The following is a 72,089-nucleotide window of genomic DNA, read 5'->3' as shown; positions in this document are numbered from 1 at the left end:
TTGTTCCAGTAACATGTACCCTTATATTATAATTTTACCAAATATCTGTGTAATTTATCTTTTGTAAGTACCAAAAAATGTGTCATCTACCAATGAAGTCAACATTTTCAAAAAAGGGGGTCAAATTCTAATTTAGCAACAAAATCACTCAAGAAAGAAAGAATATTAATCAACAGCTGAAAATTCCAGTTTCCATATTTTGAATAGGTGTTCTGTTACCTTTCATTCAATGCTAAATTGATGTTTGTAAATTACATTTTCTTATTATAAATTTGAGTTCAAATTGTGTACCCTAAGAATGTCAGGAGTGTAACATTGAATTTTATCCTGGATTTTGACAATGTTATTGCTGATGAAATTGAGCAATCATATTTTTCTGTTGTTGTATCTACATGTAGTGCAAATAAACTAATAATGATGGAAACAGACATGCTATGTTACATGTGTCAGCTTCATTCTGCATTAAGTTGGTTGGCAGGAGTGTAACACCATTTTAAAGTTACACTCCTGACAACAAAACAACACCAATGCACAATTGTTAAGTGAAATTTATGGCAATATTATCAATAATATATCATGTAATCATATAAACTAAAGTACAAATAACCAACAAAAATAAAAATCATGGCAATGTTAATGTGTTCTGTTCAAAAACAGGGCTTCACCTTGCCTAAGTACCTTAACAGGCACTATGTTTAGCCACATATTTGTACTTTTTATAACTAATTTATGTATAATTAATATATTTATGATTGTCAGCATTACTTTAACATCCCTAACAGTTATTTTTTTAAACAATTTCAAATGTTTGTGATCATCAAGAGTTGCTAGTATTTACCACTCTAGGTGTGTCAGGAGGGTAACACAAAGTGAACAAAGTACATTGTGTGTCTTGGTGTTGAACTATCTTAGAAATGAATGAAGCATTAGCTCCACATTTTCAGAATGGTTAAAACAAGACTATGTTGACATTTTAAAGGCAAGTTTACATGGTGCTACTGATATTTGTTTTGAATTATCATTAAAATATTAAAAACTTGAGATAAATTCTTGCAGAAGGGACAAAAAATTTCAAAGACACCCATAATAATTGTTGTCGAATGAGCTTTTCTATGTTTCATATTATGTTAGACAATCTAAATACTTGATTTCTAAACAAGACAAGTATTTTGATATCCACAGAATAGCAATTTCCTATCAAAGTTGGCACGCCAGGAGTGTAACACCAATGTACAAATATGGTATAAATACATTTTGGATCCTGCAGTGCCTTGTCATGCATTATGCTATGAACTTGAAACTTTTGGAATAGTTTCTGACAGGTATTGTTTATAATGTAGGTATGTTTTAAAAACAGTTTAACTACAGTTAATTGTTTTGAGAATGAAAACTTCTGCCCCTCAAGTGAGTAAAAATCAGTGTTTTAATATGAAAAATGATATTTTATCAGTTTTTGATGGTAAAGATATACTTTAAAGGGCTTGTTTGTCTTTAACCATGTCACAGATTACCTCTAAATGTTACAGTAGTGTTGATAACCATTATTTTAGATACCTAAAAACAAATAAAGTTTTATGTGACTTTTCTTACAAAGTGGGAATATTCGGTAGTACATGTGCCATAAAAAAATAAATAGATGCTTTCAGACTGTCCCCTCAATTGTTTCACAAACTTTAACATACTAACTTCAAAGTAGCACACAAAAATTACTTGGATAGCGAATTTGAATTTTCGGACAAAATGTCCCACTTAATTTGGAGTCATTTTTTTTTAAGTCGCCCATATTTTAAAGTGTACATCGCGTATTATTCGAGAACTCTAGCTTCAAATTTGCACACAATAGTTACGCATTCGATGCTGAGTGCTTTGCTATCATTTTTCGGTCGCTGCAATTTTTTGCACCGACTGCTATTTATTTTGCTAATGTTGAAATACGGATGAAAGTTATTTCGATCGTGAGTCAACTGTATCTTTGAGCAAGATTTGCCTATTTTGTCTTTGTCTTTGTTCGAATACTGGCCAACACTCGATGGAGTCAGACGGTCAGGAAGTGTGTGCGCATATGTATTCTGCTGATTAATCTTGTTGTTGCTTGGCTGATTCTTGGATGTAGTTGGTTACGGCTTCTTTAAATTGAGGTATGGATGATATATTGGTAATATGTTCAGGTAGAGAGTTCCAGTCTATTACTGTGCATGGAAAGTATGAATATTTCATGCAATCTTTGTTGGTTGATATGATAGTGTAGGCGTTTGAATGGAGATGCCGTGATTGACGCTGGACAGGCTGTGTAGGAGCTTTCCAGTTGGCAGGGATAAGGCCCTTTACAATTAATTCTTAGTTTCCTGTTTCCTGCCGCGTCCAAAGCAGAGAATTGCAAAAAATGTAATTATTTTATTTTTATTTTGGATTTTCTCTTTTAAAATAACTGTTAATGACTCTTCCATTTGTTACTTTCTGATTTTGTTCATATCAACTATAATGATGAGTAAACAAAGAACATATTATAAACTGTACCATTACTTATGTATAAAATCAAACATAGAATTGTAAAATAATCAAATGCATGTTCCTAGTCAAAACGGGTTGATGTTGGTTGCGACCACTTGTTTTAAAATAAAGAAAATAATAGATAATTAATAATTAAAAGTCGCCTCATCCATTGTTTTCAACCATGAAACAGGAAACTAAGAGTCAATAGTGAAGGGCCTAAGTGACCTAGACATGCTTGTTGTACTCGTAGGATGATGAGTCTGCGTACCTTCCCGCGTACCTTGCGCCTGTCGCTCAGTGATTCAGCGAATCCAACTAGATTTTGAATGCAATGATCTCTAGCCTAGAATGTGAAGCTATCGGAGAGCAAATTCTTGGCTAGACTTCTTGAGCAAATCGCGTATTATTTACTGAGGTGAAACCAGGGCTGACACTCATTCGCAATATTCGGGCACTTTCTCTCACAGTGTTGTGAGTCGGTAAATTATCCGTTAATTTTTGAAATGACCGCCAATTATGACTGTTTGATATTTATTGCCAGCAATGTGGAAAAAGAGACACACATAAAAACGAAAACAGCTATAATTTTGTTGAAGGAGCAAAGTTTAACTAACCATAACTCCGCTTCTGGATATCGTTTGAAGTCAAATGATATACCATTTTTATGTTTTTGATGTTTATTTTTTAAAAACGAAATAAAACAAAATTGACGAGGCGAGGAATTTACGGCTCATTCGCCATGGACGGTCACATATATGGGTATTGAAATGTCCCGTCTGTCACAGAAAAACATCAAAAAGTTGTTTATTTTCTATATTTTAATATATTTTTTGTTCAAAACTTAATTCCTATCTCCTATCAAGTCGGCCTCATATAAAAAACAAAGTAAAATTGTTCACTGACATTTAGTATAGAAGATATTCCATCTCAAAATGTGTCCGTCTGTCACATTTTAGCATTCTTACCATGTACAATCAAATGAAGGGGAAATTTTCAAGTCAGAAATTTCTAGTTTTTTACTTCAGATTCATATTCTGCGCTAAATTTTGGCCAATAAAAAATGATTTAATGTTCATTTTGACAATTAAAATTCCATCTGGCAGTCAAACCTTTGTAAACTCTAAAATTTGATCATTTTTATGGGTACTGGATGTTTGAAGTTGACTCCCCTCGCATGAGAGGCCTCAAATGATGTTAAGGTAATATTTTATCATGATTAGATGTTGTTTGTAATTTCTGTGTGAAAATAAATCCCACAAAGTATATTTGAGCAACTCGCCATTGCTCTAAAGAACATGAAAAAAATGTTCAAAAATGGTCCCGTCTGTCACGTCCCGTCTGTCACAACTTCGGCGAGCCCAGGTATAAAAATCTCAGCTTTGTATTTTTTGAGTATGATGTTTACTGAGAGTTTATGTACCAATGTTTAATTTTGACAGCATTTTTCAATAAATCTCACTTGAGAACAGATAGAGTTTTGCAAGAATGTACTTTTTCTAAAAATTGATGTTTTTTCCGTCTGTCTGTCACGCTGGATTTCAATTTGCAACCATACAGCCATTGAATCACTTGGTTTCATCTTGTGTGTTTTAAATTAAATTATGACATGTTCTCTTTGACTTGGAGTATAACAGTTTGGGATATGTCTTGTAGATTTTTTTGTTGAGGCATTTGAAAAAAAAAAATCTAACTGTCCCGTCTGTCACGCTGGAGTTAGCCTATTGTTTTTGTTTGTTTGTTTTTATTAGATGCCAATTTTGTTTGGCATACTTGTACTTAAAATTACCGGTAATGATTTTGTTGACCCCTGCCCTGTTACTTGCGCATTCAATCGGAATGGAGTGAGTTTCTATTGACGTTCACCGGTAAGCGTCCCCGCTATTTTCCTTCCTCAAGAAGTAAAACGTTTATACCGGTAAACTCTCACCGCTATTTACCGGTAAATAGCGGGGAAGGTCAGTTTCTATTGAGGAGAATTATCCCTTTACCGTCTCATGGTCCCAATAGAAACACGCCGATTGCCTATTGTACAATAAGACTAAAGCATTCAGTCTAGAAATAACAGTGATTTTAATACTGTCCAGTGCACTTACCCATTTCTCACGTTTATCAAAGGGGACACCTTTGTGATATCCCTATTGGTTAGTACAGGGCCTTTTCGTTCAAATCAATTTTCTCCACATAAAAAACTCCCAATTTGCTTTTCCTTTTGTATTTATTGGGAGTTTATTCACCTTAAATAAGAAATTTTGAATTGTTTCACCAAGAGGTATTTATTAAAATTATGACCTGTTTTGTGACACCCCCCCCCCACCATTGAGTACAACGGTAAGTGTCCCCTTTGTGTCCGAGAGCGCAAGATGGAACAGCCGAATCTCAGCAAAAACAACCAATGGGATGAAGCGATCTATTACATCATGCCAACCGACAGAATACTATTAGGGAGTACTAGTGTTCATTAATACTTTGGTAGGGGGGCTGGTCTTCCTTAAATTTTTGCTCGAGAACTTTTTGACCCCCCCTTGATGGACCATAAAACTTTTTGACCCCCCCTCTTTTGACAGATAAAACTTTTTGACCCCCCCATTATCATTATAACAAACATTATACTGAATAGTGTTGTTTTCAGTGAATTGTGCATGAAATTAGGGTAATATTATCCCCGTGTTTGTCTGATATTACAGGGATACGGTAAGGGGTGGTGCAATAATTATGTGTACCCCTGGGGGTGAATTCTCAAAATGGTCTGCCAAAAACGCTTGCCCCCCCTTTGGCCATGCCAAAAATCTTTGCCCCCCTTTCGACGTGCCAAAAACCTTTGCCCCCCTTTTGACGTGCCAAAAATCTTTGCCCCCCCCTTTACACATGCAAGATTTTGGGGAACCCAAATTTAAAACCTTAAATTGTCTTATCATATAATGCGAGCGTAGCGAGCAGGAAATTTTGCATATTTGAATGTGTTCCTAACGTTTTCCTACGCCTTTTTAGGGCGTAATATAGAAACGGTACCCAAAATATCTGTGCCAAAAATTGCTTGCCCCCCCTTTCGACCTGCCAAAAATCGCTTGACCCCCTTTTGACCTGCCAAAAATGCTTGCCCCCCTTCTGGCCTGCCAAAAATCTTTGCCCCCCTATAATTCACTGGGGGTACACATAATTATTGCACCACCCCTAAGTGAAATAGAGGATTTATTTGGAGGTTCATAGGCATAGCAGCATCATTTGGATCCGTGGCTATTATGAGTTCCAGCGCACAAAATTGGCCATATTGAAGCTTGAATGGTCAAATATTAAATAATTGGAACCAATTTATGCAAAAAGCTAAAATGGGCAAATATGAGATTAATTTGGTCACGCAAATGTTCACAGCTAACACGGGTATCAGTTTTGGCCCCCTAAGACCGTGGCACCTGGGCCTGTGCCCACTCTGCCCTTATGGTATTTACCCATGGGCCTATGTGTACAAAATAATTTCGCAATGAGAAATAGCAAACTGAAGTGTGCAGTTTACGTGCAAAGAAATCCAATTTATTTGCAATATTTTCTTGATTTAGTTGTATTTTTATCAGATTGGTAGATAATCATGTTTGTAGCCTACTGAAAGTGTAGAGATATAAAATTCTATGATAAAAGTGCCATTATTTCTTAGACCAACCATAGGCGTAGATCCCGGGGGATGGGGGAGATTTATCCCCCCAATATTTTGCCAGGGGGGGATGCTCCATACAATCATCCCCCCCAATGTTGACGCCTGAATATAGGTTTCTGACCAAATTAACCTCATATTTGCCCATTTTAGCCCCCAAAATGCAAATTTTCGCACGCTTCGCGCGCATTTATTCCACTTTTGCACCATATTTCATCAGTTTAGCTTCAAAATAGCAAAATTTTGGGTTTTAAAGCGGAAAACTTTTTGGCCCCCCTATTTTAAGGTCCAAAACTTTTTGCCCCCCCCCCTCCCTTTTTCCCAGCCCCCCCCCCCCCACCAAAGTATTTCTGAACACTCCCTTAGTACAATACCGCACACTGCACCGTCATCATCCCTATATCTTTGTGTTAGAAATTGCCATGACAGTCAGTCAGAATTAATAGGTCAATTTTCACGGGAAAATTGTCTGGACACGTGACACCCATGGGCGCAGACATATTAGCATTATCAGGTGGTGGCCGCATTGCATTCTGTAAATTCAGTAAATTTTCATCGTCAACCGTGTAATTGAATGGGATTATTTTGAAATTTTAAAACACTTGAAATATCACAAACAAATAGGCCTATGTTGATAAATAATATAAATACAAGCTAAAACCGTTGGGGTTCGATAATGAACCCCACAAAACTAACCGACTTTATTGGAAAATGCCATATACGGCCAGGCGGTTTCACAAGTTGCCGGCTCGATCATGTCATCCGCCGCCTGAGCATTATGGAATGTGACCCCGAGCACATTCAATGTATTTGAATAGGAATTCCTATTCAAATACTTGTCGCAAGTTAAAAATATGGTAAGAGTTTCCGTAGATAAATATTTTTTTCCGTAGGTAGATATTTTTGAAATTATGTTTTGATGATATTGTGAAGAAATTAAGATTGCATGATATTCAATAAATTTGCAATACACAAATTTCTATCGAAATTGCGGCCAAGAATACTATTCCAATTCAGAATTACTAAGACTTGAATAGCGAGGTCACCGCCGGGGGTCAGAGATCAGGCTCGAGGTTACATTGATACGCATTGGTCACATGTCCAGAAAATTTTCCCGCGAAAATATACCCATTAATGTTGACTGACAGTAGGGCAAATCCACTGTTGTTCAACAGCACGGCATGACTATGCCCCTTGGCTACGCTTCGGGGCATTAGTCATGGTTTGGAGATCACCTTGGGCCTATAATTTTAACTATGCCCCACATAGCAGTCAATATTTGTATACTATGATAGGATCTAGCGTTTCAATGTAAGACGATGTGCCAAAGAAATTTACCAATGAACTGAGTGAGTGCACATGTTCTCCCATAGACTGCAAATGAACCATATCCCAATTTCTGCATTCCACCAACATGAGTCTTCGCCTTAACTTTCTCCAACTTAAATTTTACACAAAGTGTCAAACCCGTGCACCATACGTGACCTGCTACCACCAAATCGGCGTAAAGTCGCAAGGTGTTTGCAGAGAGTAGATATTCTTGAGAGGGCACTCTATTCACGTGGTTTCTTTTACAACGCTAAAAGATCAAGAATTTTGGTGGTTTGCAAATGAAAAGTGTCCGCACTATCGATTGATTACGTAACTGTTATGAATAATCCTACTATAATTCACCAGAATCTGTTTGTTTGTGTGTTTGTTTGTTTGTCTGTCCGCCTCTTTTCTCGGAGACTGGGGGTCGCGCGTTCCTCAAACTTGGTGGGTGGGTGCAGCTTGGTATGAGGAAGAACGAGTTTATATTGGTTAGTGGGTCAAGGTCACCCAAGGTCATCCAGGGGTCAAATTAGTAAAAACTGTTTTTCTCGGAGACTGGGGATCGTACGCTCCTCAAACTTGATTTGGTGGGTGCGTCTTGACCCGGGACAGAACAAGTTTGTATTGGTTAGTGGGTCAAGGTCACCAGAGGTCATCTAGGGTCAAATTAGTAAAAACTGTCATATGGGCATGAAACTTGGTGGGTAGGTGCATCTTGACCTAGGACAGAACAAGTTTGTATTGATTAGTGGGTCAAGGTCACCCAGGGGTCATCTGAGGTCAAATTAGTAAAAACTGTTTTCCGCCTATTTTCTCGGAGACTAGGGGTTGCACGTTCCTCAAACTTGGTGGATGGGTGCATCTGGACCTCAGACAGAACAAGTTTGTTTCAGTTAGTGGGCCAAGATCACCCGAGGTCATCCAGGGGTCATCTCAGGTCAAATTAGTAAAAACTATCATATGGGCATGAAACTTGGTGGGTACAGTCAACTTTTATAGTCAAATTTTTGGAAGGTCATTTTGGGGTCATCCAAGGTCACCCAGGGGTCATCTGAGGTCAAATTAGTAAAAATGTTGTATGTGCATGAAACTTGGTGGGTACAGTCACCTTTTAGAGTCAAATTTTTGGAAGGTCATTTTGGGGTCATCCAAGGTCAAATTACTAAAAACTGTCATACAGGCATGAAACGTGGTGGGTACAGTCAACATTTAGAGCCAAATTTTGGAAGGTCATTTCGAGGTCACAAGGGGTCATCTGAGGTCAAATTAGTAAAAACTGTCCTATAGGCATAAAACTTGGTGAGTACAGTCACCATCAGCCAGGTAATCGCGACAGCCGAGAACCGCCAAATACGGGTAACCGCCTAGTCTATATAATAATACTGGTAGTCTGTGCCTCTGTCTGTCTGTGACTCTGTCTGTCTGTGACTCTGTCTGTCCGCCTATTTTCTCGGAGACTAGGGGTCGCACGTTCCTCAAACTTGGTGGGTGGGTGCAGCTTGACCCCATACAGAACAAGTTTGTATTGGTTAGTGGGTCAATGTCACCCAAGGTCATCTAGGGGTCAAATTAGTAAAAACTGTTTTTCTCAGAGACTGGGGGTCGCGCGTTCCTCAAACTTGACGGGTGGGTGCGTCTTGACCCGGGACAGAACAAGTTTGTATTGGTTAGTGGGTCAAGGTCACCAGAGGTCATCTAGGTGTCAAATTAGTAAAAACTGTCATATGGACAAGCAACTTGGTGGGTAGGTGCATCTTGACCTAAGACTGAACAAGTTTGTATTGGTTAGTGGGTCAAGGTCACCCAGGGGTCATCTGAGGTCAAATTAGTAAAAACTGTTTTCCGCCTATTTTCTTGGAACTAGGGGTCGCACGTTCCTCAAACTTGGTGGGTGGGTACATCTGGACCTCAGACAGAACAAGTTTGTTTCGGTTAGTGGGCCAAGATTACCCGAGGTCATCCAGGGGTCATCTGAGGTCAAATTAGTAAAAACTGTCATATGGGCATAAAACTTGGTGGGTACAGTCAACTTTTAGAGTCAAATTTTTTGACGGTCATTTTGGGGTCACCCAGGGTCATCTGAGGTCAAATTAGTAAAAAATGATGTATGGGCATGAAACTTGGTGGGTACAGTAAACTTTTAGAGTCAAATTTTTGGACGGTCATTTTGGGGTCATCCAAGGTCAAATTACTAAAAACTGTCATATGGGCATGAAACTTGGTGGGTACAGTCAAAATTAAGAGCCAAATTTTGGAAGGTCATTTCGAGGTCACAAGGGGTCATCTGAGGTCAAATTAGTAAAAACTGTCCTATGGGCATAAAATTTGGTGAGTACAGTCACCATCAGCCAGGTAATCGCGACAGCCGAGAACCGCCAAATACGGGTAACCGCCTAGTAACCAATATTCATGATTCAACTTGCACTGTGGAGGCTGTCACCTTGTTTATTAGGTTTTTCAATGCAATCGCCTCGACCCATTAATACATATTATCTGTATTATCAAAGTACTTGGAATAGCAATCCGGTGAGTTCACTGAACTACGCCCTAATACTGATGGAGTTTTAATGGCGTTTAATGGCGCTAATCCTCTCCATACACAGATGAACAAATACAATAGATGAAGGTCAACACGTATGACCTCCTATGTGACATGTTATATGTGATGTACAAAAACCTGAATATCATAAAGATCAGAATTCGTTTGTGCATATGAACTGCACATTTACGTTGCTAAATATTACTCATTGCATATAATGACAAATATTGGTATTATGACAATACGGTATATACATTGTATATAAAACGACTAATAGATCCTACTATCATGGCGTCAGGTCAATGTTCATCATACCCCGTATGTTTCTTAAAATTCATTCATATTTGAGACAAATTGCTGTGACAATTTTATTGGTGCACATGTAGATCCGTGTTTTTTTAATTTTCATTTCCTTTTAATGAAAGAATTAAGGTTTTCCACTGCACGGGGGCCACAAGGGTGATACTAATTTTAATGCTATATTTTCAAAACGAATACATGTTCCCGGTTGGCTCTATAGCGATTTCACAGAAAAGGTATTTCTAGTGCAATGCAGCGTCGGACTGTAGCTGAGAGTGTAGCCTAAGTCTTTCCGGACTCCAAAAGGGCTCTCCATACACAAATGAACAAACACAAAGGAGGGTAGTCTCCTCCGTGACCAGCTTGATTTCGATGGAGCGGAACCAAATTGGCTGTGGAGGAGACGGGTCATTTGGATATGCAAATGAGGTAGTGTCGCTGCCCTGGTGTTAGTCACTCAAAACGCCCTGGCTACTGTGTTGGTGTTCACTCACCTGTTTTAAAAGCCACTAAGTATGTCTGTATGTCATTTGTGAATGGGGGCACCAGGGGCGGATACAGGATTTCGAGAAAGGGGGGGCACACTCCTGAAAATAAGAAAATGTAAGAAATGGCGCCAAGCGGCATCCCGGAGGCTTATGCGACCTTAGGGGTGTCTGAGGGGGATGTGCCCCCCTCAGAAGTGAGAAACTTTTGGAAAATGAAGACCCAAGTGAAGCCATTTGGTGTACCCTTTTGTCAACATTATTGTGTAAAATTTGAGTTTGAAAAAGCCTAAAATTTGCAAAAAGACGGCCCAATTGAAGCCATTCGTGGACAAGTTTTGACCTCTTTTGTAAAATTATTGCTTTATATGTACCCATAACGCTATGCGACATGGGGGGTGTCTGAGGGGATGCCCCTCAGAAATGAGAAACATTTGCAACATAAAAACCTAATTGAAGCCATTTGGTGGACCATTTTGGCACTATTATGGTGTAAAATTTGAGTTTGAAAAAGCTGAAAATATAAAATTTGCGAAATGACAGGCCAATTGAAGCCACCTTTTTTCACTGTTATTGTATAAATGTGCTGGGTGTGAAATACAGAAGCGAAAACGGGCAGTTGTTTAAATATAGGCAGGGGGTGTCTGATGTTCCCCCCTCTGAAATTTGTGGAAATTTTGCAAAGTGAAGGTCCAATTGAAGCCATTTGGTGCATCTGTTTTACACTATACGAGAGTATATCATTGCTTTTTAAAACAAAACGGCCCGAACTCAATTTGTAAAATGTTACACTAACACTTTAATAGGCCTAAGACTCGGAGATTCGCAATTTAAAGCATACATGGATCGAAGTCAGCATGGAGCCCGTATTAATACTGACTTTGGTGACAAAATGTGACGGGCCCTGCATCATCAACGGGCCATCAGAAATCAACAAGTACTGCCTAAAAGAATCCGGCCTATATACTAGTATTATAGGGCCTACTTTTGATTGACCAGACTACTGTGCGGTTTATTTGGCATGGGCCTACTAATTACGTGCAATTTAACTTTTCCCCTTTTTTCCTCTTTCTCTTCTCTTCTCTCTTTTCCTCTTTTTTTTGGGAGAGGGGGGCACTCACATGTTCTTTGAGCCTCAAATTCTGACAATGTAGCTCTTTAAGCTCAAATTTGGAAATAATTTAGAAATATTTAGCTCAACAGCCTATAATTTGGCCCTAATTTCAGTTCTTCAAGCCCCTATTTTGCCCGAAAAGCAGTTCTTAGTTCCCAAAGTTTGGCGCTCCGCGCCGCACACCGCTGCCAAAATTCAAGTTGAGTGCCCCCCCCGGGCCCGGTGTATGATACTCACTACAGATTTATTAGGCTATAGGCCCGAAGATTTTCTTTCTTTCTTTTTACGTTGTTCCGTTTTCTTTTTTCTTTCTTTTCTTTTCTTTTTTCCCCTTTCTTTTCTTTTCCTCTTTTCTTTCCCTCCTACTCTTCTCTTTCTTTTCTTCTTTTTTTATTTTTTGGGAGCCGTCAAAAGGGGGGGGCACGCTCTAAATCCGCGCATGGGGGGCACAATGGGCCATTCACAAAGGATAATACTACTGGCTTGTGTACAGGTGGCGGCAAACAAAGAACATCAACTTAGACCAAATATCTCGTAACTACCAACTCAACAAAATAAGTATAAAGTCGCAGTGACTTTACGCTGATTTTGTGGTAGCAGGTCACATATATGGCTACAATCAATTGGGCCTTCATTTTGCAAAATTGTCCAATTTCTGAGGGGAGAACATTAATCCCTCCCTCAGATACCCCCTGCATCCGATAACCAAGTCATCCTTTTCGCTTCTACTTTGGACAGTCGTACACTAAGTTAAATACAAAACTAGTGCAAAATTGTCCAAGAATGGCTTCAATTGGGCCTTCATTTTCGCCATTTTTCTGAATCTTTTTGAACTAAACATGTAAACACAGAATGGTTCACCAAATGGGTTCAATAATTATTGGGTCTTCATTTTGCAAAAGTTTCTCACTTTTGAGTGACACCCCCCCCCCCCCTAAGTCAACCCTCAAACACCATCCTGCATCTGTTAAGATTAAATAAGCTGGTGCCCTATGTTGTTGGGTTTCTTGTTTTGTAAAGAGTAAATTGATTGAATCTATTTCTTATATTGCTATTGCTTTTTGTCCAGGTTGAAAGTACATCAGCGTATCCATTCTGGGGCAACCTTCAACTGTGACACAGAAGCCCCACAGAAGGCTGCATGAAACTTACTGCACTAACTACTATACTGGATACAGACCTTGTACTAGTACAGTAATGGTAAGTAAGTTCAGTGGGGCACAAACTTGTTAAAGGCCCATTCAGTGATCCCAGCGCAAGTGTAAAAAAAAATTAAAATTGTTTATTAATTGCTATAAAGGATAAGTCATTCAAATTGCCATTTACTATTTTTGAAATGAACAATTTTGCAAAAAACAAAGAAAACAGCAGTATTGACAAAGTTGAAGCCCCATTCAAATACATGTAGCTAATTTATTTAATTATGAATTATTGATTCATATAAATGCCTTATTTTGTCTTTAGTACACATCTTTCGGCTGAACCACAATCATGCTATGTTAGCACATCTATGACTATGATCTATATGACAATGACAAAGATACCAAAATCTGAATTTTGATGATTTTTACAATCTTCCGGATGAGCAAATCACTAAATGGGCCTTAGTTTATTGTACTGACAGAAATATGTTTTATTTATTGCCAACTGAAATTATGACCCCAATATTTTCTTCAAACACTCACAAATCTAATGGGATACCAAGTTTTTAAGCTAGAAACTTGTCCTTGGTATAACCAGCAATATTAATTATGTTATAACATCATCACGTGCCACTTTCATAGGGTGTGTATGGAGTAACTGGAATATAATAGCCCATTCACTTTGCTTTGCAGATCTTACACCACCCTCCATCTCCAATGTCAAAAAGAAATCTAGACTACTGCTGACAACGACACATCTTGATAGCTCAAGGGTGATTGTGTTACTTTTTGTGTACCTAAATGTACAACCTGACCTTATCTTTTTTTAATCTATACTTTTTTCTCATTTTACAGGTTGTTGGCAGCCGTAACCAGCCATTGTCGATAACTTTTTAAAAGAAAAAGCGGCTTGGTGGCCATTTTGTCAATTATGAGTAGCCACTTAAAGGAATTTACTGGTTAAAATTTGCTGGGTTTATCCAGAAACAGGAAACTCTGAACTATTAATCATGAAATAGAATGGTGTGATTCGTGTGAAGCAGGAGCCACCAGATGAAATGGCATGGAGTGGCATAAATCAGGAGCCATCGGTGATTTGTCATGCAGTGGCATGAAGCAGGAGTCATCAGATGATTTGGCATGGAATGACACGAAGCAGGAGCCATCATTGAATAACATTTTTATGACGCAGGAGCCATCAGATGATTTCATCTCGAATGAAGTTATGATGGATATTAGTTGCAGCAAAAGTGGTGACAGAAGCAATGAAATTCACAAAAGAAGTAACGAAGATAGCAGAAGTCGTGAAAAAAGAAGGATCTGTAACAGAAATGTAGGAAACCTATTGAATAGCCCTTATATGCAGGCTTATATGAACCAGGAGCCATCAGTTGATTTGACCGGGAATGGCGCTTTTATGAAGGCGGCGCAATCAGATGATTTAGCACGTAATGGCCCTTTTAATAGTAACTCTAATGTCGTTATATTTGAGTTAATGGCTAGTAGTTGCAGCAATGAAAGTGTTGAAAGAAGCAATGAAAGACATAAAAGAAGAAAAGAAGATAACAGAAGTCATGAAAAGAGCAGCCGACCTGGACCGAAATGCACTTCTCGGAGAGGACGTAAAAGGTGGTATTATACTGGAAGATGCGGTGTAAGCAACAAGTTCAGGAAAAAAAGGTTGGAACGTTTAGCTTCTGAACGTGCTTCTAAACAGGAGGTTCCGCTAGAAAAACCAAGAATTTGTAGGAAGTCAAAGTTCTGCAAAGGGTGGTACAAAATTGTAATGAATGAGGGCATAAAAGAACGCAAGTGCAGTAAATGTGGCCATTTGGCAGGGAGTGGCCCTTTTATGAACCAGAAGCCATCAGATAATTTGGCAAGTATTGGCCCTTTCATAAAAGAGGGGCCATCAGATGATTTGGCAGAGAGTAACCCTTTTATGAACCAGGGGCCAGGGGATAATTTGGTACAAAGTGTCAATTTTATAAAGGAAGAGAACGGTTTGGCAAGTAATGGCCTTTGTATGAAAGAGGGGCCATCAGATAATTTGGTAAGGAATAGCCCTTATATGAACCAGGGGCCATCGGATGATTTAACAGAGAATGGCCCTTTTATGAATGAGGGGCCATCAGATGATTTGGCACAGAATGGCCCTTGTATGAAGGAGAGGCCATCAGATAATTTGGTACGGAATGGCCCTTATATAAACAAAGGGCCATCTGACGATTTGACAGGGAATGGCCCTTTTATAAAGGAGCCATCAGATGATTTGGCACAAAATGGCCCTTTTATGGCTATTAGTTGCAGCAATGAAAGTGTTGAAAGTCAAAAAAGAAGAAATGAAGATAACAGAAGTCATGAAAAGAGGAGCAGACCTGGACCAAAATCAACTTCTCGCAGCGGACGCAAAAGGTGGTATTATACTGGAAGATGCAGTGTAAGCAACAATTTGAGGAAAAAGAAGAAGGAACGTTTAGCTTCTGAACATGCTTCTAAACAGCAGGCTTCGCTAGAAAAACTAAGAATTTGTAGAAAGTCAAAATTCTGCAAAGGGTTGTACAAAAATGTAATGAATGAGGGCATAAAAGAACGCAAGTGCAGTAAATGTGGCCATTTGGCAGGGAGTGGCCCTTTTATGAACCAGAAGCAATTAGGTAATTTGGCATGTATTGGCCCTTTAATGACGGAGGAGCCATCAGATGATTTGTCAAGGAGTAACCCTTTTATGAACCAGGAGCCATCTGATGATTTGGCACAGAATAGCCCTTATATGAAGGAGGGGCCATCAGATAATTTGGTACGGAATGGCCTGTATACGAAGGATGGGTCATCAGATGATTTGACAGGGAATGGCCCATTCCCGCCATCAGATAATTTGGTACAGAGTGGCAATTTTATAAAGGAGGAGCCATCAGATGATTTAGCATGGAATAACCCTAATATAAACCATGGGCCATCAGACGATTTGACAGGGAGTGGTCCTTTTGTGACAGAGGAGCCATCAGATAATTTGGTACAAAGAGGCCATTTTATAAAGGAGGAGCCATCAGATGATTTAGCATGGAATAACCCTAATATAAACCATGGGCCATCAGATGATTTGACAGGGAGTGGTCCTTTTGTGACACAGGAGCCATCAGATAATTTGGTACAGAGTGGCCATTTTATAAAGGAGGAGCCATCACATGAGTTAGCACGGTATAACCCTAATATAAACCATGGGCCATCAGATGATTTGGCAGGGAATGGCCCTTATATGAACCAGGGGCCATCAGGTGATTTGGCAGGGAGTGGTCATTATATGAACCAGGGGGCATCAAATGATTTGACAGGGAATGATCCTTTTATAAAGAAGGAGCCATCAGTTGATTTGGTACAGAATTACCCTTTGATGTACAGTAACTCAAATGTAGTTACATTTGAGTTAATGGCTAGTAGCAGCAAGGAAAGTGGTCAAAAAAGCAATAAAATTAACAATAGAAGTATTGAAGACAATGAAAGTTACGAAAAGAGGAGCAGATATAACAGAAGTAAAGGAAACATGCATTCAAAGGGAAGGCGTGGAAAATCTAAGCGTTATTTTACTGGAAGATACAAGAAAAGGAGGCTGCAACTACTAGCTTCCAAACATGCTCAGGTGGTTCCACCAGAAAAACAAAGAATTTGTAGGAAGTCAAAGTTCTGCAAAGGGCGATACAAAAGTGTAATGAATGAGAGCATAAAAGAACGCAAGTGCAGTAAATGTGGCCATTTGGCAGGGAGTGGCCCTTTTACGGACCAGAAGCCATCAGATAATTTTACAGGGAATGTCCCTTTTATGACGGAGGAGCCATCAGATGATTTGTCAGGGAGTAACCCTTTTATGAACCAGGAGCCATCAGGTGATATGGCACAAAATAACCCTTATATGAAGGAAGGGCCATCAGATAATTTTGTACGGAATGGCCTGTATATGAAGGATGGGTCATCGGATGATTTGACAAGGAATGGTCCTTTTATGAATGAGGGGCCATCAGATAAGTTGGTACAAAGTGGCCATTTTATAAAGGAGGAGCCATCAGATGATTTAGCATGGACTAACCCTAATATAAACCATGGGGCATCAGATAATTTGACAGGGAGTGGTCCTTTTGTGACAGAGGAGCCATCAGATGATTTAGCACGGAGTAACCCTAATATAAACCATGGGGCATCAGATGATTTGACAGGGAATGATCCTTTTATAAAGAAGGAGCCATCAGTTGATTTGGTACAGAATTACCCTTTGATGTACAGGTTAATGGCTAGTAGCAGCAAGGAAAGTGGTCAAAAAAGCAATGAAATTAACAATAGAAGTATTGAAGACAATGAAAGTTATGAAAAGAGGAGCAGATATAACAGAAGTAAAAGAAACATGCATTCAAAGGGAAGGCGTGGAAAATCTAAGCGTTATTTTACTGGAAGATACAAGAAAAGGAGGCTGCAACAACTAGCTTCCAAACATGCTCAGGTGGTTCCACCAGAAAAACAAAGAATTTGTAGGAAGTCAAAGTTCTGCAAAGGGCGATACAAAAGTGTAATGAATGAGGGCATAAAAGAACGCAAGTGCAGTAAATGTGGCCATTTGGCAGGGAGTGGCCTTTTTACGAACCAGAAGCCATCAGATAATTTTACAGGGAATGTCCCTTTTATGACGGAGGAGCCATCAGATGATTTGGCACAGAATAACCCTTATATGAAGGAAGGGCCATCAGATAATTTGGTACGGAATGGCCCGTATATGAAGGATGGATCATCAGATGATTTGACTGGGAATGGCCCATTTATGAATGAGGGGCCATCAGATAAGTTGGTACAGAGTGGCCATTTTATAAAGGAGGAGCCATCAGATGATCTAGAACGGAAAAACCCTAATATAAACCATGGGCCATCAGATAATTTGACAGGGAGTGGTCCCTTTGTGACAGAGGAGCCATCAGATGATTTAGCAGGGAATGACCCTTATATAAACCAGGGGTCATCAGGTGATTTGATTGGGAATGACCCTTTTATAAAGGAGGAGCCATCAGTTGATTTGGTACAGAATTACCCTTTGATGTACAGTAACTCAAATGTAGTTACATTTGAGTTAATGGCTAGTAGCAGCAAGGAAAGTGGTCAAAAAAGCAATGAAATTCACAATAGCAGTATTGAAGACAATGAAAGTTATGAAAAGAAGAGCAGATTCATGTGTAAAAGAATGCATTCAAAGGGAAGGAGTGGAGATCATAAGCGTTATTTTACTGGAAGATGCAAGAAAAGGAGGCTGCAACAACTAGCTTCTAAACATGCTCAGGTGGTTCCACCAGAAAAACAAAGAACTTGTAGAAAGTCAAAGTTCTGCAAAGGGCGATACAAAAGTGTAATGAATGAGGGCATAAAAGAACGCAAGTGCAGTAAATGTGGCCATTTGGCAGGGAGTGGCCCTTTTACGAACCAGAAGCCATCAGATAATTTTACAGGGAATGTCCCTTTTATGACGGAGGAGCCATCAGATGATTTGTCAGGGAGTAACCCTTTTATGAACCAGGATCCATCAGATGATTTGGCACAGAATAGCCCTTATATGAAGGAGGGGCCATCAGATAATTTGGTACGGAATGGCCCGTATATGAAGGATAGACCATCAGATGAGTTGACAGGGAATGGTCCATTTATGAATCAGGGGTCATCAGATAAGTTGGTACAGAGTGGCCATTTTATAAAGGAGGAGCCATCACATGATTTAGCACGGAGTAACCCTAATATAAACCATTGGCCATCAGATGATTTGACAGGGAATGGTCCAGTTGTGACAGAGGAGCCATCAGATGATTTGGCAAGGAATGACCCTTATATAAACCAGGGGTCATCAGGTGATTTGAATGGGAATGACCCTTTTATAAAAGAGGAGCCATCAGGTGATTTGGTACAGAATTACCCTTTGATGTACAGTAACTCAAATATAGTTACCGTATTCGTTCCAATAAGCGCCCATGCCCCAATAAGCGCCCACCCAGGGTATTTGACAATTTTATAAAGGAGAGGACATTAGATGATTTGGCACAGAATAGCCCATATGAACCAATGGCCATCAGATAATTTGGTACGGAATGGCCCTTTTATGAAGAAGGAGCCATCAGAATATTTGGCATGAAATGGCACTTATATGAAAGAAGGGCATCAAATAATTTGGTACACAGTGGCCATTTTACAAAGGAGGAGACATCGGATGATTTGGTATGAACCAGGGGCCATCAGTTAAGTTTACAGGGAATGGCCCTTATGAACTATGAAATAGGAGCCATCAAAAATTATTTGACACAGATTGGCCATTTTATATAGGAGCCATGATCAGCCATCAGATGATTTGGCAGGGAGTGGGTGAGTGGCCCTTTTATGAAGGTGGATTTGGCACAGAATGGCCCTTACAATGTAAACTCCTCAACAAAAGTTTGGAAAGTTTTTCCAAGCATCTGTATCTCAAATTATTTGTGACATATTCATATCGTGTTGCATATCAATAGCTACAATACTCCGCTTTACAATGACACCCCATTTGAAACAATAACATTTTTCACGGCTGAGTACACGCTTTGTGAATGTAGTGGGGTCTCAAACAGAATTTGCCAAATTGACCATTATTCTGTGCTCAAACAACCCTAGCCACTAACCTCAATAGCGGGTGGAAAAACCACATGCAGCCACAATAGTCAGGCACCTTCTCCTCATGCTGCTCACACGTTACTGTGGGATGGCCTTCCATTCTTCAACAAGGATTCGTCACAGGTCATTCAATGTGGTTGCATATGGGCTTCGCTGGCACGCACAGCGCGATCAAGCTGGTCCCACAAGTGTTCAGACGGGTTGAGGTCTGGCCCCGGTCTGGCCTGATGGCAGGCCATTTGGCTCTACTCCCATGTTCTGAAGGTAGTCGTTGACTACCGTGGCTCTGTGGGGCGAGCGGTGCCATCTTGGAGGATTGCATTTGGTCCCAGATTGTGAAGATATGGGATTGCAGCTTGCGGCATAGAATAATGGTAAATTTGGCAAATTCTGTTTGAGACCCCACTACATTCACAAGGCGTGTACTCAGCCGTGAAATATGTTATTGTTTCAAATGGGGTGTCATTGTAAAGCTGAGTATTGTAGCTATCCATTGATATGCAACACGATATGACTATGTCACAAATAATTTGAGATACAGATGCTTGGAAAAACTTTCCAAACTTTTGTTGAGGAGTTTATATGAAGGAAATCATCCGATGACCCCTCTTGCGTAAAAAGGCCATTCCCTGCCAAATCATCAAATTATGCTGAATATTAGTAATTTTAAAGTCAGGAAAGGTTTCTATCCAGGGGCTAGTTCATTTTAAGCCAAAATACATTAATAAGGTAAAGTGAAAAAAAAACTCCACTGGCTACTTTTGGCTCTTTACGAGTTCTATGGGGGACTTAATGTTTGAATACGACATTATGTCAATATTGCTGTGTTGACCTGACAATTTGGCCAATTGCATTTAGGTGTAAGTTGGACATGTGAAAATGTAATGAATTACATATACAATGTAGGGCAAAAAAGTATGCAAGTGATTGAAAATGATTCATGATCACACTGAGCAATGAGAATGTACACTAGATAAAAATATAAAAATGTATGTACAAAGTATTATCCTTTAGACTGTTTATTCAGTTTAAGGGTAGACGAGGTATTGTTGGTCGAAGCAACCTAAAAATCGATTGGCATTATCTAGATCAATATATTATTGAAAATTAACACCTTGATGTTTTGCAAAAGTTCATTCTACAAATGGTATACTTTGCAAACTTGCTTAATTTATTGTTGTTAATGAGTTATGTACGTTTTACAAAAGTGTTGTTGTTTCAGCCCTCTTTACAACGTAACTCAAGAACCACAGCACCTATAAAAGTATATCTGTGATATTTTAGTTCTTCTACACGCTCGCTATGAATTGAGCAATGCAGTTTTTGCCAAAGCTCACTACCATTCGTAAGGTGCTGTGAACTACCAAATCACAACAGTTTAAAATAATTAATAACCTTAATGTACATGTTTAAAACAGACCCGTATTGTAATCTAAAATGGTATGGTATTCTGAAGGAATGGTTGTAGTGTGTACATCACAATAATGTGCCCTAAAATGATCTTTCTAGTAAATTCTACACAGGTTACAGGTCAATAAGGGTCATTAGTCCAAAATCCCAATGATTTAAGCCCTAATCTAAGACCTAAACATCTACAAACCCTAACCATAATCCTGACACTAATACTGAAATGCGAAACGTAGTGAGTGGAGCTCTCGTGGATCATTTAGGCCTATCCTAACCCCAATACTATAGATAAAATATATCTAATTCTCGTCATGAGAGCCAACTTGGGTATGCACATATGTGCGTTGAGCGTACTACGCAAGACGAATCATACTTTGAATACGGTCGTCTCTAGTCAAGGTCAAGGTTTGGTCGCACGATCGTGTTATTCCACGAAAAGAACGCTGACGCAACAGTATGCAGAAGGTACATCCTCTCATGATCAAGAATTTAATATTTTGCCTATAGCGAAATGCCCTAAACCCTAACTTCTTGGACTAATGACCCTTTGGACTAAGGGTTTTTTCCCTCTACACCCCTTATCCAGTGGCGGCGCCAGGATTTTTTTCCGGGGGCATTGGAGGGGAAAAGTGAATTTCAGGGGGGCAAAACCAACAAATTTGGCCCAAAATTGCCGCAAAAAGTGGTATTTTTTAGTAATTTTTGATTTTTACTGGGGGAAAGGGTTCTGCCTGGGGGGCCATGCCCCTGCCGCTGCACATCCCTGTATCATTTTATTTCAATTGGAAATTAAATAATGCGTTTATGGGCTCTGGTGGCAACGTTTGGACAGTATTTTGTGTGGGACATGAGAGCACATCCGACATCAAATTGCATTCTGAATACGAAGGATGTCCATGATATGAAATAATTTTGGATTTTTTGAAATTCACGATATAATATGTACACTTTTTATTTTTATGGCAAATGATTACAAATTGATATTTAACAGTCCTCGAATAAACTTTATGAATCTAATGATATGTACTTAAAGTGTATGTAGCTGGGAGGAAAAGCCAACAATCTATACAAAATTGCGACCTTTCATGTTGAAGATATGTATTTTCCCCCAAAACACAAACAAATTTAAGGTCTTTTTGGGAAAAAAGTGTATATATCTTCAATAATTTGTCATATATTTATATTAAATAGTGAATTTCAAAAAATCGAAATTATTTGATATCAGAAGAACATTCCTCGTATTCACAGTGCAGTTTGATAGGTATGGTGTACTCTCAGCACCCACAAAAAATACTTTGCAAACGTTAATATCTGATTCCTTAAGTTAGAAATTATTAGACTGTGATTTATTGTGTGTTCTATTGTAAAAGGCAAGTCAAAAGATTTGCTCCCAGGGGGGCCACTGGTCATTGACCTGGGGGTATCATGCGTGGCCAAAGATTCAAGTAAAAAGGGTCTTTTTTCATGATCAGGCACTGTACTTACGTATCGTGAATAGGGTATCTAAAACAAACAAGGAAATTTGAGAAAAAGGGTATACCTTGTACAATAAAACAGTGTTTAGGGTCCTTTGAAACAAATGTAGTAGGCCTATGTAATAAAGGTTAAAAATTATGAACTTTTGAATTTGTGTTTTCCCAGTTATCATGAAGGGTTTTAGAGTCAAAATACCGTATGACTGATTTACTTGCTTCTGATGGGGGCAAAAATAATGTCAATACTTTTTATATTATATTATATTTAGGGTATGAAATTGCACTTGTCATACTTGTTTAGGGCTGCATTTTCAGACCTCGTAAATACTTGTTTAGGTGCTATTTGAAACTTTGTGGCCACGCATGATACCCGCTTGTCAATGACCAGTGCCCCCCCCCCCTGGATTTGCTTTGCAAGTGCCTACAGTAGTTTATAACATGCTATCACTGCCATTATTAGGCAAATCGACATATGTCAATTTCGCTGAAAGAAATTGACATGTCAATATATCCATTCATGGCAGTGATCGCATGTCATACAGTAGTAGTTTTAAAAGAAAATATTATTATAGTGTTGTCTGCTCTGTCACTCTTTGATGTACAAAAAGAATATTTTGTGAATCCGTCCTTTTGAACTTTCAGAAATGAATTTTGTATGTTTCATTTATACACCCTCAATGTACTATCAATCCACCATGATGGAATAACTGATAAGCTTTTTAAAGTAATTTAAGGTAATTTGTATTGATTTATTAGCAAACATTTCCGACTCCTGGGGGCGCTGCTTCCATGTATTGATTTTGATGTATACGGGGATGAAAATTGAGATAAATGGGCAATAATAATGGAGTAAAAAGAATAAAATCAGAGGCTCTGAAAGATTTTAATATGGGGCAATGGCACATGGCCCAAATAATTGGGGCCCAATGGAACTTTTCCATATCCACCAAAATGATTAACCCCCCCCTCTCCCCGGTTCCTGGGCCAATGAAAATACATTAAAATACACATCACAAAACTTCAGAACTGTGGATTAAAAATAAGTATGCTAGACATTTGGTGTTTTCATTTATGATAGCCTAATATTAAACATATGTTTGCATGGCAACAGTACAGGTCTTTATACGAGCTGGAGTTGGGCCCTTCTTCCACTAATATACTGCAAGTACCAGTTCTGTCTTATAAATAGCTACAGAAATGAGGTAATCGCCATTAATTGCACATGCAAGTAGAACTTGTGTAATATGTTAGCAAGAAAGTTTACTGTAGTGAAAACCATGGATGAACAAAATTCTCTTTAACCAATATTTGTGGAAGAAGGGCCCAACTCCATGGAGTTGGGCCTTTCTTCCATGAAAACCATGATTAAGTGTATGTGGAAGACTATAGCCAGAGCGTTTCGATACTACCACCTTGCGACTTTATACTCATTGCATGGTACAAATGTAGCAGGTCACAGTAACTCACTTTTCAAAAAATGCCTCTTGTGGCCCCATGGCCCATGGAGTAGATTCTGTTGTATTACGGTAATAAACTTTGCACATTGTCAATATTATTGTATGTTTTTGTTATTTTTGATAATTGAGCTTCAATAATTATATATATTTTTACAATTGTGAATGTGAAAAAAAAATTAATAAAGTCCAGGGACTGGTTGATGATGCTTAAATGAGACACAATGAAGTTTTGTTTCCTTTCTTGGTTATGATGGTCAGTGGGAGAGTCAAATTTCCTGGCAACATGCCAAAAATTTAAATTGCCTTTCCTACTTTTCAATCTTCCCCTAAATCCAGCCCCAGCCCCCCCCCTTGTCAAGCCTTATGATGGAATATGGGAATATTTCTGGAATCTAGGAAATCTTGTTGAGCTGAAACAGTTTTTTAACTGGGCAGAACAAATTACACTGATCAATATGCCTTATGAAGCAAATCGGACATGGATATATCAATTTCTATTTTCTTTTGTTTATATTCTCAGAGCATTTCCTACATTGTAATATCATCATAATCCACCTTTAATGGTATTATGGGAATAAAATGATGCAAGTGCATGATTCAAGCAGGGGGTTTTGCTTACATTTTCACAGCTTTTATGTGCATTTGTTGTGCATAATTTAGTTAAAATTGCTCCTTCAAGAAATCTTTTCATAACTAATTTGAATTTCGCTGTCATTTGACCTAAATTAGTGCCCCATTTGGCAGTGCATCTGCAGAGCACAACCAAACTCAATAAATAAAATTACCTTTTAACTCTTCCAATTTAGATGGTGATTTTGACTTCAGATAATACCGTACCTTTAGTGTTTATACATGTAAATTCTCATTTAACTTACATTTCATGATTTGAATAAGCACCACAACCCCCCCCCCCCCGATCAACTGACATTGTTGTAAGCACGTGTGTCAATTTGGTCGAATACAGTACATCATTATTTTTTATTGATCTTGAGCAAACATTGAGATGTGCATGTACAAGTTCACTGGCAGGGAGTGGCAGTTGCATCCCAATTTTGGGAGATGGGTGACCAAGAGATTTTTGGCACACATTCATGGGTGCCTTTTAAATAAGATGCTCTAAAAAGGCTTAGGGACCGTTCACAAAAACTTGTTAGGGGGGCCTGATGCAAAAAAAATACATCGCAAAAATTTTTCGGGGCCCCTTTACAGACCTCAAATTTCAGGGCCCCCCTTTTTGACATTATTATGGGTCAACCCCAAAGAAAAGCATATAAACTCAATTTTTCCAGGAAAATTTGTGGTCATTTTTTCAGCCCCCCCTTAGGAGGGTCAAAAAATTTAGGGCCCCTTTTGCATCAGGCCCCTTACAAGTGTCTGTGAACGGTCCCTTATAGGAAAGCAGTACTTACAGAAATGTTTTCCTGCTCATTGTGCTTGCATATTAAGGTTTGCAAATTGGGATCCAAAAATTTGGCATGTTTAAAGGGGGTGGGCCAAAGATCATTTGGTAGAGGGAGAGGGAGAGTCAAGGCAAAACTACTTCCACAATTGTATTTTGTGCTTATTATAGCCCTAAAACTAAGGGGACCTTATTTTCTTGTTAATCTTTTAATTCATCTCTATGTAGATGAGACGCACTAAAATTCTCAACATGAGAGTAACACCATGTTGGATTTTCCAGTGGCAGATTAGAATCAGTGTTTACGTGGTTGCATCGACAGCATGGGGACAAATCGCCCCTATGCATGTGTACACACCCTCCTGTATTAGGTTGGTATGTTAAAATTTTGAATGCCAACTGCAAAATCCACCATAATGGCCTGTAATCTCTCTCTCTGTGTCAGGTGGCGCTGTGTAGCGCTGCTGTGGTCTTCACAAGAGTACGCCATCTCACTCGATCTGATGCCAAGTGCGTTGCACCTTGCATTCCCTGGTTAGAAACCAGCTTCACGTCATTAGTCCAAGATGTTGGTGGACGTCCTCTTCCTCGTTTGCCTTCCATAGCCCCTTGCAAAATCTGTTTTTCTACACCTCCATGTTTCCTGACGTGTGTTGCTAATCTTCGAGTATCGAGTTTCGAGTTCGAGTATCGAGTTTCGAGTTGCAATTTTCGAGTATCGAAATTTTCGAGTATCGAGTTGAAATCTTCGAGTATCGAGTTGAAATTTTCGAGTATCGAGTTGAAATCTTCGAGTATCGAGTTCAATTTTCGAGTATCGAGTTGCAATTTTAATTTTCAATCTGCTTTTGAAGTAGGCTATAGGATGTCCCTCTCCGACATGAAGAGAAAGCACAAATGTTTAACCCTTCTCTATCCAATTTGTTATTACGTTCTCCACGGAATTCGTAAAAGCCCCGGTAAAAGCACACTAGTTGTTCATAAAAAAGGGTAGGCCTACTAGTGGATAGGTATTAACCTCGGGGTATTACCCTCCCGAGTAGGCCTACATTGATACCAGAATGACTAAATTAGACTAGGGTTAACTTATATATATACCGGGATATATACACGTTACCATTATATTAAGGGCTCGTAAATAAAAAAAAAAAAGGAAAATCTGCATCAGAAAATTCAAACTAGAAAATCGTTCATTTTAGCATACTTCAAGTTTCAAACTCGAAAACCTGCAAAATGAGCCTACTTCGAGTTTTATACTCGAAAATCTGTAAAATGTTTAATTTTAGAGTTTCATTTATACCTATTATGATTTTGATTTAAACTTTTGATCCAAACACAAGGAATTAATTCCTACCTCGGAATTTTCAGATGGTACTCCATCTTTCATCAGCGAGTGAGTGACTGTATCAGGTCGTGATTTTCTTGACCTTTGACCTGATAACAGACTCGTAGACTCCTGAAAGCTTGAACCGGCCCCCGTCTTTGTTGAGAGATGGTTGGTTGGCTTTGATGTGAACTGCTTCTTTAACTCCACGTTGGAACCACCTGCTGTCTCTGTCAAGTATGCGGACCTTATCCAAGTCCACAAAATGTCCCGGAGACTCGATGTGAATGTGGTTTGAGACCTCTGATGCTGTACTACTGGGTCTCCTGTGTTCATTGAAACGTGTTTTCAGAGAGCGTTCAGTTTCGCCAATATAGGCTTCTTTGCACTGTCCGGTACCGGTAACAGTTTTGCCCTGGCAAGGATGTAATATACCGGACCTGTAATGTCCTTCTTATCTGTCTTGTCCTTGGGTGACACAAGGATTTGTCTAAGTGTGCGGGTCGGTTTGAAGAAAACGCTAACACCGTAGTTGCTAAAAGTCCTTCTAATGGCTTCAGAAGTGCCTTTGATATAGGGGAGAACTACGTGACCTTTGTTTGGGCGTTTATCGCCCACGTCTCTCGTTTTGTGAGTTTTTGGTTCTGTAGCTTTATCGAGAGCCCATTTGGGGTAACCGCATTTGACTAAAGCATTGTTCACATGTGCTTTCTCGTCTTCGCGATCCTGGAGGTTAGTGACCACGGTGTCGGCCCTATGGTACAAAGTTCGGATGACTCCAAGTTTGTGATCAATGGGGTGATTAGACGAGAAATTGAGATATTGATCGTGTGTGTGCTTTTGCGGTAAATGGTGACTTTGATGGATCTGTCAGGTTGGATTACGGTGAGAGTGTCTAGAAAAGCAAGCGAGTCGTTTTCCTCCCCTTCGGTGGTGAATTTGATGTCCTTGTCCAGCGAATTTAGATGGTCGGTAAATTCTTGCGAGTGACACTTCTTAAGTTTGCAGTGGGTGTCATCTACATAGCGAAACCACCACAGAGGGGGGGGGTGCTGTCGCAATAGCTCTCTGTTCAAGGTCTTCCATGTAAATGTCGCACAGTATCGGAGAAAGCGGAAGGCCCATGGCCGCACCGTGTAACTGTTCATAATAGTCTCCATTGTAAATAAAATACTGTTTCAGACAGGTTTCACAGAGTCTAACTATCTGGTCCGGTGTTAATTCAGTTCTATCACCGAGGGCGCTATCCTGTTCCAGGCGAGAACGTACAATCCGAAGTGCCTTGTCCACAGGGACAGATGTAAATAAGGCACTGACGTCATACGATCTCAACTCCTCATCCTCCTCTACTCTTTGATCTTGGATAAGTTCAACAAATTGCTGCGAGTTAGAAATATGATGTTTGGTTTTTCCGACAAGAGGTGACAAAATGTCCGCGACTAATTTGGAACAGTTATAAGTGATGGAGCCAATGCAACTGACAATTGGGCGCAATGGAGTGTTCAATTTGTGCACCTTGGGTAGTCCATAAAACTTAGGGAATTTTCAGCAGTTGGGTACAACTTCCGATACTCGACCCTGTTTATGGCACCTTCATTTTCAATGTCCTGCAGAACAGACACAAGATTTTTCTTGTATCTGGAGGTAGGATCACGTTTTCCTAACTTTTTGTATGTGTTGGTATCCCCAAGCAAAGCTTCACACTTTTGGTGATATTCAGTGGTGTCCAAAATCACACATAAACGGCCTTTATCGGCAGGTAAAATACGAATGGATTGATCTTTTCTTAGGTCCTGAAGCGCTTTCCTTTCGTCTTTGCTAATGTTCGAATCAATTTTCTTAGGTTTACTTACGAGATTCACAACTTTGGAACGCAATTCATTCGCTTGAGTCTCGGGTAAATTCCGACATGCAGACTCTGTAGCTGTAATAAATTCCACTATCGGAACTTCATCCTCAGTGACAGCGAAGTTCAAACCGCGAGCAAGAACATGCAATTCTGGATCACTCAGAATACGTTGAGAACAGTTCTTAACCCATTTGGAGATGCAATCCGCGGCAATATTGTTGTTAAATTTGCGTTTATCCTGTTGTTCTTTCTTTTCCACGAGACGAGTAAATTTACGCTGTTGACGTTGTTTACATGTATCGTGCTCTTTGACCTCTGATTTCGTCACACGTTGTTTCACTTCCGCTTTATCGTCAGCTGATAATGGACTCGCGCGAAATATTAAATCACCAAGGCGATCCTTTTCATTATCCAAATGCTTTAATTTCTGAACAACTTGACCAATTCTGACGTTCAAAAGCGAGCGTTCGGCCCTTCTCAAAATATTATCGGCCTTAGATCCTTTCACGGAACTTGACAGATGTAAGCTTACCGGCGTGATGTTATGATGCTTACAGTGCAATGAGAATTCCGAGGTAGGAATTAATTCCTTGTGTTTGGATCAAAAGTTTAAATCAAAATCATGATTTATACCAACACAGATGAACTTTCATGAACGTTATACCTATTATAATGAAAAGCAAACTACTTCACATCATATTAGATTAACCCTACTCTAACGCAGGGGGTGCATGGTACCGTGGTATCCAACTCCCCTTACGGATGACTTTAACGTAACCCTAAAACGCTTTTATTTAGTTTTAGCACCCTCTACTTTTTATATAGCTCGAAAATCGTTCATTTTGGCATACGTCGAGTTTCAAACTCGAAAACCTTTAACATGAGCCTACTTCGAGTTTTAAATTCGAGAATCTGCAAAATTTTAAATGTTCGAGTTTCATTCATACCTCATACCTATCATAATGTAAGGTAAACTAAATTTACTTCAGATCATTAGATTAACCATATAGTCCAACGAAGGGGTGGTATCGTGGTATCCAGCCCGGGATCCAACACCCCAACAGATAAGTTTACCGTAACCCAAAACGCTTTTATTTAAGCTTTAGCATACATTTCTTTTGTGCATGCGCATGTGCGAAAAATGTATCATTTGTAACAGGAAAGTTTAACTCGAACTTCGTTCATTTGAGCGCATTTCGAGTTACAAACTCGAAAACCTGCAAAATGAGCGTTCTTCGAGTTAAAAATTCGAAAACCTGCAAAATGATTAATATTCGAGTCTCGTCCATATTTACTATATATGAAAGGCAAAATACTTCAGATCAATCTAGATTAACATTTGGCCTAATAATATGTGTTTACCACTTTGATTAAGGGCCGCATGTGCGAAAAGTGTATCATTTGTAACAGGAAAGTTAAACTCGAACTTCGTTCATTTGAGCGCATTTCGAGTAACAAACTCGAAAACCTGCACAATGAGCGTACTTCGAGTTAAAAACTCAAAAACCTGCAAAATATCCAATATTCGAGTGAAATCCATATTTACTGTATATGAAAGGCAAAATACTTCAGATCAATTTAGATTAACCTTTGGCCTAAATAATATGTGTTTACCACTTTGATTAAGGGCCGCATGTGCGACAAATGCATCATTTGCAACAGAAAAGTTTAACTCGAACTTCGTTCAATTGAGCGCATTTCGAGTAACAAACTCGAAAACCTGCAAAATGAGCGTACATCGAGTTAAAAACTCGAAAACCTGCAAAATGATCAATATTCGAGTGAAATCCATATTTACTGTATACAGTATATGAAAGGCAAAATACTTCAGATCAATCTAGATTAACCTTTGGCCTAATAATATGTGTTTACCACTTTGATTAAGGACGGCATGTGCGAAAAATGTATCATTTGCAAAAGGAAAGTTAAACTCGAACTTCGTTCATTTGAGCGCATTTTGAGTTTCAAACTCGAAAACCTGCAAAATGTTCAATGTTCGAGTATCATTATACCCATCATAATGTAAGGCAAACTACTTCAGATCATTTTAGATTAACCCTAGTCCAAAGCAGGGGTGGTATCGTGGTATCCAACCCCATGACGGATGATTTTACCGTAACCCAAAAACGCTTTTAGTAAGCTTTAGCACCCTTTACTTTTTATATAGCTGTGGGGTTTGGGGACATCCTTTGCGCTCATTTTGATGCCAAACGTGTTGGCCTATACAAAACCTTCCACTCGGGTAAAGGGATGGATGCCACTCACGACGACCTCCATAGACATTTCAAATTTGAGGGTGGATTCCCCCCCATCGTGAGTGTTACATGCAGTAGTGTGTGTGAAATAAATGCTATCTCTGCAGTTAATCATGACTGGTGCATACATTCTCCACAGTGAGCAAGCAGAATCAGTCAATACTGAGAGAAATGCCGGTACTGGTTTCAATAGCTTCTCTTCATGTAAATATAAAATGTGAGTGCTTTTAAAACCAGATGCTTATTCAAGTACAAGGTTTGCACCCTTAACATGGACTTTAGGATTTTCATGATTTTTTCAGTACAGCTGTTATAAATACAATATACCACATTATTCTTTATATAAGGCTTTTTATTGATAAAATAAAAACATGATTTTGTTATTGACCAACAAGATAATGTGCACAATATTAAAAATGATATTGTATGATTCAAAAAATAATATTGTACGATCGGGTCATCACAACCGCATACTGCGTAGCGTTGCTTGGTCTAAGTGTCGCGTGTTGTAAAAATATCCGTTTATAGAGGTAGATAACATTTAACATTTTGCAGATTTTCAAATTTTTAAAACTCGAAGTAGGCTCATTTTAAAGGTTTTCGAGTTTGAAACTCGAAGTATGCCAAAATGACCGATTTTCGAGTTTGAGTTTTCTGATGCAGATTTTCCTTTTCTCTTATCCACGTGCCCTTAATATATATAATGGTGAATGTACATTTAAGTTAACCGTAGTCTAATTCGGCCATTTCTTGTAACCTCTCACGAAGAGGGGATGTTTGCCAACCACCCTCAGATTTTCAAAGTCTGTGGAAATCGTCGTGAGTGGCCTCCACCCCTTTACCATGTTTACCAAGGGAAGATTCTTTATAGGCCTTCCCGTTTTGCATCAACATGAGCGCAATGGATGTCCCCAGAACCCACAGCTATATAAAAAAGAAAGTATAGGGTGATAAAGCTTAATAAAAGCGTTTTGGGGTTACGGTAAAATCATCCGTTAGGGGGGTCGGATACCATGATACCTCCCATTCGTTTGCCAAGGGTTAATGTAAAACTGATCTGAAGTAGTTTGCCTTGCATTATGATAGGCATGAATGAAACTCGAAAATTGTACATTTGCAGATGTTCGAGTTTAAAACTCGAAGTAATCTCATTTTAAAGGTTTTCGAGTTTGAAACTCGAGTATGCCAAAATGAACGATTTTCGAGTTGGAGTTTTCTGATGCAGATTTGCTTCTTTTCTCGTTATCGACGTGCCCTTAATATAATGGTAACATAAGTTAGCCCTAGTATAATTTATCCATTAGTTGTAACTCTCACGAACATAACTAAGGGGATGGGTGTTTGCCACCCGCCCTCAGAATGTCTATTGAAATCGTCGTGAGTGGCATCCACCCCATTTACCCGAGGGGAGATCAGGCCTACCCCGTTTTTGCAACAAAATGAGCGCAAAGGATGTCCCCAGGCCCCAAATAAAAAGGTAATGGGTGCTAAAGCTAAATAAAAGCGTTTTGGGTTACGGTAAAATCATCCGTTAGGGGGGTTGGATACCACGATACCACCCCCTGCGTTATAGTGTTAATGTAAAATGATGTGAAGTATAGTAGGTATAAATGAAACTCGAAAATTGACAATTCTGCAGGTTTTCGAGTTTAAAACTCGAAGTAGGCTCATTTTGCATGTTTTCGAGTTTGAAACTCGAAGTATGCTAAAATGAACGATTTTCGAGTTTGAGTTTTCTGATGTAGATTTTCCGCTTTTCTCGTTATCGACGTGCCCTTTTTTAATGGTAACATATATAATATAAGTTAACCCTAGTCTAATTTAGCCATTATTTGTAACACTCACGATGGGGGGGCATCCACCCTCAAATTTGAAATGTCTATGGAGGTCGTCGTGAGTGGCATCCATCCCTTTACCCGAGTGGAAGGTTTTGTATAGGCCAACACGTTTGGCATCAAAATGAGCGCAAAGGATGTCCCCAAACCCCACAGCTATATAAAAAGTAAAGGGTGCTAAAGCTTACTAAAAGCGTTTTTGGGTTACGGTAAAATCATCCGTCATGGGGTTGGATACCACGATACCACCCCTGGTTTGGACTAGGGTTAATCTAAAAATGATCTGAAGTAGTTTGCCTTACATTATGATGGGTATAATGATACTCGAACATTGAACATTTTGCAGGTTTTCGAGTTTGAAACTCGAAGTACGCTCATTTTGCAGGTTTTCGAGTTTGAAACTCAAATGCGCTCAAATGAACGAAGTTCGAGTTTAACTTTCCTTTTGCAAATGATACATTTTTCGCACATGCCGTCCTTAATCAAAGTGGTAAACACATATTATTAGGCCAAAGGTTAATCTAGATTGATCTGAAGTATTTTGCCTTTCATATACTGTATACAGTAAATATGGATTTCACTCGAATATTGATCATTTTGCAGGTTTTCGAGTTTTTAACTCGATGTACGCTCATTTTGCAGGTTTTCGAGTTTGTTACTCGAAATGCGTTCAAATGAACGAAGTTCGAGTTTAACTTTCCTCTTGCAAATGATACATTTTTCGCACACGCGGCCCTTAATCAAAGTGGTAAACACATATTATTAGGCCAAAGGTTAATCTAGATTGATCTGAAGTATTTTGCCTTTCATATACTGTATATAGTAAATATGGATTTCACTCGAATATTGATCATTTTGCAGGTTTTCGAGTTTTTAATTCGAAGTACGCTCATTTTGCAAGTTTTCGAGTTTGTTACTCGAAATGCGCTCAAATGAACGAAGTTCGAGTTAAACGTTTCTGTTGCAAATGATGCATTTGTCGCACATGCGGCCCTTAATCAAAGTGGTAAACACATATTATTTAGGCCAAAGGTTAATCTAAATTGATCTGAAGTATTTTGCCTTTCATATATAGTAAATATGGATTTCACTCGAATATTGATCATTTTGTAGGTTTTCGAGTTTTTAACTCGATCTACGCTCGAAAATTGCAACTCGATACTCGAAGATTTCAACTCGATACTCGAAAATTTCAACTCGATACTCGAAAATTTCAACTCGATACTCGAAAATTTCAACTCGATACTCGAAAATTTCAACTCGATACTCGAAAATTTCAACTCGATACTCGAAAATTTCAACTCGATACTCGAAAATTTCAACTCGATACTCGAAAATTTCAACTCGATACTCGAAAATTTCAACTCGATACTCGAAAATTGCAACTCGATACTCGAAAATTGCAACTCGATACTCGAAAATTGCAACTCGATACTCGAAGATTTCAACTCGATACTCGAAAATTTCAACTCGATACTCGAAAATTTCAACTCGATACTCGAAAATTTCAACTCGATACTCGAAAATTTCAACTCGATACTCGAAAATTGCAACTCGATACTCGAAAATTGCAACTCGATACTCGAAAATTGCAACTCGATACTCGAAGATTTCAACTCGATACTCGAAAATTTCAACTCGATACTCGAAAATTTCAACTCGATACTCGAAAATTTCAACTCGATACTCGAAAATTTCAACTCGATACTCGAAAATTTCAACTCGATACTCGAAAATTTCAACTCGATACTCGAAAATTGCAACTCGATACTCGAAAATTGCAACTCGATACTCGAAAATTGCAACTCGATACTCGAAGATTTCAACTCGATACTCGAAAATTTCAACTCGATACTCGAACATTTCAACTCGATACTCGAAAATTTCAACTCGATACTCGAAAATTTCAACTCGATACTCGAAAATTGCAACTCGATACTCGAAAATTGCAACTCGATACTCGAAAATTTCAACTCGATACTCGAAAATTGCAACTCGATACTCGAAAATTGCAACTCGAAACTCGATACTCGAACTCGAAACTCGATACTCGAAGATTAGCAACACACGTTTCCTGACAATATGGCCAAAGTACTTCAGCTTTCTCTCCATTATGCCGCTTCTGATGGTTAGACTAGTACCAATCTTGTCGAGGATCCAGGAATTTGTTCTGTCTTTCCATGTCACTTGTAGAAGCCTCCTGTAACACCACATCTCAAAAGCATCTACTCTTTTCCTATCATTCTTGGTCATAGCCCAAGACTCGCATCCATAAGTGGCAATGGAAAACACAGTTGCACGAAGTAGGCGTACCTTGAGGTCAATGGATAGGCCTCTGCTTTTCCATATGCTTGACATGCCCTGCACAGTTGTCCTTGCAATAGCCAGTCTTCTCTTAATTTCAGTTGTGCTGTCACCACTGTTGTTAATCATTGAACCCAGATATTCAAATTGCTTCACCTCCTCAATCTGCTGTCCATCTATCACAAACTCATCCTGTAATACTCCACTTTTATTTTAAAGTAAAGTTTTAAAGAAAATCTATCAAAATCAAACAAACATGAAGAATGTTGGTACTTACACACATTGGTATAATTTATTGCATCAAGGAGACCCAGTTTAGCTTAGAAATCTGATGGGAATGGGGGAGTTTGAAATAACTCTTAGCAAACCAAAAAAATACCTCAGTTAAAACCATATGTGATTTGCTTCACAGCGGCGCCCTCAATTTCGGATTTCTACTTTTTGCATAATTACATGTATATTGCGCAGTGGTGTACTAAATACCATGCAAAAAACTAAAGCCTGAAGTACTTTAATAACAGTAAAATTTATGTTTTTATATTAAAACCGGGGATACCCGAGTGCTTGCTAACATGTCCCGTGGACGTGTACATGTTGAGCGCAATGCAGTATTACATGTAATACAATCGGCGAGCGTTGTAACCGCTGGAATGAAAGCGCAATTTTCTTAGTTATATCTCATTTGTTTGGCTCGAAATTAAAAGGGGATATAATGTGATCAGTGAAAACAAACATTTAAGGGGGTACTACACCCCTGCCAAAATGTATGCCTATTTTTGCATTTTTCTTAAAAATTATAGCGCATTGGGGACAAGTAAGATATGTATATTATAGGGGCAAGGACTACAACTACTGCACTATAAATTTTATTTCAGCACAGACAACAGTTGTGGGGTTACAGTCAAAAATGTGGGAAAACCAATATTTGATGAATAAATCAATAACTACTTGCTTTGAGTTGCTGAATTTTCAGTACAGTAGTTGTAGTCCTTGCCCCTATAATATACATATGGGTATAATCAGAAATAATGGCACCAAAGTGTGACAAAAGTGTCAAAATTACAAACAGTGTTCAGAGATGTAATTGTTGTCTTATAGCAAAACATATCTAAATTCAAGAAAAAATAAAAAAATTACTTCAGTAATATTACTAAATATATTTTTTCAACTGGTTTATTGGCAAAAGTAGTCCAAAATCTTCAGAAACATAACACAAAAGACCCATGTCATTCCTTGTTATATTTTGACAAAATTATGCAAATATGTAATTCTTTGAGTTTTAATTAATTACTTAGACACTAAACTAAAATAGTCATGTAGAATTTTTCACATGGAAACAAAGTTTTGGAAAAAAAATTAAAATTTTTATTTAAACACCTAAAAATTCATGGAAATCAGGAACAAAAGTTTTTATTTGTCAAAAGAAACATCTTAAATTATTTTCTGTTTAAGTTTATATCATGCAATATGATGTGCAAAAACTGTGTTGAAGTTTTAGCATCACATTGTTCCTCAAATTGATGTAAGGATCCATCAAAGTAGTGCTATTGTGTAACACTCCTGACACTGTACACTACAGGTATGGCCTGAAATATTTTATAAACTACATTTTCTAAAACAGTCTTTGTAATTTTTTGTTGACAACATCTATGGCCCTCTTAAAAAAGGCACAGAATTTAGGTGATTTACGTTCTTTTTTGTTTTTCGAGCCCAGCTTGCATGTTTTTGTCACTTTGCTACAGTAGGCCTAACTGTATAGCCTCAAATATATAAATTTGCAAATCACATTTTCTAAAGTAGTTTTTGTAAAATTTTGGTGACACTATCTATGGCCATCTCAAAAAGGGGCAAAAAATTGAATTACATTAGTTCAATTTTATTGTTGAGCCTACATTACTTACAACTGATTGTCAGGAGTGTAACATTTTGGTCGAGTTATGAAAACCATGTTTTCGCCAGCCCATTCGGGGCTGGTACCTGTTTCAGGTTTGGGGTCAGTTTACTCAAGAGATTATATTTTAGTGGTATTGGAATGATTTATTTTTTTACTTTTTGTGGTTAAATTTTTTAAAAATATTTTAATTCGATTTGTTAGGAAAAGTAAGTATGTTTTGCCGTTTCAACGAACGAAAACGAGTGAGTATTTCCAAAGTTATATTTGAATTATTTATGGCTTAAATATTATACGTTTATTGGTATTGGAATGACTTTTTGTTAAAACGTTTTGTGGTTGAATTTTTTTTAAAATATTTTAATTCGATGTGTAAGGAAAAGTAAGTATGTTTTGCCGTTTCAACGAATGAAAACGAGTGAGTATTACCAAAGTTATGTTTGAATTAATATGACTTCAAAAGTTTTAGGTATAGGCCTAAAATGTAACAATAATAGTTAATATACAGCATCATATGGTCAGCAGAAGAAAAGTATGTCATTTCAGTGTCTTTGACCCGGGGTCCTTGACCACTGAACAGCGTGATATCATGTTGATAACAGATCTAAGAATCAAAATCTTCATCATATGGACCATATTGATGTCAAAGTAATTATCTATCCTATCCTGTGTCGTTTTATGGATAAAAATGACTCAAAATGCTATTGATGAAATAGTTGCTATCATGAACATCAGTTTTGCCTTTTCAACGGGAAAAATCCGATGCAAAATAAAGTTTTTAGGGCTTAGCTATAATATGGGCATAATTTATGCATGTAGGCCTATAGTATTGAACAATGTACCCATTTGACATGCACTTATAGATAAATAAATTGTCTTACTTTATTAATTTAATAACTTCTATGTTATAAATAAAATGACACATAACGTAAGTGAAGCTACTTTCTATCTTTTTTATTTGATTCATAAACTTACAGTCAAAACACACAAGAGTGAAGATTGCAGTGAGTAATCAGTCCTTTATAAATGTTCTTGCCACCATCTATCATACAGTAAACTATACATTGCGAATTAATATCAAATTATTTTAAAATAAAAAATGTACATGTAAGGTGAGTTTATATTATGTTATATGGCGAATTTAAGGAGTATTTCGTGATCCTAGCATCCTCTTTTTATGACATTTTTCAGTAGATATCCACAAAAAAGCTTATTCTAAAAATTTCAGTTGATTCCGATTTTGCCTTTACGAGTTATGCATGGTTATGTGTAGACAAATTTCACGATTACTTTGCTAAACGAATTAATCTGCAAGAAATATTTTGTACATAAACATTATGTAGCCAGAGGTTTCCAGTGATATAAAAATCTCAACTTTTTTGAGAAAAGTTAGGGGATGATGCTGTGGATCACGAAATGCCCTTTTAACTAAAACCTGCAGTCAGTGCAGTGTAGTATTTGTGACGTGGTATATCGAAAGTAGACACTTTTGGGCAGGATCGTAAATGGAGAAATAGCCAAAAATCTACCCGGGGTGATTTTTTCACGATTTGGGTTTATGATGTTATTAATGTTTAAAATATTGTCTGATCGTTTCAGACCGGAATATAACTGGCATGTTGTATTTTTGAGACATTTTTCAAGGTAATTCCTACTCTCAACATTGTCAATAATATTTTTAAAGGCAGCTTATCTATTATTAATATTAAAGGCCCATTCAGTGATTTGCTCATCCGGACGATCGTAAAAATCATCAAAATTTTGGTACCGTACCTACATGTGCTAAGTCTGCAAATGGTTCAGCCAAAAGCCGTGTAGGCCTATTTAAGACAAAATAAGACATTTTACACGAATCTGTATTTTTAGATACTGACAGTATCTAAAATTAGCTACAAGTATTTGAATGGCGGGGCTTGAACTAAGTCAGTACTGCTGTTTTCTTCATTTTTTGCCAAATTTGGCATTTCAAAAATACCAAATGACAATTTGAATGACTTAGGCCTATCCTTCTCTTTTAAGCAATTTATAAACAATTTTAATTTTTTACTCTTGCACTGGGATCACTGAATGGGTCTTTAAGAAATGTGGCGTATCATGTCAAAAACAGACATCTTTTGGACAGCTTATAAATTTGGAGGCTTTCACATAAAGAGCTATTTTGCTCCACAACGCCGTTTTCCCCAATAAAATCGGACATTCCTAAGCGAAGAAATTGAGTTCGTAAGTTATGGTATTAAAAAATTGGAAATTGAAATATCGTGGGTAAGAAGCTGAAAAGACAAATAAAACCAGAACAGAACAATTTAGAGAACAATAATGAATTAATAATAATGAATTAAAGAGTTGACAGGAGATTAGGAGTTAATGTTTTCTGCAGTTTCAGTGTACATCTTCTCACCGTTGATGGTTTGGTGGACTGTCATGTAACATGGATGTAGTAAGCCGTGATCCTAAAAATGCCTTTCACATTGACCAAAACTAATTACAAGACCTCTTCTACATTGAGGCTGGCTTTCCCTTTTAAAGGGAATTTTATTATGTACATATTTCTTGAATATGAAGGTCTTTACATTATGATTGCAGCAGTTTGGCTTCAGGAATATATTTTCAGGGCTAAAAGAACACCAACAGACTGGTAATTTCTTCAGAAATTTGAATTATTGCCAATTAATTAATTCTGTGTAACACTCCTGACATTGACTATTTAGATAGCTGTAGCAAACATGTTTAAGCAATGGCAAATGCTTTTCTTGTTTTCGAGTTCCTATCCCAATGCACTAATAAAATAAAAAGTAATGTATGAATATTGCCAACTTGGTGTATGAAAAAAATCAAGTTGAATTCTGATGTAACACTCCTAACGAGACAGAATTTCTCTTTTCAACCCGCTCTAAAAAGAAAACGGTTTTGATATCATGCAAGTTTAATTTTTTCCAAGTTTGGCCCAAATGTTGCTTTTACTTTAAACAGACTGAATTAGCTTATTACTGTCATCATAACCTTACAATGCTACACAATCTGGCGAGAAGTGATTTTTGGAACATATTTTATTTTTCGCACCATGTAGTCTTCACATGTTCCTAAGTAGACTATTAAGCGACTAATATGAAAGAATTTGGTACGGTACTTAATATTAGCAGACACTTCACAAAATGCCATGAAAACCCATGCAACACTTTGCAACTTGTATATTTTTTACAGTGCATGTTTAAAAACAAGTACCTCTTTTCTTGTCACGCTAAAGTGTAACACTCCTGACCATATGGGGAAGAAAATTGGGCATATTATTTTTTACATGACAGCTATGACACTACAAATTGCTGTGGTTAAAGGGAAAATCATAACACACTTTTTGAAAGATGAATTTCTTTGCTGGTCTTTTTCATTTGCATAGCAGGCATCAAAAACCAAACGGTGCCATTATTTTTGACTTTACCCATATCTTACTTGTCACCAATGTGCTATAATTTTTGAGAAAAATGCAAAAATAGGCATAAAACTGGCCAGGGGTGTAGTACCCCCTTAAATAGGAATCTACGTGTATTCTTTATGCAAATCAAACTAAGACAATAGTGTATTCTGAGGAATGACATGTATGTACCTGGATCCTGGGTATAGAAATCCACAGACAAAAAATTGGAGGGTCGGTAGGTTGATCCTTTTTTTTTTTTTTTTTTTTTTTTTCTTTTTTTTTTCCATGTGCTCTTCCTTCACTTTTCCTCCATTTTGAAAAGGCAAGCATTGACAAATGCTTGATCATTTTATGGTAAAAAAATTGTGCGATTTTGGAGTGAATTTAAATGGAAATACAGCCTGTTTTTAATCAAATATGCATTTAATAAATAAAATGAGTGAATAACAAGTATAAAATGTCCTTGATACTGTCCAAATTTAAGGTTTCTTCTAAAAAAAAAAAAAAAAAAAAAACCCAAGATTTCTGATTTTTTGGGTCGGTCGCTGAGGGCAACCAAACATTTTTTTTTGCCTAACCATGATAACACCCCCGTAATAGAAGAGCATGTCAATGTGTCAGTCTGACAAGGGTTAAACCCAAAGTAAGGATACCAAATGTATAATTATGTGTTTGCAAGCATATTCAGAGATGCCACTTTTCAGGTTTTAGCCTGAATTCAGTTTTCTTGCATTTGCATAATTTTTCAGGTTTTTCTCACCAGTTTCAGGCTTTTTGAGTGAAAGTGAGTGGCATCTCTGTACATGTAGGCCTACTTGAAGTAACCTTTTGGATTTGTCAATTTCAGGTTTGCATATTACTTCATGAATAATTACTGCCCACCCAAGGGCTAAAGGTTCAGTAAGAGAACGGCAAGTTATGGGGTCCTTTTTTTCTTTGTGGGACCCCAGGCCTACCCCCACAGAGAACTTGTACCCCACAAGCTATTGCTGCAGCTTGCACAGTGCACAGTACTTCAGTTGTTAGAGTTATATTATGGTTATGCCTGTTACGGTTTGGAAAATGGTTACTCTACATGTATTAGGGTCCCGGCCCCCCAACTCAACACCAAAGTTGACAACATTTTCCTCTTTTTTCACAAATGGTCAGTTTCACGTCTGTATAAGATAAGAAATACTTCCCTATACGTGTAGGGCCTACTATTGAAAAATAACACAGTTGATTATGTTAGGCGTATTTCTTTTAGAGAAATTTGCAATGAAAAATATATTTTAAAAACGACAAACGGTCAAACGACACAGGCTGAAATTAAAGTTATAACAAAAGAGCTAAATATTATATTTCTTTGCTTATTTTATAGTATATGCAAAGTATTTTTTTTTCATATTTTTGATCTACCGTATAAGTAAAGTTCCTCAGAAATGAAGGTTATAAAAGGTCTCTAAATTGAAATTAGGGCTCTATAGAGGACAAATTTTAGAACATTTTTTCTGAGAGTATGTAGATATGAAGTCAATTTAAAGGGCATTTCGCGATCCACAGCCTCATCCCTCCACTTTTCTCAAAAAAAGTTGAGATTTTTATACCACTGGAAACCTCTCACTACATTAAATGTTTATGTACCAAAAATTTCTTGCAGAATAATTCGTTTAGCAATTTAGTTCTGGTATACCAGAACGAAATTACAACAGTGGCCTATATGAAGCAGTGTAATACACATAATTACACATAACTCGCAAACGAAAAATCGGAATCAACTGAAATTTTGGGAACAAGCTTTTTCGTGGATATCTACTGAAAAAGGTCGTAAAAAGAGGATGCTAGGATCACGAAATCCTCCTTTAAATGGTAGAATTTATTATGATATTCTGTAACATTTCCTTTGTCGCCATTAAAATGTATCATGATACTTGATAGCTCTTTATGAATTTGATATTTCTTTCAATATTATTAGCAATCATCACCTACCATGCACGTTTGCCAATCTTTTTGTTTGCAGTTCGTTACCATGGAAGTCATCATCACTGCTACTATAGATGAACTGGAGACTTATCGACCGGGAATTAGGAAATATAAACGCTATGTTATTTTAATCACATGCTTTATACTGATGATATGTGGTCTTCCATTGGTTACACAGGTAGGCGATAATCAGTCCCAAGAGAACGCCAAATATGGATCAGGAGTATTACATAATAATACCCTGCTATGACAATAGCTGCACTAGGTTAATGGTATAATCTCCTTATGTGGTTAGCATGGCTGGGCCAGGAAATCCACAAGGTCAGCCAATGTATGTACATGTATTCGGTACATGTACCATATCTTTACAATGGGTGATAAATTTCTGGTTTGTTTTATTTCAAAACGCAACATTCGATATTCTAAAGCTTGGTCCAAATCCAAGAGAAGAACCAACTCTAGTAATTTATGTGGTTTCAAATTATATCAGACGTTGCCTTTTTGATAGAAATGGTGTTTGTTGATGTGCACAGTTTCCCATTAGATCATAACATGCTGTTGTACATCCAAGGTCAAAGGTCTTTTAATCCATATTTGGCGTTGTTCTGGGACTGATAATGTGCCATTGTGTTGCTTTATAAAGGCAAAATTCAAATTTATAGAGAAGTCTTTTAAGTTAATCGTTGTTTACAAGTATTTTGGACCATTGATTTAGCATAATTGAGTAGTACATTTGAAATGACACTTTAAAAAAAGGTAAAGGAGACGATCCTGTTCACCATGTAATGTTGCTATAGGGGATCACTACACCTCCTCCACAGCGAGTCTGTTAATACCTTCCCAGTATTTAAGAATGCCGGTACCCATTTATACACCTGGGTGGAGAGGAATAGGCTGATAGGCATAATCGAGATAAAGTGCCTTAAAGGGCACAACATGGTGGAGTCGCCGGGGCTCGAACCCGCAACCTTCCGATTATGGATTATTCCGCTCGGCCACCGTGCTCCCATGTACCTTTTTCAATGAACCTTTTACGGGGACCTGAAAATTGATATAATCATACATTTTGTTCTTTTTCTATACTGTTTTAGGGTGGTATTTATGTGATGACATTACTTGATTGGTACTCAGCAGGATTTACACCTATGATACTGGCATTTATAGAATGCGTCGTCATATCCTATGCATATGGTTAGTAAGGTTCTTCTTGGAACATCAACTTAAACATGTTAAAGTTAAAGCTCACTAGCGTATTGACTTGTTACGTCTTTGTGGTTTCTATACTGAATATACACTAAGCCAAAAAAGAAACTTATAATTTTTCACAAGGTCATATCTTAAAATCCTGTCCATCAAAATTAACTAAAATTACACACAGGATTGCCTCAATACTCTACTCTAAACACATGTCAGCAACCAATCAGTTGGCCAACTGACACAACCGCAAAATGCACTGATATGGAACAACTTCCTGGACCACATTCACAGCCATATTGGCACCCAGCAAAAGAAATCTGTGAGAATGATCTTGAATCACAGGTCACAGCCAACAATTTTAACAACATTAAGTTAAAAACATTAAAGAAAGTCAAAACAAACTTACCAGGATCATCATGTCACATATCCAAACAAATAATGAAGTCCTTTAGTAACGGGAAGCATGGGGCAATCTTCAGAGTGTGCAAGCGCACGGTGGACATACCCGTTACTAAAGGACTTCATTATTTGTTTGGACGTGTGACATGATGATCCTGGTAAGTTTGTGACCTGTGATTCAAGATACCGTTCTCACAGATTTCGTTTGCTGGTGCCAATAGGGCTGCGAATGTGGTCCAGGAAGCTGTTCCATATCAGTGCATTTTGCTATTGTGTCAGTTGGACAACTGCTTGGTTATTGACATGTGTTTAGAGTGGAGTATTGAGGCAATCATGTGTAATTTGGTTAATTTTGATGGACAGGATTTTAAGATACGACCTTGTGAAAAATTATAAGTTTCTTTTTTGGCTTAGTGTATAAAAAGAATATGAATAGCTCTAATGTTGGCATGAACTGCTTCGTGCGATTCCCCGAGCGCGAGTACAGTAATGCGAAAACGACTTTGCACCGAGAACAAAATCCATAATGTCGCGTATAACAAAAAGGACTGTTTTATTTGGGTTCGTCAGTATAAAAAAACCAAAACGATGTGACATCAACGTGGTAAAAGCGTTGTCAAAGTGTTATTGTAAAATAATTTTAGGCAAGTGTGTAAAATAATTAATGACATATATGCTAGAATAGTTTGCACTCAAGTTTTCAATGTTTTCTAAATGTTATTTCTTCTGTGAAATGTGTGTTTGCTAGGTAAACTTCATTCTAATATAGGTCTGGCCTGCTAATACAGTTTATCATGTCTTTTTAGGCACCAAGCGTTTTATGCAAGATATACATTCCATGATCGGCTATACACCTGTATCGTATTGGCGCTACTGTTGGATGGTTATTACACCGCCCGGGGGGGCCACTCAAATATAATGATGTAAGCATGCGTGACCAAAAAAACGCGTGAAAAGGGGTGCTTTTTCTTGGTTGAGCACGTGACGCGTTAAGGGGGCAAAAAACGGTGATTTTCATGAAAAGGGGTAGTTTTAAAATCGTTTATAACGCATTTAGGGTACCATTTTAATCCGCTTTTCAAATCTGCTGAAACTCCGATTCCGAAAAAAGTTTATTCCAGTGCCGGAATTCCCCGTTCGTATAATGTTTACAGCATACTCCAAACCTAGAGTGTCGCTATGTTATGCATATATATTTCGTGACGTGTTACATGTGATTTAACCATGGCCTCGTACTTCTATGTAAAATACCGTTTAGATTAAAAAACGTGCATATTAATTAATGACGTCATATAAATGTTGATGGGTATATAGTTCAGTGGACAAACGGGGAGACAAAAATCCGGGACGAAAATACGTATTTCAAAAAGTTTTTCAGGACCTTTATAGATTCCTCACATTATTTACTACTCCTCCCAGCAAACACAAAAACGTTTTTAAAACGTTTAAATAAGTTATATTTTGGCTTTTGGTTTAGATAAAAACGTTTTAATAACATTAAAATGTAAGGTTATATAAAGGTCATTATAACTTTTTAAAACGTTTTGTATGAAAACACACTACAACAATATTTTTAAATGTTTTAAAAAATGTTATTGTAAACTATTTTTGCAAACATTTTTGCCAAATATTGTGTCAATAGGGGGCCTACTTAAATAACATTATGATAAAATATTTGAACCCAGGAAACGCAGAAATGTTCTTAAAATGTTATTTTCAAAACCTTTTAATAACATTTAAATGTCGGGTTATATAAAGGTCATGAAAACGTTTTTAAAACGTTATTGAAAATATTTTGGGCAAACATTTTTCGCAAAATATTTTTTCAACTCCCCAAAATAACATTCTGTTTAGAATGTTTTGTATCAAGTTTTCAAGAATGTTTTTGGAATGTTATAAAAACGTTTTTATACCCTTTATATAACCCGACATTTAAACATTTTCTGTAAAACATTTTTGTTTGCTGAGCAGTAGATTTTCAAAAATGTTTTTTAAGGTTATGAAAACGTTTTATACTCTTAATATACCCTTTATATAACCCGACATTTAAACGTTTTCTGACAACCTTTTATAACCTTTTGCGAATGATGTCGAAAACGTTTTGTGTTTGCTGGGCTGCTGGTAGATTTGTGAGTTTCCCCTTCTCTAGATTACTTTAGGAAATTATATTTGCAGTTGAAATCATGAAAAGGGCACACGATCGGGACACGATAATCAAGTTAAGGTGCCGAATTCGGAACCAATTACGATGTGAATAATGCTAACGTTACCTCTGGATAAATTACGCTGTAGGCCTATATCGGTATTTTATATTCTCACAAAACTACTTTACGAGAATCCAATCAGATTCATGTAACAAGCTACGAATCTGAAAGCCTCACACTGAATTCATCGTGTCAGTAGGCCTATTAATTTATATTTTAAAGTGGTATGGTATACCGGAGGAGGGGGGTGTATCCGGGAGGGTAGACTTTTAGTGTTCAATGACAAGTTAGTAGGCCTACAAAAAATTGTTTAATTTGTCAAAATCCATCAAAACTTGTAAAGTGGGTCAAATTTAGACAAAAACTTGTTTAGGGGGTCAAAATTAGACAAACTTGTTTAGGGGGTCAAATTTTTTGGGAAAGCGCGCTAAAAACTTGCTTAGGGGGTCATTTTGCTCACAGAGGAAAACTTGTTTAGGGGGTGTTCGAAAAAAATTTGGTCACGCATGCGTACACTCTCATATTTGAGTGCCCCCCCAGGTTACACCGGCTATACTAGCTGTAAGTACCAACATTTATACGCACTCTCTTAAATTGCCCCATTGAAAATTCAATCAAAAAGATTGAATTTTCAATCTTCCCGTCCCATTATGGACAAATCGTTTTCGACTCATTGTATATTCAGTCGATGTCGGGTGATTTAATTTTTCAAACTTATTTTTATAATCAAAAGGAGTGATTCTCAATCTTTAGCGATTAAAGTTAGGGGCAAATCTTTTTCGATTAAATTTTCAGTAGAAAAGATTGATTTTCACTGTTTTTCAATCTTTTGTCGTCCAAATTAGAGACAAGTCCTTTCCTGTTGAAAAAAAGATTGAAAATGTTCACTCTAAAACAGTTTGAAATCTCATTCCAGACATATGCAACACATGTCATTTGGCAGTACATTAGGAGTAACACATGATTGGATAGTGAAATTAGTCTACAAAGAGAGTTAGACTTAGAGTGAAACAAAAAAACATTTCAATCTATTTAGATTGATTCTTATCATCAATCGTTAAAAGATTGACATATTTCCGCAATCGGCCAATTTAAGAGAGTGCACGCCCCTGCTCAAGTACACACACCACCCGCACACCCCACCCCACATTATTTCCGACACGATATGTTTTTACCATTTTCTCCTACTATTTCTTCAATGTGCCAAACATACATCACACCATTTCTTTCCAGGATCTGTGATTAATTATTCACATCCACAAACCTACAGGTAAACACCACCACAAGTACAAACATGCCTGTTTTCCTGCAATACCAGTTCGGGGGCACTCGTAATAATGCTCAACTTGGGCTAGCTACAACCCTGATAAGGCCTATACACAAGTTATTCCCACTGCGCTGGCACGTTCATCAAAATTACTAATATCGTTTGCGACTGGGTTTTGAAACTAGGGAGTATGTGATTTATGAGACGTCTCTGAAATATGATACTGTTATGTGACATGACGCTTCAAGAGTATTTGATATCAGAGACGTCTTTGAATTAGCAGTGCCCCCGAACTGATACAGCTCTCTCTTAGTCCGCTCACAGAATTCTGTCAACACCCCCCTCCTGAAACCAAACACACAACCCACATGCACCCCCTGCACGTCATCGTTTGGGACCGTGTCCACGCTACTGAGTCCAATGTATGGAAATAGTATAACCAGTGGTTTCTGGTGGTATAAAAATCTCAACTTTTTTGGAAAAAGTGGAGGAATGAGGCTGTGGATCACGAAATTCCCCTTAAAACACCTTCCTTTAATAAGTGTGGAAACTCTTTGCGATTCTGAATAAGAATAATATTGTAAATATACAAAGAACAATACTTGTCCGGGAATTCTCTTCCAATATCATTGTCTTCTATAGGATTCAGATGCGTAGCTTGTTTTGTTGTGTGTTTTTTTGGGGGGGAGGGTGTGGGGGTGTCAATGCCTGAGGGGCAGCTCCCAACTTGGACCTCAAAACTGAAAGCATGAACATATATCATATTTACTTTTATAACTGCATGAATTCTTATGTCATTTATAATTTTCTCTTATAGGTAATATATATCTTCAGCTTTGTAGACTATTCACCAGCAATTGTGGGAGACTACGTATTCCCACCCTGGGCAGAAGCTATTGGATGGATTCTAACAATGATATCTATTGTCATTTTAATTGCGTATGGAGTTGGCTTACTTTATATGTCAGAGGGAACCTTTATAGAAGTAAGCGCAACTCTTTTTATATATTTTGGTAGCTCACTTGGTATGAGGCACACACAACACGGTGCGCATGGTAGTTCATTTGGTAGGCTTAAGAGGCATAATGAACTTGAAGCGCAGTACCCGGCTAGACCATTTATTTTGGCAGCTGACTTAATATACGCGGGATATAAAGCCCAATGGCATTATAAAGTGATATATATTTTTTAATGTTTCCTGTGATTTTGGATCACAAGCAATGACTGTGGCTTTTTAAAAGTTGTTTCATCAATTATAAAACCTGCAGTTAATACAAATGATCAATCATGGAGAACTTTGATACAGAATAACCATTTTCATAAATAATCATCATTATACCCAATTAATTGAGGTCTTGATTACAGAATGTATTTACAGAATGTATTTGAATTGTATTTTGAAATCCTGCCTGTTGCCAACATGCATGCTATTTCACTCGTCTCATTTTGTCTTGTCTTCACATTAAAGTCTTGTCTTTCTTCGTGTCCTTGTCTTTGCACCTGTACTATATTTAAATTGTAATGCAAAGTTTAAATATTTTAAAACTTCAACATTAATGTTGCATGGTATCAAAAATCACACGTAAAGCTGTAAGCACTTGATCATTGTTATTCTTGGCTCAAATGTTCTTTGGAAAGTTTAACATTTTGCACAACATGAATTGGAAAGCTTCCAATTGCGGAAATCAAAGCTTTCTCGGACAAACTGTTATTCATCTCCAGTGGCAATAACACCGTCGGACTATAAAATAGATAATGTGGACTAAATTTAATGAGATACACAAACTTTAGGAAGCGGTGAGCGAGTGTTAAAAAAGCGCCTGTTGATCAAACTTGGAATGAACTGCATTGATGCACGCATTATTTAATCGTTCATTTCTTCGCAACCAGTCAACCGAATCAAATGCAATTTTCGTATTATGATGCACAACAAAATATGCTATGCGCCGAATTTTAATGATTTGATTCTGATATCTATTTCTCGACTTACGTTCAATTGAATTACCTCGGTATTTTTTTCTGGGACACCCTATATATAGAACACGGATAACCTCTACACTACAGTGAAAGATATATTAGCGTAACGGTAGACAGCTCTGCCATATTTAAATACAAAATTCAAAGGGTCTTTTTCTTTAGATATTAACAGTAGGCCTATATACAATTATATGTACAATACTTTTGTTATGAGATGAACGATATGTTGGACAATTAAGATGTGTTATATCTTTTCAATCATTATCCTCCTGAAGTTGATAAATACTGCATCTCTTCACTCTACCTCAACATGTGTTTGATTGCGAATTAAGAGATTTATACACTGTAAAATATTACCGTTATTTTACGGCACTTTACCGTAAACTTTACGGTTATTTACCGTAAAATTGAATTACTATTTCACTGAAAATAGGCATGTTAGTACCATTAGACTGTATTTGTTTATTTTGTTGTGTGTGTTAAAACGTTGCATCTTCTAATTCTTTAAAAAGAAATAGCTGTATTATTGTCCTGACAGATTGTGTTTAAATGCTATTTCGTATAATGTGCATCGTTTAGTTACGGCAACAACTGTAATTTTAACGGTAGAATGCTGGCAACCCAGTTGCCAGGTATTTTACCGTAAAATTTACATGCTTTCTACCGTATTTTATACCGGATTATGGCCATTCTACCGTACTTTTACAGTAATATACCGTAGATATGCTTATTATATCACTGAATAGATTCATCAGGTTTGTAGATATACAGATTAAATAAATTTCGTTTGCACAAAACCAGAAATTTACTCACGATTGACGGTTTCGTCTATCATGGGCGATAGACATCTTCAGAATGATGATGGTAGATCCTCACCACTTCCGGTTTGCCGGATCCCGACCGTAGATGGTGTATCAGCCAGGAGAGGATCATATACGTGACTTAAGAAGTGGTTGGAAGCGGATAAAACCTTGAAAAAGAGAACCCTACTGTCAGTTACGGATGTGTTGGACCTGCTACGGTTTGTCCTCACTACAACGTATTTCTTATTCCGTGGTAATATTTACAAACAACGGTTTGGAGCGGCCATGGGGAGCCCGGTCTCACCTGTAGTAGCAAATCTGTACATGGAATTCCTTGAGCAACATGCGCTAGCTTCAGCCCCGTTAGATTGCAAGCCAAGACTATGGAAAAGATATGTCGATGATATTTTGGAGGTGGTTAAGGAAGACCAGGTCGACAATCTTACGAACCATATCAACCAAAGCGATCCCACAGGCAATATAAAGTTTACGTATGAAAAAGAGCAAGAGGGCACCATCCCGTTTCTGGACACACTTATAGTAAGGAAAGCGGATGGCTCGGTAAAGCTACTCGTTTACAGAAAGGTCACACATACAGACCAATATCTTAATTTCCAGTCACACCATCCAATACACCACAAATTAGGTGTAGGCCGCACTCTCCTTGACAGGATGAACAGTATTGTTACGGAAGAGGGAGACAAGAAACAGGAAGAGGAGAAGATCCAACAAGCGTTAAGCCGGTGTGGCTACCCCCGTTGGTCCTTTAAACAGGTTAAAGAGAAAATGGCAAACAAACAGGTTAAGCCGAAGACCAAGAAGGACAGCAATAACAAGTCAAAAGGTCTCGTGGTAGTCCCGTACGTAGAGGGCCTGTCACAGAAAGCTAACAGGATTTTCCGCAAACACGGCATAGCCACGGCAATGAAACCCAACAATACTCTTCGTAAGATTCTTGTACACCCAAAAGACAAAATCGACCCCCGTAGCACTACTGACTGTGTATATGAAATCCCGTGCACCAACTGTAATCATTCATATATAGGGGAAACCGGTCGCAAATTCGAAACTCGGCTCAAGGAACACCAGAAAGAAACAACCAGGGTGTCCAAGACAAAGCAAAACTTTACTCGTCAAACTCGTAAACAGTCAAGTAGTGAACAGTCAAAATCGGCCATAGCAGATCATGCCGTGCAACAAAACCACATCATTAATTGGGACAATGCGAAAATCCTGTGCAAAGAGTGTGATCCCAATTTAAGATACATAAAGGAATCCATCTGGATCAGGAAAAGGGGAGCCAGCGTCATGAATAGAGACGAGGGCGCCCACTTCTTAAGTCACGTATATGATCCTCTCCTGGCTGATACACCATCTACGGTCGGGATCCGGCAAACCGGAAGTGGTGAGGATCTACCATCATCATTCTGAAGATGTCTATCGCCCATGATAGACGAAACCGTCAATCGTGAGTAAATTTCTGGTTTTGTGCAAACGAAATTTATTTAATATGCTTATTATACGCTGGAATATACATGTAAAATCGTCGTTTTTACAGTAGAATACTGGCAACTTAGTTGCCAGGTTTTCTACCGTAAAAATTACGGTCAAAATTTTACAGTGTACGTGTTGTCGCTTTTTGAACCGAATATTTCAGAGAAACCATTCTCCATCATCAGCGATGTAATGCTGGAGAATAACCAGTCAGTCTACCAACATCATTACACCGCTGTTGTTGACCAGTTTTAAATCTACCTTTGATGTTTTTGATTGAAGCAAGTTAATAAAGGTTATTCCACAATATATAACATATAACATAAGTTTCTTTTCTTGAGCCCAGTTTATTATAAAATATTATTAGGAACAACCGTCAGCATGGTCAGGATGTCTGGAAAGTTTTCTGGTTATATAAGACAAACTAATATAAAGTTAAAATGAAAGAAAACTCACTGTCGTATCCGTTAAGATGTGGTGTTCTATGAGGGACTAAAGTAAATGTCATTATAATAATTCATATGACTTTAATTCCAACTTGCTCCGTTGTCCTAAACACAATGAATATGGCCGAATACAAAGGTGGGACATGTGTAAACATTACAAATATACCAAAAAATCTGGTTTGAAAAGTAGTGCCCCGAAATTTTTATTTTACCCCCCTCCCTGATCAGGAATGCTGGCTACGCCTCTGCTTTTAGAGGGAACATCCAATGCTGTAGGTCGTAGGCGCACGGTATTAGAGGGCACATCCAAGCCACTCCATCCGAACATGTATCTGATGATGCCATGCTGTAGGTCGTAGACGTACGGTAGAAGCAATGATAGATTCTGGAAACATATTTGTTACCGCTGTGTTGATATCCGTGTTTCCCGCAAATATCTGTGGAATAAAACATTGGTAAACGTCCCTGGGATAAGTCATCATACTAGTAGGCCTATTTCTGGGGCATTGATTCAATACAATCGGATTTAGTTTTACTTAATTTTTTATAAGGAATCATGTATGGCATAATATGTATTATCAACATGAAAGAAATTACGAAAAGGATTGAACGAAAATACGAACTAGATCTATTGCATCCTCAGAAGGCTGCGAAGTCCAGCCGTGACCTTGAAGTGACCTCTTATGACCTTGAAAAGATTTGGAACACAATTGCCTTTTCGTAAAAAAATGTTGGCATTACGTTTGATAACAATCTACCTAATAAAATAATTTGACCTTTGTTGACCTTGAAATGACCTCCATTTTGTTTTAAATCATATCAATATTACATATTCTAATTTAGATTTAAATTGGACGAATTGTGGAATTTAACCCATTTTGACCTTTGGTTGAATTGGGCAAATTTCAAAATTTTACCCCTTTGACCGCAAAACAGACACATCCCCATGTTCAAGCCAAATCTGATTATAACCCTATGTGCACCCACTGCTCTAATCATTTTGGCATTATTCTGATGATCACAGCACTTAATATGCAGGAAAAAGTGAACTTTAAGGTGATTTTCAGTAATCAACCCTATTTTACCCCTTCATGACCATGAACTCAAAATCCGTGTTTACCCTATAGACACCAGCCAATATCAGTGCATATGTGTCAATCTCATCTCGGTACTATATAATCTGTAGGAAAGGAAGCATTTTGAAAGTATTTGGTTATGTGCAGAAAAAATCCCCTTAATGACCTTTGACCCCAAATCTGTGTTTACCCCATAGACCCCAATTATAGTCCATGCCGATGACCAAGTCTCATTACGCTACCATGTAATCTGTAGAAGAAGCATTTTCGGTAAAAATCGCATTTTTAGCCAAAATTACTCATGCGTGAAGTTTGACCCCAAATGGGTTATGTCAAATGTAAAGGCTGGGGTAGTGTAGACCCTCCCTCGGGTCAATGGAGAACGACTGGTAATGTAGATTACATAGCATTAAAAATCAACCCAATACATGGACCCTACCACTGTAGGCAATTTGACTTCCAGCTCCCAGTACTTTGTGGGAATTCACTTTTACGGATTTGGAGTCACGCAATCTTTCTATATACCACGTCCATGTTTTCACTACATTAACGTTTGTGTAAGCGACTAAAACAACGATATTGTATCCGACCAATCAACGCAGCTTGGCAGCGCGGGGATATTTGAAAAGGATCTCTAGCTAAATAATGTGCAAACATTTGCAAACCGCACGCGATAATATACGCAATATGGACAATAGGCCTAAGTCCGAGTCGAGTGGTTGCCTTTTATTATTGCGCGTACCATGGGTCTATCAGACGCGTGCCACTTGAGCTCAATACCTCTCAGTTGTTGACAAGTGTCCCATCCGATCTTGCGTCACATCCCGCGGCATAGCTTTGTGCTACCATATTTGAATTGAAACTGGGGCGGGGCTTTCGTAATTGACATCGGAATCACCGTGCTTCGTTGAACGATTATTTGGAAGGGAAATCTCTAACAGATTGGACCAGTCGAGGAATCAGCGCTCAATGGACTTTCGCGTTCACTTATAATACGAGTATATTTCTATATTGCTGCATGGTTGACTGTGGTGGGTGTAATTAGTGGTGTCGATTTGTGGATGAAGAGGAATGGGTTTTTGGCATTGAAGAAAATAAGGGGGGGTACAGGACTTTGGCATTTTTTTTCATAGGGCATTATGTAATTATTTATTGTTACATTATCCAGAGATGGAACCGAACCGAGACTGGGGGCCAGTCTAGGGTAGTGGAGCTTTTGCCCAAGTTTGATATAAAATTGGATCGATTGAGCCCATATTTATTGGTCGAGCTATGAGTTTTAAGATATTGGACGAGACGTAGTCGAGTCCAATATTTGAAAACTCATAGCGAGACCAATAAATATTGGGCGTAAAGCATCCAATTGTATCATTATTATGTTTTGGATCCAATATTTTCACCCACTTGGATTCATCAAAACATAATAATGGTTATAATCGGTCAAATAATAAAGGATCTAGAGCTAATTATGTCAAGGTTGACAGAAGAAAGAAAGAAAGAAAGAAGAAGAAGAAACTGCCCGAATGCAAGAGTCCAGCCGTTGCTCGGCTGGACTAAGAAGAAGAAGAAGAAGAAGAAACCGCTGAAAAACAGAAGTCCAGCCGCCGCTCGGCTGGACTAAATACCAAAATATAACGTTAGTTTACCTTTGGCGTTCCATCAACAGATACAAACTGCCAGTTGACATCATCCGAGGTGAATTCCACTTTATAGTTTTTAACCCATCCATCATTCTTTCCTTGTGTTATTACACCAGTTACATATTGCTGTTGAATGAGAACAACTTGGATGTACTGGTTTTGATCTAAAGTGTGATCAGACCATGCAGTGTTATGGTTGAGGCGAGCCAGGTGAGGTGCCCAGTTAGTACTCAAGAAGGATGAAGTAGCTGTAATGTGGGAGTCTGGGATACTGTTGTCTTCCATTCCTGCAGGTTCTATACAACCTGTATTGGATAACGAGAAATCAGCAGCAACGAAAAACATAAGACGGAGGAGGAGGAGGGGAGAAGATTTAAGAAGAAGAAAGTGGAGGGGTAGAGAAGGAGAAGATGAAAATGGAGATGGAGAAGAAGAAGATGGTGGTGATAAAGACGAAGATTGTGATGATGATGACGATGACGATGATGATGGTGATGATGATGATGATGATGATGATGATGACGATGATGATGGTGATGGTGATGGTGATGGTGATGATGATGGTGATGGTGATGATGATGATGATGATGATGATGATGATGATGATGATGATGATGATGACGACGACGATGACGAAGTTGACCCGACGACCAAATACATAATCTGTGTAAATGTTCTAGAACATTATTTGAACTTGTGGATCGTCGCATTTATCTAGTCTATCAATAATTTAGCAATATTATTATACCTTTACATCCAAGCCACTCCATCCGAAGATGTATCTGATGATGCCATGCTGTAGGTCGTAGACGTACGGTAGAAGCAATGATAGATTCTGCAAACATATTTGTTACCGCTGTGTTGATATCCGTGTTTCCCGCAAATATCTGTGGAATAAAACATTGGTAAACGTCCCTGGGATAAGTCATCATACTAGTAGGCCTATTTCTGGGGCATTGATTCAATACAATCGGATTTAGTTTTACTTAATTTTTTATAAGGAATCATGTATGGCATAATATGTATTATCAACATGAAAGAAATTACGAAAAGGATTAAACGAAAATACGAACTAGATCTATTGCATCCTCAGAAGGCTGCGAAGTCCAGCCGTGACCTTGAAGTGACCTCTTATGACCTTGAAAAGATTTGGAACACAATTGAAAAAAAAAAAAAAAATGTTGGCATTACGTTTGATAACAATCTACCTAATAAAATAATTTGACCTTTGTTGACCTTGAAATGACCTCCATTTTGTTTTAAATCATCAATATTACATATTCTAATTTAGATTTAAATTGGACGAATTGTGGAATTTAACCCATTTTGACCTTTGGTTGACCTCTGGTGACCTTAAAATTACCTCCATCATATTTTGAATCCTACCGTGATTACATATACTAATTTTCATTTGAATTGGGCAAATTTCAAAATTTTACCCCTTTTGACCCCAAAACAGACCCCTCCCCATGTTCAAGCCAAATCTGATTATAACCCTATGTGCACCAAATGCTATAGTCATTTTGGCATTATTCTGATGATCACAGCACTTAATATGCAGGAAAAAGTGAACTTTAAGGTGATTTTCAGTAATCAACCCTATTTTACCCCTTCATGACCTTGAACTCAAAATCCGTGTTTACCCTATAGACACCAGCAAATATCAGTGCATATGTGTCAATCTCATCTCGGTACTATATAATCTGTAGGAAAGGAAGCATTTTGAAAGTATTTGGTTATGTGCAGAAAAAATCCCCTTAATGACCTTTGACCCCAAATCTGTCTTTACCCCATAGACCCCAATTATAGTCCATGCCGATGACCAAGTCTCATTACGCTACCATGTAATCTGTAGAAGAAGCATTTTGGGTAAAAATCGCATTTTTAGCCAAAATTACTCATGCGTGAAGTTTGACCCCAAATGGGTTATGTCAAATGTAAAGGCTGGGGTAGTGTAGACCCTCCCTCGGGTCCATGGAGAACGACTGGTAATGTAGATTACGTAGCATTAAAAATCAACCCAATACATGGACTCTACCAGTCTGTAGGCAATTTGACTTCCAGCTCCTAGTACTTTGTGGGAATTCACTTTTACGGATTTGGAGTCACGCAATCTTTCTATATACCACGTCCATGTTTTCACTACATTAACGTTTGTGTAAGCGACTAAAACAACGATATTGTATCCGACCAATCAACGCAGCTTGGCAGCGCGGGGATATTTGAAAAGGCTTCCTAGCTAAATAATGTGCAAACATTTGCAAACCACACGCGATAATATACGCAATATGGACAATAGGCCTAAGTCCGAGTCGAGTGGTTGCCTTTTATTATTGCGCGTACCATGGGTCTATCAGACGCGTGCCACTTGAGCTCAATACCTCTCAGTTGTTGACAAGTGTCCCATCCGATCTTACGTCACATCCCGCGGCATAGCTTTGTGCTACCATATTTGAATTGAAACTGGGGCGGGGCTTTCGTAATTGACATCGGAATCACCGTGCTTCGTTGAACGATTATTTGGAAGGGAAATTCTAACAGATTGGACCAGTCGAGGAATCAGCGCTCAATGGACTTTCGCGTTCACTTATAATACGAGTATATTTCTATATTGCTGCATGGTTGACTGTGGTGGGTGTAATTAGTGGTGTCGATTTGTGGATGAAGAGGAATGGGTTTTGGCATTGAAGAAGAAAATAAGGGGGGGGTTACAGGACTTTGGCATTTTTTTTCATAGGGCATTATGTAATTATTTATTGTTACATTATCCAGAGATGGAACCGAACCGAGACTGGGGCCAGTCTAGGGTAGTGGAGCTTTTGCCCAAGTTTGATATAAAATTGGATCGATTGAGCCCATATTTATTGGTCGAGCTATGAGTTTTAAGATATTGGACGAGACGTAGTCGAGTCCAATATTTGAAAACTCATAGCGAGACTAATAAATATTGGGCGTAAAGCATCCAATTGTATCATTATTATGTTTTGGATCCAATATTTTCACACACTTGGATTCATCAAAACATAATAATGGTTATAATCGGTCAAATAATAAAGGATCTAGAGCTAATTATGTCAAGGTTGACAGAAGAAAGAAAGAAAGAAAGAAGAAGAAGAAGAAACTGCCCGAATGCAAGAGTCCAGCCGTTGCTCGGCTGGACTAAGAAGAAGAAGAAGAAACCGCTGAAAAACAGAAGTCCAGCCGCCGCTCGGCTGGACTAAATACCAAAATATAACGTTAGTTTACCTTTGGCGTTCCATCAACAGATACAAACTGCCAGTTGACATCATCCGAGGTGAATTCCACTTTATAGTTTTTAACCCATCCATCATTTTTTCCTTGTGTTATTACACCAGTTACATATTGCTGTTGAATGAGAACAACTTGGATGTACTGGTTTTGATCTAAAGTGTGATCAGACCATGCAGTGTTATGGTTGAGGCGAGCCAGGTGAGGTGCCCAGTTAGTACTCAAGAAGGATGAAGTAGCTGTAATGTGGGAGTCTGGGATACTGTTGTCTTCCATTCCTGCAGGTTCTATACAACCTGTATTGGCTAACGAGAAATGAGCAGCAACGAAAAACATAAGACGAAGGAGGAGGAGGAGGGGAGAAGATTTAAGAAGAAAGTGGAGGGGTAGAGGAGAAGGAGAAGATGAAAATGGAGATGGAGAAGAAGATGGCGGTGATAAAGACGAAGATTGTGATGATGATGATGATGATGATGACGATGACGATGACGATGACGACGATGATGACGAAGTTGACCCGACGATCAAATACATAATCTATGTAAATGTTCTAGAACATTATTTGAACTTGTGGATCGTCGCATTTATCTAGTCTATCAATAATTTAGCAATATTATTATACCTTTACAGCCGCCTGTTTTTAGCCCAGTCTTGGTGCACCGTGTGGTGCTTGTCTCGCCAACGGCACACGATTCATCATACTGAAAACAAAATGTTTTGAACAATTATATTGCACAAAAATGCATAGTATGTTTCGATGGTATGTTTTTAGATCAACATTCTGCGAAATAACGAATGTCTAAAAATCGAGATTTTTTGTTCAAAAATTTTCGAATATCTAAAAGTGGTGTCGAATATCTAAAAATGGTGTCAAATGACTCCAGGACACGTGATCGGTGTAGTTGTTTTTAGATCCAAATTCTGCAAAATAACGAATCTCTAATTTCTAGTCTCGAATGTCTAAAAATGTTGTGGGTCTTACAATTTTACATTAACAATAACGAATGTCTAAAAATTTACATCCTTTGGTCAAAAAATTTCGAATGTCTAAAATGGTGTCGAATGTCTAAAAATGGTGTCAAATGACTCCAGGGCACGTGATTCTGAAAAAGTAGTTCTTAGATCAAAATTCTGCGAAATTAAGAGTATTTAATTTCTTGCCATAAATTATCGAAGGTCAAAAAATGGTGTTATAAAACTCCAGGACACGTGCGTGATCTGTGTAGAAAAGTGTTTTTAGTTCGAAATTCTGCGAAGTAACGAATATCTAAAAACTGAGATTTTTTGGTCCAAAATTTTCGAATGTCTAAAATTGGTGTCAAATGACTCCAGGACACGTGATAGGTGTAGAAAATTGGTTTTTAGATAGAAATTCTGCGAAATAACAAATGTCTAAAAAATTGACATTTTTTGGTCTAACAATTTCGAATATCTAAAATGGTGTCGAATGTCCAAAAATGGTGTCAAATTACTCCAGGACACGTGATCGGCGTAGAAAAGTGGTGTTTAGATTAAAAATCTGCAAAAAACGAATGTCTAATTTCTAATCTCAAATGTGCAGTGGCGTAGCTGCCGGGGAAGGGGGGGCAATTGCCCCTGGCAAAATTGCCTATTTGGGCCCCGCCCCTAGTACAAGGAAAAAGAGGAAAAGGAGGAGAGAGAGAGGAAAAAAAGAGAAGAGAGAGGGGAGAGGAGGGGAAGAGAGATATTGGAATCCATACGATATGCAATACCATACGATTATTATCAATAAGCCTGACACAATTGTCTATTTGGGCCCCCGCCCCCCTAGTTTGGGCCCGCCCCATACAGACTTGCCCCCCCCCCCCACCCTGGAAAACGCTGCGAATGTGTAAAAATGCCATTTGTTTTTGTCCTAAATTTTCGAAGCTCATCACTAGGGCATTAGGTTTAGGTGTTTTGGTTTTTAGATCAAAATTCTGCGAAATAACTAATGTCTAAAAATTGAGATTTTTTGTTCAAAAATTTTCGAATGTCTAAAATTGGTGTCGAATGTATAACAATGGTGTCAAATGACTCCAGGACACATGATAGGTATAGAAAAGTGGTTTTTAGATCGAAATTCTGCGAATTAGTTAATTCTTTGGTCAAACATTTTCGAATGTCAAATGTCTAAAAAATAGTGTCAAATGACTCCAGGACACGTATAGAAAAACCTGGGAAATAACGAACGTCTAATTTCTAATCTCGATGCTAAACATTCACATTTTTTGTCTAAAATTTTCGAAGGTCAGAAAATGGTTCATATGACTCCAGGACACGTGATCGGTGTAGAAAAGTGTTTTTAGATCAAAATTCTTCGAAATAACGAATTTCTAAAAATTGAGATTTTTCAGTCAAAAAATTTCAACTGTCCCAAAATGGTCTTGAATGTCTACAAATGGTGTCAAATGACTCCAAGACACGTGATCGGTGTAGAAATATGGCTTTTAGATCGTAATAACGAATATCTAATTTCTAATCTGGAATATCTAAAAATACAACTTCTTTAGTCTAAAAATTTCGACGGTTTCAAAATGGTGTCATATAACTCCAGGACATGTGATCGGTGTAGAAAAGTGGTTATTAGATCGAAATTCTTCAAAATAACGAATGTCTAATTTCTAAACTCGAATGTCTAAAAATGCAACTTTTTGGGTTTGAAAATTTCGAATGTCTAAAAATGGTGTCAAATGACTCCATGGTACGTGACTGGTGTAGAAAGGCGGTTTTTATATCTAAATTTGTCAAAACAACGAATGTCTAAAAACTAATCTCGAATGTCTAAAATATTTTGGGTGTAAAATTTTCGAAGGTCAAAAATGGTGTCATTAGACTCCAGGACACGTGATCGGTGTAGAAAAGTAGTTTTTCGCTCAAATGTCCAAGTTCAAGAGATTTTGAATATAAATTCAGCCAAATAACGAAGTTCATAAATTTTGAATTTTTTGGGCGAAAATTTTTGTATATCCAAAAACGGTGTCAAAATTCTCCAGAACACTTGATCGATACATAAAAGGTGTTTTTATGCCGATATTCAGCCAAATTAACGAAGTTCAAAAATTTTGAAATTTTTGGGCCAAAATTTTTGAATGTCCAAAACGGTATCAAAGTACACCAGAGCACTTGAAAATTCGGTCAAATAACGAAATTCAAACATTTGAAATTTTTGGGCCAACATTTTGTGAAAGTCGTTGTTTTTTAGGCCGAAATGCAGCCAAATAACGAAGTTTAAAAATTTTGAAATTTTTGGGCCAAAATTTGCTAATGTCCAAAAACGGTGTCAAAATACTCGAGAACAGTTGATCGATACATAAAAGTTGTACTTAGGCTAAATAAAGAAGTTCAAAAATTTTGGATTTTTGGGCCAAAACTTTTGAATGTCCAAAAAACGTCATGATACTCTAGAACACTTGATCGGTACAAAAAAAAGTTGTATTTAGGCCGGAATTCGGCCAAATAACGAAGTTCAAAAAATTTTTGGCCCAAAAGTTTGAATGTCTTAAAATTGCGTCAAGTACTCTAGAATACTTGATACGTGAAAGTTGTTTTAGGCCGAAATTCGGCCAAATAACGAAGTTAAAAAATTACCCCCCGGTGGGCTCATAATTATTGCACAGCCCCTAATTTAGATACAAACGGTCCCTCTTTCACCCAATGACCCCATATTTTGTTCATTTTGCTCTCACCGAATGTCAAAAATACCATGCTCTCACCCTTGCAATGACCACATATTTTTATATATTTTTTTGCTCTCACAGGATGCCCCTTACTGACCTTACTGACCAGCCCTACACCTATATCCATTTCATATTGAAGTGCCACCCCGGGGCTGAAATGTAACCGTTTGGATACTGCAGGTCAATAGACTGCACGGATAACGAGCCTGCTTGTTGGGGCTTGTTGGCGGGAGCAGGGCCGTATTAGTCCTTCAAGAATGACTCTCAGCTTGAGAATATATACTAGTATTGAGGCAAAGCCGAGCCGCTACTCGGCCTTCGGCCTCGTTGTTCGGCATGCTCGCTTGGCTTCGCCGAGCCCCCCCCACATAGCCGAGGGTCATTCTTGAAGGACTAGGCCGTATAGATAGGATTTGTGGTGCCCAAATCAGCAGGAGACACGTCTTTTGTAGAATCGCTCATCTCACATGGAGAATTTTGTTGATGCCAATTATAAGATTGGCAGGATGGCATGCCCGTACAGAGAGCTTCACAAGCCAGATGGTTTCTGGTATAGATGATGTTAACAACGTGGTTTTGAAGCTTGGAACCCTTATGCATGACATATGTCTGGTATCTGCATACTAAAGGAATATGAATGTATCAATTTTAATAAAAATAAAATGACACTTATTAAGCGCCTTTTTAAACAGGTCAGCGCTGTACAAGAAATGACTTTTAAGTATCATTAAAATGATACTATCTTTTTATAATCTAAAATCTTACGCTACCATCCCAGCAAACACAAAACGTTTTCGACATCATTCGCAAAAGGTTATAAAAGGTTGTCAGAATGTCGGGTTATATATAGGGTATATTAAGAGTATAAAACGTTTTCATAACCTTAAAAACACTTTTGATAATCTACTGCTCAGCAAACAAAAATGTTTTACAGAAAACGTTTAAATGTCGGGTTATATAAAGGGTATAAAATCGTTTTAATCACATTCCAAAAACATTCTTGAAAACTTCATACAAAACATTCTAAACAGAATGTTATTTTGGGGTTGAAAAAATATTTTGCGAAAAATGTTTGGCCAAAATATTTGCAATAACGTTTAAAAACGTTTTCATGACCTTTATATAACCCGACATTTAAATGTTATTAAAAGGTTTTGAAAAAACATTTTAAGAACATTTATGTTTTTGCTGGGTTCAAATATTTTAACATAATGTTATTTAAGTATTGACAAAATATTTGGTAAAAATGTTTGCAAAAAAAGTTTACAATAAAATTTTTTGAAAACATTTAAAAAATATTGTTGTAGTGTGTTTTCATACAAAACGTTTTAAAACATTATCATGACCTTTATACAACCCGACATTTTAATGTTATAAAAACGTTTTTACCTAAACCAAAAGCCAAAATATAACTTATTTAAAACGTTTTTAAAACGTTTTTGTGTTTGCTGGGATCTTTACAATCATAAAACACGAATACAGTGAAGCAAAATATACATTAATTAAAAACATAACGAGAAAACCAGGAAACTACACAAGGCGGAGAACTCAGTATTTTGGAAATAGGTGGAATTTGAGAGGTTTCTTGAAACTTTGTATGATTGGTGGTACATTGACGAATATGAGCAGGAAGATGGTTCCAGAGACGCGGAGTAGCTGCCTGGAAAGCTTTGTCACCAGCAGCCCGGCTGGTACGAGGGATGTTGAGAAGACGTGCGTCGTCACCTGATCTTAAGTTAGATCTGCGCGGGATGTACTGAATAAGGAGGTCGGCCAAGTACGCTGGAAGATGTTCGTTGAATAAAAAAAATGACCGGGGGAGGAGTTTACGGCTCATTCGCCGTGTCGGGTCACATATTATCTATTTAAAAACACAGGCAAATCTTTTCAAAACAAATGTTAATTCTCTTCACGCGGGTGTTGACTGCAGACGACAAGATTTTTAAAAAAATCAAAAATTCAAAAATTTCAGAAATGTAAATTTTCATGACCATATTTGGAATCAGCATGAAAAATGCATTAAAATGAGTACAAACAAGCCTAGTATTGATTCAGTAGTTCTTAAGATAGCTCTTGATATTTTGAAAAAATGTTTCAAAACTTGAACTTTTTCCATTGAAGCGCATGACTAGCACGCAAAGCATTAATGTCGGTGAATTAGTTTGAGTTTTGTTATAAATATCATCTCCGGTCATTAAGCACTTACTTTGGTCACAGTGTACGCCTGTGTAACCAGCAGTACACTGACAGACATACGCATTAGTATCATCTTCACATGCACCGTTCTGGCAAGGATTTGATGCGCATTCGTCGATATCTGTCAAATAATAATTAAAACCACACCAGGAGTAATCAGTGGTGTAACATCATTGCATATTATCGGGGTGCCTATACTTCACAATCTGCTTCTCCTCTTATTCTGTCATTTTCGGGCAACCTGTTTTATTAGCACTAACGTAGTGGAACGTATACAGCTCTGTTTTTCTTTATTATACTTACTTTGACCACAAAATATTCCTGTCCATCCTGCCTCACACCTGCAGAAATACCCATTCACTTGGTCCTCACACCGCCCGCCATTCAGACACGGCTGACTAACACATTCATCCAGGTCTAAATGTTCATACAGAACATGCAGAAAGCAAATTATGAATAAAATTTTTTTTCCGTAGTTAACATTTGAATAGGAGAAACTTGTATAGTATTACATGTATTATGAGGCTAGATTCCACATGCCATTATTACTAAGTATTTCTTCTTACTTAACAAAAAGAAACGAACTATATTATATTTAAAATTCTACCAAGGATTGACCGGGGTTCGAACCAACAACCTATCGATCCATAGTCAGACGCTATACCACTATGCTACGAGTAGTTCTGCCAGAAAGCCGTCTTTCTATCATACTTGTTGATTACGGAATAAAGCGTATATACACGATATACTATATTACTAGTTAATACGTATATAGGCCCTATCTCCGATCAATATTGAACCCTAACCTAACCCTAAGACCCTAACCCTAACCCTAAACCTAACCCTAACCCTAATAGGCGGGACACCACGTATACAGTTGCTTAAACGGGCTCCCTATTCAAATGTTAACTACGGTAAAATAGTTCGCGGCCGGGGTGGACCTCAAAATGTGAAGTATATCACGGCAAAACATGGTGTTATGTTGATGAAAAAATGTATTTCCTACCTATAAATAGTATATTAGTAATTTAATTTATGTACGAGTGATATAAAACAAATATTAACTGTCTTAAATTCGTGTAATGGTCGAAATATAATCACTCGGTGAAAGATGTATTGTTCCATTCCACTCGCCGTTCCGGCTGGTGGAATGGAACAATCCATCTTTATGATTATATTTCGACTATCACACTCATAGACAGTTAATATTTGTATACTATAACTATTCATTATTTCGGGATATTCAGCATTTAATATTACTTGAAACAACAATATTGTTTAAAACAACTGAAACAATAATAAAGACAGACCCATTAACACAAAGTTACAATACTTGTAAATGCGTGGGCAACGCCCGACACGCAAGAACGGATTAGTCCGACAGCCTGACAAAGAAGTCAGCGAAAACGTGCTCCAGCAAATTACAATGTAAAATATAAAATGGAATTTTTACATGGAGTACGTACTTTGTCCGCAATTAACCCCTATCCATCCTGGCTCACATGTGCATTCATATCCATTCACGCCATCCATACATAATCCGCCATTACGACAAGGCATGCTACTGCACTCGTTAATATCTGAAACCGTTGAAATTTACAACATATATTAATGAAACCGGAGAATATTATCTATTTCAAAACACAGGCAAATCTTTTCAAAACAAATGATGTTAATTCTCTTCACGCGGGTGTCGACTGCAGACGACAAGTTTTAAAACAAATTCAAAAATTCAAAAAATTTCAGAAATGTAAATTTTCATGACCACATTTGGAATCAGCATGAAAAATGCATTAAAATGAGTACAAACAAGCCTAGTATTGATTCAGTAGTTCTTAAGATAGCTCTTGATATTTTGAAAAAATGTACTCAAAACTTGAACTTTTTCCATTGAAGCGCATGACTAGCACGCAAAGCATTAATGTCGGTGAATTAGTTTGAGTTTTGTTATAAATATCATCTCCGGTCATTAAGCACTTACTTTGGTCACAGTGTACGCCTGTGTAACCAGCAGTACACTGACAGACATACGCATTAGTATCATCTTCACATGCACCGTTCTGGCAAGGATTTGATGCGCATTCGTCGATATCTGTCAAATAATAATTAAAACCACACCAGGAGTAATCAGTGGTGTAACATCATTGCATATTATCGGGGTGCCTATACTTCACAATCTGCTTCTCTTATTCTGTCATTTTCGGGCAACCTGTTTTATTAGCACTAACGTAGTGGAACGTGTATGTTTTTCTTTATTTATACTTACTTTGACCACAAAATATTCCTGTCCATCCTGCCTCACACCTGCAGAAATACCCATTCACTTGGTCCTCACACCGCCCGCCATTCAGACACGGCTGGCTAACACATTCATCCAGGTCTAAATGTTCATGCACAAAGCAAATTGTGAATAAAAGTTTATAAAGATATTTTAAAATAGAGTGAACAATTACAAAATAATTAATGTTGACGTCTTGGATATTTGACTAGTTTTGGACATGCTGAGCCAATCGAAAATAGTTTTGTTTTTATAATATTTTATCTTTCTATGATCACAGTGTACCCCTGTGTAACCTGCAGTACATCTACAGACATACTCATTGATACAATCTTCACATGTTCCTCCATTTTGACACGGTCCAGAACTACATTCGTTGATATCTGTAATAATGAATTAAACGTTCACATACCTTTAGCTGTATGTTCACTATTTGACATTGAATCATCAACTTACAAAAAATGGGTGTTTGTTATATAATGGACACTCGTTTTGAATATTATGGACTTATTAACATAACATAACAATTATAGGCAAGTTGTTTTGCCTTTTTTACTTTTCTTACTAATTTATATCACATGCTCACAGCAGTTAATTAGTTGGTTTAGTGGTTTTATACCGTGCTTCACTACTGTTTTTTTTTCCAAAACTGCTTTATTTACATTCACAACGCTAAATCATTTATGACTTGCCCTATACGTGGTAGTGTAATTAGAATATGGCCAATTTTAATAGCAATGTGGCACATGCTAATTAGGAAGTGCCACTTCTGAGAATTGTTCTATGCTTATACTGCAACGTATTTACGCAACACTAATTTATACTTCGGGACAGCCTTTAATATTAAACAAAATAAATAAATAATAATAAATTTCGGATTTATATAGCGCCTTTTTCTAGCTAGATCTAGAAGGATTCAGTCAAAGCGCTGTAATTTCGCTGCCATGGTGAATTATCACAATTAAATCTCATCATCTATAGGCCAGTTGCAGCCGAACCTGGCGCAGTTCCGCACTTAGGTAGCCGCACTTAGATTGTAACCACCAATTATCTGTGCAGCTCCCCAAATTCCATTGGTAAAGGAAGTTTTTGATAACCAAACAAATAATCACCGATTTTTTTGAAAGCAGGAGGAAACCGGAGATCCCGGAGAAAACCTGCGAGAGCGAGCATCTCGGATAAACCAAATGCACATAAAGTCCTTGGGCACGGCCGGGGCTTGAACCCGGGACCTCGGTGATGCATGGCGAGGGAACTACCGCTGGGTCAACTCGCTCTCCCAAAATGAAACAAGAAAATTGACAGACTCATTAACAGAAAGTTATAAACTAAATTTACATACATTAATGCGTGGACATCGCCCGACACGCAAGAAAAAGCTAGTCAGTCTGACTTGCTGACTGGCAAATCATATGGAATAAAACTTAATATTTGAAATGGAGTACGTACTTTGTTCACAATTAACTCCTGTCCATCCTGGCTCACATGTGCATTCATATCCATTTTCGTGGTCTTCACATCGTCCTCCATTCAAACATGGCCGGCTAAGACATTCATACATGTCTAGGTAATGTATTACATAAAAAACGTGTTATACCGTAGAATTCCGTCTACAAGCATGCCTCGAAATGGGCGATGTTTTGACAAAAGAGGCGAAAGGCACACACCATCCCCTAACATATTACAATATATTGGTCTTACAATAATACATGTTTGGCAGCCGAAATAATATTTTTGTGGAGGGTGACTGTTTTTCGTCTCGTCAAAAAACACTCATTTAGAGGCGTATATGCTGGTAGGTGGAATTCTACGGTATTATTAAATAAGCAAGTTCATAATGTCTGAAGTATCAGCGGATTAGCACAATCAAGTTATCATTAAACCAAATAATCATGTTATGTGAAGGAACAGACCACCGTACTTCAAAAGCACACCAAAGGCTTTTCAAATTGTTGATAATTCCGCTTACCTCTTTCGCAGTTTGCTCCCGTCCATCCGTTTTCACAAAAACAAATGTAGTGATTCAGTCCATCATAACAACTACCACCATTCTGGCAAGGATCTGAGATGCATTCATCAATATCTGAAAAAAAGATAACAATTTATAGTCATTGACATATTGGATAAATTATCTATTATTCATTCTTATTTACATACTAATAATACATTTTCAGTGTATTCACAGCAACTTGCCCACATTTTAAAAGTGGAATTACAGATATTTTACAGGAAACCCAGAAACGTTTACATTCGTTTAACAAACAATGTTGGTTTCTCCGGTTTAAAGCAGACAAATTTGAAAACAAAAATTCTGTAAAAAAATATATAGGGAAGGTAATTTAAAACACAAAAGTCTGTACCTGGACACGATGCCCTTTCATCACTGCCATCAGAACAATCTTCGAAACCGTCACACACCCATGTACTGTGCACGCAACCACCATTTGTACATTGGAACTCATAGTTTACATTGCAAGCTTCACACCCGGATGTTTCAAGTTCGTCACTGTTATCATCACAGTCAGGTATGTAATCACAGTGGTAGTTGTCAGGAATACATTTAACACCGTCAGCACATGCAAATTCGTCTTCGTCACATGATACTATTTCAAATAAATTATATATAACAGAAAATAATGAGGATATCAATATTATTGGATAGTACTGTATGATAATATGGAAGGGGAGCTCATTAGTGGAAAGTTAGGTACGGAGATGTGCGGTTTGGGTAGTATTTTCAGGCTCTTAGGGTTAGATGTCGGTCGCTAATTTTAAAAAAAATGGTTTAGATCTCTAAACCAATTAATTGTGCAATTTTCAAAAGTTGGGAAATAATAACTATTTTTCATCTTTTTCCAGAAGTTTGCTAAATTTAGCTTAAGTTTGCACACAAATCATTCCAGAGTCCATAACATTCATATAATTTTGTCGTCTAATTTGGTATATGTTCAGTCTAGTTGTGGTTAGCACTATTGCTATAATTAGAGAATAAAGGTATAGTTTTTAGCCACTGGAACACGGCGAAGCCGAGTTGTTTTACGCCAAAAATAATGATGTCGCCCGTGTTATATGAGACGATAGATGCACGACAGCGGCTAAAAACAATACCTTTATTCTCATTTTTAAACACTTCAATTTAAATAGAAATATCTGAAGTATTAATCAAATTAAATCTTACACTTTACAAGGAACTACCTAGGGCTTAAAATCGATCAGTCCAGTTGTTGCTATGCGCCTCCGATTGGTTCAAATAGCGCGTACGCGTATCGCGTTGATGCACACGCGCTGACCCGTGTGATATCGTGTCATATCACACGGGTAAGAACCAATATGATTGCTGGAACGTTCTCAAGTGTTTAAGAATGCCTCACAAACTCCTATGCACAGATCTTATAGGCTTCAGCTCAAACACGGACACATAAATATTCATGTACCATGGACTTGCCTTTCCTCGAAGGAAGCAACCAGCTTATTTTCTATGACTTTGCAAGCGAATAAATAAGCATAAGTGTGTTCTGCGTCCTCCTACAAAAGTAGCAGTCATGAAAACACCAGAGCTACCCAACTAACCGCATGATCAATATTGATTTGGAAAAAACCCTTTCTTACCTCTTTCACAGTTGCTTCCTTCCCATCCACTTGGACAAATACAACTGTACTGACCAACTTCATCAACACAACTTCCATGGTTTTGACAAGGGTGTGTGTTGCATTCGTCGATTTCTGAAGAAAAAGTCATATTTATGTGTTTAATTCATTGGGATATTCCATTTAAAATCCACACTACCCCTATGGAAAATTTAGCTAAAGTCTGCCACAGAGGTAGTATCAATTTTGAATAGAATAGACAATTGGGTAACTTCCATTTGAAATACTCACTCCAGTTGTGGAAGATATAGGTAAACCCATAATAGGAGGAGTATGAGTTTCAAAATGATTAACTCTGACCAATTATATTTAAAACAGATACTCCCCCTGTTGAAGATATTTCCAAAGAGGGCGAGATGGCCGAGCGGTTAAGGTGTTGCGAAGTCGGCCGGGAGAATACGATCGGCGAGGCCTTAGGTGAGAATTCTCTTCCTCTCCCAAAATGTTCCTATAAGGTCGGAAATCCTACAATTGTGTTCAGTTACTTTACAAAATAAAATTGTAGAATTTCTTCTCGCCCCCATACACTGCTTATCACTTGCAGATATAAGTAGGGTGTGTGTGACGTCTCGTGGTTCGGAAGTCACGTAAAACTGTTGGTCCCGTGTACAGGAAGAGTCAAACCCTGTGCACGTTAAAGCCATATTATAACATTTGCTGAGGAGGACGCCCTCACTGATTTTTTAAAATTAATTTTTTTACACGATTATATTGTACTTTATTAAACCAATATACCCTGAAAAATCAAGACTCTAGGTGCTGTAGTTTTGTCAAAATCCGAGATTTTGAATAAAACGCCTGAATCAACATTTTATTATTACGATGGAATTATTAGTCGAACGCATACACGATGTTCATAACACACAGTACGTACACGGCGTGCGCGACGGTGATCTACACAACAAAGGGCCGTACCATAACATGACCGAAGGAGTGGTACGTATTGGCGACATTATGCGCTGGTAGTAAATTCCCGGGAGTAAATTCCAATTTTCTTTGCTCTGCCGTAGTTGTTCGGCTCAAAAATAAAAGGGGATATATCTGACAGTAAAAACTAACATTTTATGGCAAAGAAATGCTAATCTATTTTGCATGAAAATGTTATAATATGGCTTTAAGTGTCAGAGCTATTCGAAAAGAGAAGGGGAACCATCCCCGGTTCTGATATCTGCAATCAATCCTAGGTCCAGGATCGTGCATAGGCAAACTGTACGTTTAGCTCGTGCGACAATACTCAAAAGTTGAGGGATGCACGTATATAGGAAGGAAGAAGGCAGAAGAATATCAACTGGAATAGCCCATTGAATGAATAATAATTGTTTGAAAATATCATCTGTATAACTTCATTAAAAGACCGATGTAGCTGGTGGAAACTCGTGGTCGCCTGCACCGCAGCCGAATGATGATAATAATGCTCAAACATATGACCACCAAGTGGGGACTTTCTTTTTTAATGTGTTCATAATGTAAGTTCAATCATTGTCATAATAGTCATATTGACTGCAAAAGAAGCACGTCTTACCTATTTCACAGTTGGCTCCTTCCCATCCACTTGAACAAATACAACTGTACATATTAACCGCATCAACACAGCGTGCACGGTTTTGACAAGGGCGTGACGAGCACTCGTTGATATCTAGAAGAAATTATACCATAAAATTGTTGTAAACAGAAGTGCATGCTGCCTCAGGCACACATACACTGTTTAACAACAGCAAAATGAATTTTAGCAACAACAATAATAACAGTAACAACAAAGTCAAAAGTGGCAGATACAATATAAACCGAGGGCAATCGAAGGGTCAGATTTACCAGCAAAACTTTAGATATCGCGATAATCGCCGGGAAAATGTTGAGCATACGGTCAACACCAAAACACACAAAATAGAAATACACAAGTCCGCACACAGGCTGGACAGTATTCCGGATGCTGGAAATGTGGACTTTTTAATCATAATGCAAGGTCATGTCATTACAAATCAAAGATTCAGTGTAATGAATGTAAGGGATTTGGTCACAAAGAAAAATACTGTGACTTCAAGTATAGTGCATATTATGATTAATGTGTTGGCCAGGTAAAGTGCGCCGATAAAACAGAGCCAATGAAAATGATCTTTTGTTGACTACTCCATATAGATATGTAAATGACAGTCTTCATGCCATTGATAGTAAGTCTGATATTCATATATGTGAAAAAGATCTTAATGAATGTTCTGAAAATGAGCTAAAAGTGTCTGATATTAATGGTCATGTAAATTACACAGAT

At 37.8% G+C, this 72,089-nt stretch overlaps 2 protein-coding genes and 1 long non-coding RNA gene across 3 annotated transcripts; 2 read left to right on the top strand and 1 right to left on the bottom strand.

The window, feature by feature from the left end:
- Positions 1-28,263: 28,263 nt before the first annotated feature.
- Positions 28,264-31,943, bottom strand: LOC140145195 (uncharacterized). The gene is made up of 2 exons (XM_072166967.1): positions 31,878-31,943; positions 28,264-29,199 (listed from the first exon to the last, which is right to left on the bottom strand). Exons 1-2 carry the CDS (start codon positions 31,941-31,943, stop codon positions 28,264-28,266), a joined length of 1,002 nt encoding a protein of 333 aa, XP_072023068.1.
- A 10,366-nt stretch (positions 31,944-42,309) lies between these two features.
- LOC140145192 (uncharacterized) lies at positions 42,310-44,761 on the top strand. Its single transcript, XR_011858000.1, has 3 exons — positions 42,310-42,447; positions 43,361-43,460; positions 44,672-44,761. It is a non-coding gene; the product is annotated as an uncharacterized lncRNA (long non-coding RNA).
- A 5,640-nt stretch (positions 44,762-50,401) lies between these two features.
- On the top strand, positions 50,402-51,865 carry LOC140145194 (uncharacterized). The gene is made up of 2 exons (XM_072166966.1): positions 50,402-51,062; positions 51,774-51,865. Exons 1-2 carry the CDS (start codon positions 50,402-50,404, stop codon positions 51,863-51,865), a joined length of 753 nt encoding a protein of 250 aa, XP_072023067.1.
- Positions 51,866-72,089: the final 20,224 nt, after the last annotated feature.

This window comes from Amphiura filiformis, unplaced genomic scaffold (assembly GCF_039555335.1).
Source record: "Amphiura filiformis unplaced genomic scaffold, Afil_fr2py scaffold_167, whole genome shotgun sequence".
Taxonomy (NCBI): Eukaryota; Metazoa; Echinodermata; class Ophiuroidea; order Amphilepidida; family Amphiuridae; genus Amphiura; species Amphiura filiformis.
Note: the sequence above shows the minus strand (reverse complement) of the source record. Positions and strands in the feature narration are given on the sequence as shown.

What these genes read in the sequence shown, in the direction of transcription:
- LOC140145194 (XM_072166966.1), top strand. Translation starts at nt 50,402, where the DNA reads ATGGGGAGCCCGGTCTCACCTGTAGTAGCAAATCTGTACATGGAATTC. An exon ending in GAAACCCAACAATACTCTTC is followed by an intron (nt 51,063 to 51,773) that starts GTAAGATTCTTG and finishes CGAATATTTCAG; the next exon opens with AGAAACCATTCTCCATCATC.
- LOC140145195 (XM_072166967.1), bottom strand. Translation starts at nt 31,943, where the DNA reads ATGCAAGGCAAACTACTTCAGATCAGTTTTACATTAACCCTTGGCAAA. An exon ending in AACGAATGGGAGGTATCATG is followed by an intron (nt 29,200 to 31,877) that starts GTATCCGACCCC and finishes TCCAAACACAAG; the next exon opens with GAATTAATTCCTACCTCGGA.